General features: G+C 39.6%; 2 protein-coding genes, 1 long non-coding RNA gene and 1 pseudogene across 17 annotated transcripts in view; 2 read left to right on the forward strand and 2 right to left on the reverse strand.

Moving 5' to 3' along the window:
* cep164 (centrosomal protein 164) overlaps nucleotides 1-4,412 on the forward strand; it is a 29,892-nt gene extending 25,480 nt beyond the window's left edge. For 5 of the 12 annotated variants that reach the window (XM_077230381.1, XM_077230380.1, XM_077230382.1 and 2 more), the window contains 8 exons: nucleotides 597-746; nucleotides 1,309-1,483; nucleotides 1,565-1,672; nucleotides 2,420-2,516; nucleotides 3,314-3,550; nucleotides 3,631-3,676; nucleotides 3,757-3,861; nucleotides 4,110-4,412. In XM_077230381.1, the coding sequence (XP_077086496.1) occupies nucleotides 597-746; nucleotides 1,309-1,483; nucleotides 1,565-1,672; nucleotides 2,420-2,516; nucleotides 3,314-3,550; nucleotides 3,631-3,676; nucleotides 3,757-3,861; nucleotides 4,110-4,206 (1,015 nt within the window). In that variant the 3' untranslated portion in view covers nucleotides 4,207-4,412. The remainder of the gene's footprint in view (nucleotides 1-596; nucleotides 747-1,308; nucleotides 1,484-1,564; nucleotides 1,673-2,419; nucleotides 2,517-3,313; nucleotides 3,551-3,630; nucleotides 3,677-3,756; nucleotides 3,862-4,109) is intronic. The other 7 variants (XM_077230384.1, XM_077230390.1, XM_077230383.1 and 4 more) reach the window with 3 other exon arrangements.
* Nucleotides 4,413-21,941: 17,529 nt separating this feature from the next.
* Nucleotides 21,942-37,727, forward strand: LOC143738324 (protein NLRC3-like; annotated as a pseudogene). The gene is made up of 10 exons (XR_013203884.1): nucleotides 21,942-22,238; nucleotides 27,529-27,634; nucleotides 29,632-29,745; nucleotides 31,426-31,539; nucleotides 31,797-31,892; nucleotides 32,101-33,825; nucleotides 34,642-34,731; nucleotides 34,990-35,163; nucleotides 36,477-36,650; nucleotides 37,550-37,727. The product of XR_013203884.1 is annotated as a protein NLRC3-like (transcript).
* Nucleotides 37,728-41,280: 3,553 nt separating this feature from the next.
* On the reverse strand, nucleotides 41,281-57,910 carry LOC143738320 (uncharacterized). Of its 3 annotated transcripts, none has more exons than XM_077230433.1 (11): nucleotides 57,819-57,910; nucleotides 57,149-57,391; nucleotides 56,352-56,447; nucleotides 55,758-55,812; nucleotides 53,903-54,018; nucleotides 53,659-53,733; nucleotides 52,534-52,593; nucleotides 52,323-52,409; nucleotides 41,626-41,733; nucleotides 41,409-41,483; nucleotides 41,281-41,331 (listed from the first exon to the last, which is right to left on the reverse strand). In XM_077230433.1, the coding sequence occupies exons 2-10, from the start codon at nucleotides 57,152-57,154 to the stop codon at nucleotides 41,454-41,456; spliced, it is 633 nt and encodes a 210-aa protein (XP_077086548.1). In that variant the 5' UTR covers nucleotides 57,155-57,391; nucleotides 57,819-57,910; the 3' UTR covers nucleotides 41,281-41,331; nucleotides 41,409-41,453. The 3 variants fall into 3 exon arrangements, with proteins under 3 accessions (XP_077086548.1, XP_077086547.1, XP_077086549.1); XM_077230432.1 differs by having other exon boundaries at nucleotides 52,317-52,409; XM_077230434.1 differs by lacking the exon at nucleotides 53,659-53,733 and having other exon boundaries at nucleotides 52,317-52,409; nucleotides 57,819-57,909.
* A 500-nt stretch (nucleotides 57,911-58,410) lies between these two features.
* Nucleotides 58,411-60,020, reverse strand: LOC143738325 (uncharacterized). Its single transcript, XR_013203885.1, has 4 exons — nucleotides 59,921-60,020; nucleotides 59,714-59,811; nucleotides 59,320-59,382; nucleotides 58,411-58,457 (listed from the first exon to the last, which is right to left on the reverse strand). It is a non-coding gene; the product is annotated as an uncharacterized LOC143738325 (long non-coding RNA).
* Nucleotides 60,021-72,089: the final 12,069 nt, after the last annotated feature.

Raw genomic sequence — 72,089 nt, forward strand, 5'->3', positions numbered from 1 at the left:
ACATACACTCACTCACATACACTCACTCACATACACTCACTCACATACACTCAATCACGCTCACTCGCTCTCACTCGCGCTCACTCGCTCTCACTCGCTCTCACTCACGCTCACTCGCTCTCACTCACGCTCACTCACTCTCACTCACTCACTCGCTCTCACTCACGCTCACTCGCTCGCACTCACGCTCACTCGCTCGCACTCACACACACACTCACTCACACTTACTCGCTCTCACTCACTCGCACTCACTCAATCACTCACTCACTCACATACACTCAATCACTCACATACACTCACTCACTCACATACACTCAATCACTCGCATACACTCACTCACGTACACACTCACTCACATACACACTCACTCACTCACTCACTGACTGTTTCAGCGATAAGCTGCTCTACAGAAGACAATAGTGTAATTATTCAGCTCAAGTTTTGTTCTCGTCCAATAATATCATTGCAGTCAAATCAATAATATTGATATAATTAGTGTCCCAAACTAAACAAGCTAAAGGCGCCAGTGATGACGAACCCGATCACCGTCTGGAGACAGAATGGAGAACTAGTCTGGAGCTTGTGTTTGTGTGCAGTGAACTGGAGCAGAGCGGCAGAACGGAGAGAGAAGAAGACCAGCAGAAGAAGAGCAAGAGGAAGACCGAGAACGGCCTGCGTTTGGAGGATCTCGACGCATCAGTGCTACGCTCAGGAGAAGCCAGCGACGCCAGCGTAGACGAGTATGTGTGAGTCCTAGTGAGCTGCCTATCTAGTGCTACTGATTTCTAACCTAACGGACAGATTCGAAACTATGACACGCGTCATAATCTGAAAACCACTCACACACAACAATCCAACCCCCTCCATTGACTTTGTATTGTGTGAAGCTACCTCCTTGTCATTTCTGACTTATAACACCAAAAAAAAACACTATCTAAAAGCTGCTATGTGACAAAGGAGTACAGCAAACAAGCTTAAAAAAAACTGAAATTAGTTTTTGTAAGCTGTTGACCCCAAAAAATAATTGGAATAATGTAAGTAGACAAATTTTTTTATTTATTTTTTTATCCAAAAATCTTACATAATGTGCCTTTAAACTTTACAACGTCCAAACATTTTTAAAAACTAAAACATGCACAGATAAATTATCCGAATAAGATGCATTTAGAAAATAGGGTGAGTTTTCATTTCATGTTGACTTAAAATTGTTGTAAATGACAAAGAATGCTTAGGATGCTGCCTATGTAGACCACATGACATCTCAAAGGAGTTTGAGTGTGTGTCATTCTCTCTCTCTCTCTCTCTCAGTGTGAGGCAGTACATGTGGAATGAGAGCGTATCTCTCCTCAGGGCTCGGCAGTTTCTGGAGCGGCAGAGTGTTCAGGTGTCAGACAGACAGGCAGCGCTGCGGGCAGCTCACAGCAGTCTGAAGGACCCCTCGCCCGGGACCTCCACACACCAGCTCTACCACAACCTACAGCAGGTGAGTGTGTGTTCAGAGACAGACCCGTGTCTGCATTCGTTATCACCTGCATACAGGCCATTGATGTGTGTGTGTGTGTAGGAGGTGAGGGATCTAGCCGAGCTGAGGGAGACGCTTCACAAGGGTCAAACGCTACTGAAAGAAAAACAGGAAAAACTTAACCAGCTCGAAAATTCACTGACTGAAGAGGTACGACACACACACACACACACACACACACACACACACACACACACACACACACACACACACACACACACACACACACACACACACACACACACACACACACACACACAGTGTTTTATACTGAGATAATAATATTTGACTCATGGAAAGCAGTGAGCGGCTCTTCAAATGTCCTCAAACGTCACGTTCCACGTGTTCTGTTGCTTGTGAAGGCCAAAGTTTTGAAAAATCATCATGAATATAAAGACAAGCCTGTACACACACATTATAAAGCCCCATGAAATCAGACCCCCCCCCCCCCCCCCCCACTAGATAGCTCCTATATAGCTCTAAATAAAGTAGCTTGTAAATTCTATAGTTGTTTTTAGACATAATTACTTACTTTTATTAAGTTGTGTAGTTGGATATACATTTAGATATTATCAAAGACTAGTTTTTGTCAAAGTTGAGATTTTTTTTATGTTGATTTGAAATGTTAGTTTTTTCATTAATTTGACTACAGTCAAACCTGATCACAGAGAAAGACATTTTGTTGAAAGACATGCATCACGTGTGCTTGAATTTGTGTAGTAGAGAAAACTGAGACAAACTTTAATAGTCACACACACTCATCCATATCGCCATTTGATTCAGTGTGTAGCCCTATGTCTGATTTATTCAGCCAGCATTTGCCAAATTCTGTGACATTCAGCATTATACTGTACATTTCATGAGAGGTGTGTGTGTGTATGTGTGTGTGTGTGTCAGGTGTCATGTGAGGACGCTGAGAGGTCAGCTGATCGGAAAGTGACGTTTGATGTCACTGAGTCAGAGATGAGCAGCATCTACAGCCCAGAGGGAACAGGTGACACACACACACACACACACACACATGCACACCCATACACACAAAATGCCCCTATTATGTTTATATTATGCCCCTATTATTATTATATTACATAGTATGTAATGTGGTATGTAATAAAGCTGTTTTGAATGTAAAAGGTCTGCAAAGTTTCAAAGATCAAAGTGCAGATAAATGTAGTTTTTGTCTCCTAAAAGAAAGAAGTGATTCTGAACTGAAACGAGTCGTCAGTAATACAGTCTCACTTCCAGCTGAACCTGCGTACGTGTGTAATTAATTAGCATAATGCCAGCCTGTGGTCCTGATTGGCTGAACAGTGTCTCTTAGCCCCGCCCTCAAACACTGTAGTTTATCTGAGACTGGAAGAGTTTGGTTCGTGTTGTTCATGTGGAGAAGACGCTGTTTTCTGCTGACAAAGCAAATCCACTGATGAGATTGATACGGTAAAACCCACGCCATCGACACTGTTCGTATCACTGTGTGTCAAGAGCTGAGATTCAGATATGATCATGAGCGTATGGTTTCTGACCAATCACAGCAGACTGGGCCGTCTGACCAATCAGAGCAGAGCAGCTCTCAGAGAGGTGGGGCTTAGAGAGACAGAATCCTTTATCGAACCGTTTCAGACAAAGAGCTGAAGCTGCAGTGGATATTATGAGAAAATTAAAGTGTTTTTGATGCATGTAAACATGTTTTAATATCAAAATTAGGAACATTTAAAATAGCATGATAGGGCACTTTAAGACACTAGAGCTTGTGTTTATGCAGTGGTTCACGAGTGTCTGATCGTCTGTCAGTTCCAGTGAAGGTGCAGCAGTTGGCCGACTCTCTGCAGCTGATCTCAGGTCAGCTCAATTCTGTGTTAGGAGCTTTGGGTTCACTGACCCACAAACAGGCTCCGCCCACTCTGACCACTCCTCTACCACCCCGTCCCTCGTGGGCGTGGCCTGTAAACCCCTCCCCCTCGCTGTCCAAAGGACTCGCACACAGACCCACAGACTCGCTGCAGAACCGCTGGTCGGGCCTGAGCACAGGTGAGACACACACACACACACACACACACACACACGTCATTACCTACAGCATCATCTGAACATCATCTCTGTTACCACAGAAACCAGCAGAGCTCACATGACCTACTCGGGATACACACCACCAAGGTGAGCGCACACACACACACACGTCTTTCACAGTCATATAGATATTCAGTGTAAATAGCTGTTATCTTGTGTGTGTACAGTCTGTCGAGTCTGCGTCCATCAGCAGAGGTCGAAGGTCAGCGGCTGCAGGGTCTGATTGAAGGAAACAAACGCTGGCTGGAAGCTCAACGGAAAAACCGCAACATGTATCCTTACAGAGCCTGATGCTTTTCCTCGAGGAGAACATGTTCATTTCTACAGAACTCCTTCAGGTGGTTTGGGTGGTTGGGACCGAGAATCGTCACCTACTTTCTCCCCTGAACACACACACACACACACACGCTCACACACACTCACACACACACACACGTACATACCGGAGTAAATGTGTATTTCTCATGTAGTGAATGAGCTACTCTGTGTCTCGTGCTGTTTTCCTGAGTGTCACACACAGTCCTCTCTTCCCAAACCTCAGGACCGGGTCCAGCAGCGGTGGGTTAGTTCAGCTCAGCCTCGACGACAACAACCAGATTAAAGTCCATCATTACTGAAGCAGCTCGAACACACACACACACACACACACACACACACACACACAGAGACACAAGATTCTAGAGCAGCTCGTGTGTTTCTCAGGATAATCACTAGCGCTTATATGAGCTGTGAGGAAGTTTGTCTACATTTTCATTTGTATAGCTGTGTGCAGATCTCATTTGTACAATATTTTTGTAAACAATTAAATGAATTTAATACTTGATGCAGGTGTGAGTTTCTTCATTTTTATGTTTTAGATGGTAAATAATAGCAAATGAACCGTTAATTTTTCCTGGCGGACCATTTGGGTTTGTAATTGTTTCTCATTGTGTAAGAAAGTAAACATAAAATACCTTTCATATGCTTCAAATGTAAAAAAAAAAAAAAAAATCCTATCTTAAATCCACTTATATCTTAATGCAATTAAAATAATTTCTAATTAAGTTTGATTATGTTCAGAACCCAAGGTGACACTCCGGGAACGGTTTCCCAAGGGAAGGGGTAACGTTTGCCGGGATGAGGGCACTGTCGAGGCTTAAGTTTTATAGCATGTTAAAATTGTCCTTTTTTGAGGGTGAAGAAAAATGCGTCGTTTTGTGTGTGTCCCTTTAAATGCAAATGAGCTGCTGCTCCAAGCACAGAGGGCGGAGCTTCAAGAGCGTTCTTAGCAGAGCCATATTGTTGCGAACTTGCTATGCGGGTTTATGTACATTTTAGGGTTTGTGATGTCACTAACCCAGGAGGAAGCTTGTGTAGTCCCTATCAGTCCTTTGTTGTAGTCCTTAAAAAGGGATTTCTTTAAAAGAAAATATCTCCCTTTGCTTTGAACTTTGAGCGTCGTAACTTTGCAGATGTTAACACAAACGGTAACATTACACACAAAATAAAGTTAGAAAAGTGAAATCATAATCGACCACCCCTTTGAAATTTCAAACACATTATTTTCTGAGTGTACACTCACTGACAGCGCCCAGCTACGACTCGGGAGTCTGTTCAAAATCGCGCTGAAAGATACATTTAGTTTTACATTAATTTACAGAAATCCGCTGCTTGGATGAAAATTGCTGATGTTATCAGATTTTTCAGGTGAGATTCTCAATTAATTCAGTTAACGGACGCCCATAAGAGACTCTACAACGATTGTATTTAATTGTACAGTACAATCATAACAGTAGGACTCAACAACGATTGTATTTAATTGTACAGTACAATCATAACAGTAGGACTCAACAACGATTGTATTTAATTGTACAGTACAATCATAACAGTAGGACTCAACAACGATTGTATTTAATTGTACAGTACAATCAAAACAGTAGGCCTACAGACATTATCTTAATTTCATAATATCCTTAAACATAACAATATTGCTGAGAAAGTGCGTGTCCGGTGAGCAACACCTCGAGTATACCTCGCTCGATACCTGGGGTGCTTCTCATTATCCCTCCTCGTCTCCTCGCTCCTCTGTCCTCCATCCTATGACCTGCAAACCAATCAAGCACAGCCATGTTGAAGGACATCTCAATTCTCTAATTGCTCCGCGAGGAGTCGAGGATCGAGGAGGCTTCCAGAGGAGTCATGAGCGAGGATACACAGGTATGTCCTATGCGGAAGTGTTTTATTGACTAAACGTGACGCACGTATCAATTATCCTCCCCCTTCATATCGGTCACAATCATTTTAATTTATTCTTTACCTTTGCATAAACCACATATCTCACATATTTCAACAGGGTATCTTGCTTTATCATTATTTCTTATGAATTTCTTAAATAAACAAACTTCAACAACATCAGGGCAGATCATTTGAGCGCTGCTGATGACGCTATGAAGTGACGCTCGTGTGATCAAGTATTCCAATGTATAAAAAAAAGCTTAAATTCGATACCTCCGTCTTCGTTTTCTTTCCTCGCACCCTTCCCGAGGAAGGAAACGAGGATGCACAAATAAGAAATGAGAAGCACCCCTTGTTTATTCTCGACGCGTCCGCAAGAGCGCGAAGGTGCGCGCGGCAAAATGACGTCATTGCGGTGTGGGCGGTCATGCGCATTGGGTGCGCGAGACACCATTTCGCCTGGCGGTGTGCACGCCCGGCACTTTTTGTAACATCGCGCGCGGCGCCGCATCCGAAGATGGACGACTTCGAGCCGAATCTGGCCGAACTGGTACGTCTATACAGCATGTTTATGATCCTACTATACACATAGAGACATTTGCATTGATGGGCGACCATAAAAGCCTCTCATTTTGTGAATAGGATCACATTTGCATTAAGGACCCAGTTTGCACTTGTCTAAAGTACTGTGAAAGTACTTGTCTAAAACCGGGACATCCAAACAAACACGGAAATCAAAATGGATGAACGGCTAGTACTGTGTGTATCGGAATTTCCTGAGCTTTATTATACAAGTTTGAGGTCGTATAGGGACATCGGCAGAAAAGCTGTGTCATGGAGACATATCTCCATTCAAGTTGGCATGTTTTAATATATATATATATATATATATATATATATATATATATATATATATATATATATATAGTTCCTTTGTGTCAGCTTTAATGTTTGAATAAATGTTTTATTCCAAAAAAGAACTGAGCTCATGATTCGTGTGTTGATTTCGATGTTATATGTATGTGTGTGTATATATATATATATATATATATATATATATATATAGGCAATATGAGCAGCGGATCTTTAATTTTTGACGCGCTTAGAACGCAAGAGAGCCTAAGCACATATTAGTCCTCGCATTCTCTGTGTTTATTAGTTTACGATCTGTTTAATAGACCTGTCTAATACAACTGTTACCCCTAAAATCCACAGGATCCGTCTACGGCGCGGAACGTCAGCGTCGCGGATGCCGGAGCTAATCGCGGCCACTATAGTCAATGCTCTTAAGTCCACCAGCTGCGGACGCAGTGCGTCTCAGAAGCGTCCCTAACCCCTAAAATCCACTGGATCCGTCTACGGCGTGGAACGTCAGCGCCACGTTTTTGATGCGTCCCTAGGTCGGCGTCAAAGTCCACTGGAAGCGTCTCAGACGCGTTTCAGCAGTGGAGCGTTGGTGACGTCTTCATTTTTCTTCAGAATCGGAGCGTTGTTTATTTGTTGTTCATTTGTCTTCATTTGGCTCAGGAGCAGACAGTTAATTGTGCTACCTTATTGATTTTTTTACTTCAATTTTCCTTCCTTCAATTTTCCTCTTTGTGCTTCTACATAGGTAAGTGGGTTACTTAATTAAGTGAATTCTTTCTATTAGTTTTTTCTGTTGTTATTTCCTACTTGGTGTCCAATCAGAGGCATTTTTGTCCAAACTGTAGGGATGCGAAGTCTCCACAGGGTGTTTATTTTTAAATTGATAGTGTTTTTTGACTTTTATTTTGTATTCACGGTGCGGCTTGGACGCGGGTCCGTCAAAAATAGACTAGGCGCCTATCTTTAGCGAAGCGGCGCGGAGAGCCGCTTCTGGGACGCTTTTGAGACACGTTACGTCCACAGCTGGTGAACTTTAGAGCATTAACTATAATGGCCGTGATTAGCTGCGGCATCCGCGACGCTGACGTTCCGCGCCGTAGACGGATCCAGGGGATTTTAGGGGTAAGCGTCTCTCCGCTCCGCAGAGAATAGGTAGCAGTGCTGCGTTCCAGTCCACTTTTAGACATGCACTTGCGATCTTCCCTAAGCACTTCCCCTCGGAGGAATCCCTGCCGCCATTTTGAAGTGCGTTCCACTTAGTGAAGTGGACGAGGGAAGTTTATATGGGCAGACCCTCGTTCCCTCGATTTTGACCGAGGGAGCGAGTCTACTTCATATGTACACTTCAGGCAGCTCCATATACCACAATGAAACACGATTGTGATGTCACCGCCGATCTCGTCTAATCACCACCACCACAAACAACTCTATGATAGGCCTATATATTAATTCGATTTTTTTATATTAAACAACCCAAACACACCTATATATATTTGGATGCTGCATTAAACAAGTTCTTAAAGGGAAAAAAATTGTAAATAATAAATCAACTCCATAGCTGACTCCAAGTTTCCAGTTCAGCCCATTGCAGTTTCCGCCAATTGTGAACACTCGTGCAACATAAGCAATGACGTACATCCGAGTGAACGAGACGGAGGGAAGTAAACGAGTGAAGGGCATGTCAATTTTGGACTGGAACGCACCTTCGCGCTCTTGCGGACGCGTCGAGTATAAACAAGGCTTGAAAGAGCAGTCGAGGGCGCGGGAGAGTCAACACGACTTGAAGCAATTGTCATATGAGATTCTCAATTAATTCAGATAACGGACGCCCTGAGGTACAGTGCTCAGCCTGCAGACTCAACAACGATTGTTTTGTACAGTACAATCATAACATGGTACAAACATAATTTCATAATATCCTTAAACATAAAAGAGCGTAAAAGAGCTGTACTTTCGTTACTCCCCAAGAAAAGCGACCTTGGTCTTTTAAAAAAGACATGAGACCAGTGGTAGTATTATGTACATACTATACAATTCTTGTGAATTGTCTTTCAGATAGAACAAAAATAATAATAATAAAAATACCCTGGTTCTTTGATACGGAAGGGTTACAAATTTAAGAATATATTTAAGATCTGCTGATCCTATTTTTCTTTACATAACATCACATGAAAAATTAAGATAGAGAGACGGAATTTAGCATTCCTGTTTCTCTCTGTTGAGCCTGCCATTCCTGTTTCTCTCTATTGTAAGTTAAATGAATCAGATTACCGAAACTCTTGGTGGCTCTTGGGAGCTTTTGTCTCAGCGGGAGAGTCCTGCCATTCCTGTTCTCTAGTCTGATTGGCAGTGGTGGAGGAAGTAGTGAATCTCAGTACTTAAGTAAAAGTACAAATAACCAGTGACAAATTTACTTTAGTAAAAGTATCACAATGACAACCCTACTTAAGTAAAAAGTACCTGATTTTAAATGTACTTTAAGCATAGGCGCCAATACCGTGGGTGCTCCGAGGCTCGAGCACCCACGTAAAATACCGAGCACCCGAGCACAGACTGCCAGTAGGCTACATTCATTTAAAATTAAACATTGCAGTTGGTGCTATGTGAAGCGTCTGTCACACTGTGAGATTGGTTATGTCGCTGTCAGTCGCCTGCTCCATATCCTATCCACCAATCACAGCGTTTCTCGGATGAAAACGCCTCTGATCGTGGTTACGTGTCAGTTAAACTTTTGATCTCCAATCCTGTTTGTATTTGTGAGAAGTGGCGCTGTCCTGAGCTATGGTCCTGAGTTGAAAGATAGCCTACTTTACGGCTTTACAGGTATTATCAAGTAAATGGGTGTGTGCGTTCGTGTCGGCGGCTGCCCATTTCCTAAAAGGGGTTGCACACCGGACGAGAAGCGCAGCGCCGCGTAGTGCTATGTCTTTTAAAATTCGAACACATTATTCTCTATGAGTGTAACTTACACACACCGGCGGCGCCCAGCTACGGCTATAGGACCTTGTTCAAAATCCTGCCGTGCCACAGAGCGCGATTTACATAGTTTTATATAAAATTTACATTTATTTTTCTCAAATCGTGGTTAATGTACTGACTTCAACCTGTGCTGCAATATACATTTATTTTACATTCATTTACAGAAATCCGCTGCTTGAATGAAAATTGCTGATGTTATCGGATTTTCAGGTGATATTCTCAATTCATTCAGTTAACGGACCCCCCGGTTGTATTTAATTTTACAGTACAATCGTAACATAGTAGCCTACATACATTATCTTAATTCCATAATGTCCTTAAACATAACATTACAATATTGCTGGCCATAAACTGACAAAGTGCGTGTCCGGTGTGCGATAGGCTACCTCGAGTTGTCATAGACGCAGCGCTGCGCTTCTCGTTCGGTTCTGAAATGAAAACATTTTTTGACTAGGCCTAACGTTACTTTTTTTTTTTTAAAGGGCGTGCGCCCATGAGCACCCACGGAGGAAAACATAAATCGGCGCCTATGACTTTAAGTATTAAAAGTAAAAGTACTTGCATACTTTTATACCAGATGTATACAGCTCATCATCAGCTCATCTGGTTCTATGTTGAACACATCCGAAATAAACACTTTTCGGTTCTGTACTGGTGATCCGAGAACCGCTGTACCTGTGCGCGCATGCTCAGTATCAGCTGCTCGTGCTCATCACTTCTCTCAGCACAAGAAGTCTCAGTTCAGTGAACTTTTGATTTACTCGGGTAAAATATACTCCGGGATATTGGTTTATTTCAAGTCAGAGGGACCGTCAGGCATGTCTGAAAGTGAGTAACTTTAGTAACTTGTGGATCAGCACTGACGCAAGACGCGAACTGTTTCGAACGATTCAGTCCGATTTAGTGTGCTGGTTCGACCGGTTCACTAAAAAGAACCGGTTCAAAAGAACGATTCGTTCACGAACCGAACATCACAGATATCTATGGCCATAGATATTGATGTCTATGTCTATGGCAACCAAACTTGTTGAGACAAACGAAAATGTAACGGAACATTGTAGAAATGTAGTGGAGTAGAAAGTATAATAATTGATGTAAAATGTAACGAAATAAAAGTAAAAAGTATGCACTATTGATTCTACTTAAGTAAAGTACAGATACGTGAAAAATGTACTTAAGTAAAGTAACTAAGTAAATGTACTTTGTTACATTCAACCACTGCTGATTGGATTGGAATTGGTAACACTCTCAGTATAGGGCAGGTTCCTAAACCTGTATACATCATTTACATGCATTGTTCATCACAATGTTAAGCGCTGCCCCTAAATGTATATAAATTGCAAGGGAACGTTTCCCTTAGACTCGAGACGAGCTTGGAAGACTACAGCGATGCACAGCTCGTTTTCTCAATAAAGAAACCTTCTTAAAAGATACGCCCGAGTCTCCTGGTCTTCGCTTCTGAGTTGCCTACACCTTAGAAGAAAAAGTTCACAACAATACAAAGAAATCAGACTTATTGTATACCAAAGAGAACTATAATGGATAACCTCTTTCTTTTAAGAGATGTTATTGATCTGGCATACATTTATAATCAAGATTTAGGTCTATTTCAATTGATCAAGAAACATTTTTTGATAGAGTTGATCATTGTTATTTGTTTAATACTCTCAAAGCTTTTGGAATTGATGATTCTTTTTTATTAGGATTAAAACTTGTATACACTGGGGCATCAGTCACGCTCAAGGTGGGAGGTGGACTCAGCCAGCCAGTTTTAATAAATATGGGTATTAGACAGGGAAGTCCTTTATCAGGACAACTCTATTCTTTAGCAATTGTTAATTAAGGAAACATTTACAAGGTTTTGAAAACAGGCCTATTAAAGTATCCGCTTATGCAGATGATGTCACTGTTTTTATAAAAAACAAAAATTATGTTAAATAAGTGATTAAAAGAAAGCCTAGCATTAATGAAAAGGCCTCATCTGCAAGGGTCAACTGGAATAAAAGTGAAGGGTTCATTATGGGGAATTGGCAAGAGAAGCCTCCAGTACTCCCAGCTGGAATTCAATGCGGATATGAAGGGCTGGAGTTTTAGGGGTATAGGGAGGGAATGATATCAGGAAAAGAACTGGGAGGGTATGGTTGAAAAAGTGTGTGGAAAATTGTCGAGATGGAAGTGGTGTAACCTAAGGTGTAACCTAAGATATCATACAGTCCCGCCCTGGTTGCCAACAACTTAGTTGCCTATATGATCTGGCATAAAATCATTGTAATAAACCCACCAAATGATGTTGTTTGTTGTTTGCTGTGCTTTTGTTTTTTGCCAGTCAATGAAGTTGGACAAGGACTAATGGATATACAAAGCGGTGCAAAGACGGTTGTATTCTGGGGAATCCATGTGGACTGATACAGCTTGTACTTTACTGCAAAAAGTGGACATTTGTAAATACTACAAACAGTTGTTTTTAATAAGGCTGACTGATTTGAATTTAAGTGGTAGGCTACTTCGTCTCTTTATCAGTCAGTTTCAAAAGTATGGAAACCTATAAGAGAGAGAGTTTTCAGACCCCGGAAGCTGAATACAACATGAACCTCTTTTCAGCAATCCTCTGATAGAAGTCAAGGAACTAAGGCTCATTCAGACTGCAGGCTGAAACGACCCAATTCCGATTTTTTTGCCCCTGTGTCTTTTCATGACAGTCTGAATGACACAGATCCGATCTTTTCAAATGTGACCCAGGCCACTTGGGTATGTGGTCCAAATCCGATATGTATCCGATCATTTGAAATCCGACTTCAATCTGAACGGCCAGGTCACATGAATCCGACCTTCACGTCATTCATATGCGACAAACGTCATAATTCTTCGTTGAAGTAGGCGGGAATGAGAAGATAAACAACAACTATGGCGGACGATGCTGAGACCAGTCAATGGAAGGGAAGCGAGGTTTCTGATTTAATTAATATTTGGGGGGACAACTCTATTCAGGCCATGTTTAGCTACTTCCGCAAACAACAAGTGACGCCGTTGACCGTTGAGTACTCTTCTGCGCATGCGGGTCACTTCTGGGTCATTTCACGTTCAAGTTCACACAGGAGATCACAAAAGGTCGCATTTAACTGGAAATGTGAACGGCCTTGCAAAAAAATCGGATTTTTTCAAAAAATCGGAATTGAGCATTAAGCCCCTGCAGTGGGAACGAGGCCTAAGTCTGAAGAGCTTGATATCTTTAATGGCAAAAGCTTGTTGTACTAAAGTATCCGATTTGAGAACTGGCAACAACTTGAAAAGTCCCGAGGACAAAGTTCAGATTCTCTACAGAACAATGAAGAGTATTATGCATTTCCAGAGTTAATGATTTATGCAGCCATTGAAGAACAACCAGAGAAGGATTCAATTCTCAATTACAGAACTCCACAATTAATAACGAAAAAAAAAAATGTTATGCAAAAGTTGACAAACTATTTTAGTTCGTCTTGTATATTTTTTTTATTAGATCAGATAACATTTTAATCTGTCATATGGTCATACTACAATGTGCCCCACCTACGGGGCATGTTGTCACATTCCCCTTCCAATTTTTTCGGGGTAGCCTAAATAAAGCAAAAAGTATAAACTGTATTAATGAAACAAAACCACATAATTGTACTAGACGTGGGAAATTAATGTGGGAAAAAAGAAATACCCTGAACCCCAAGTGGATTTACACAAACTGAGGAAGTCAAAAAGTGTTAGGATGTGCCCCGCTCTCCACTATCTACTTTTAGTGGTGTGTGTGTGTGTCTTCACTGCTTGGTCGACTCTTCCCTCTTTTTGAGCTTGTGCATTCTACTTTTTGAAGTTGGCACAAATAATTTCAGATTTGGAAAATAACATATTTTTTAAACTGTGTACAATGACATTACATTATTCTACTCACCCTTCAAACATTGAACATTAAAAGGACATTTAAAAGTGTAAAAGCATCAACAAGGTACTTTCAAAAGACCATGAATAACCCCAAAAGTGTGAATCTTTCCACAGCAAAATCGGACGGTTAAATATAAGCTGTAGGTATTATACAAATAAAAAAAACATATTTTTTTTTAAATTTACTTCAGCATTGCGTGATACTATTTCAAAGTGATTTCAGATAATAAATTGTATTTACCTGTGAAAACAAACCTGGAAAGAGACGTTATGATTTGGGGAGAGAAAAAGGACAGATTCTCGTGCATTCCAGTTCATTATTAATGGCATATATCGTAAATTAAATCGGGAGAACAGACCACAAATGTGTAGGCCTACTATATGTTGACCTTTTTCATATTACATCGGAATGCAAAAGGAAAAAAATAAATAAACATGAGGAAAAGATGACTGAAAGGAGCTCTTAGAAACTCTTGTTATAACATGTCATGTTAAAATACCAAGTGTAACGTTATTCTCATGTTATTCTTAAATAAAACATGAAAGAAAACTGATAGATCATCCAGTCAAACTGACGGATAAGCTTTATTAGGGCAACCTTGATTTTAATTGATTCGTTTCAGTCTTTTTGAATGGAAGTTCCACCCATAATTCAAAACGCAGTAAGCTCGTCATGAATAAGGTGGATAACAAGGACACAGGTTTTTTGTTGTTGTTGTTGTTGAACAAGGACACAGGTGGTTAAGAAGTGCACTAGAGTTGTGACGTTCGCGAACGAACCGATTCTTTTGAACGGCTCATAAACATGAACGATGGGAGCCGAGTCGCGGCTGGAGGGGAGCCGTTCTTTCTGTCGTTCTTTTTTTTCTATGCGTGCTTCACACAGATGCACACAAATTAGCTCCTCAGTTATAGGGGAAGCGCAGCGCAGGGGCACTGTTGCCAACAAATTTTAAGGGGAAGTTGCCAAAGGCAGATCGATTTGTTGCTAAAAGTTGCTAAATGAAGTTATGCGTATGGGTAATGACGTCATTACGTAATCGCAACCCAAAATGACACCATTATGTAATACATAGATTATCTGAAATGCTAAATTAGATTTGTTATATATATATATATATATATATATATATATATATATATATATATATATATATATATATATATATATATATACACATAGGGGGAAGTCAGGTAAGGTGGGACACTTTTTGGTAAATTGCATTTTAAACAACCTAAATCAGTTAGAATGTATTAAAAATTGTATGAATGAATGCCACTATTGTGAAATTTTCCCAATTTATGTATTTATTAACAAACTGTTAATCTTAAAAGAAAAAACACCATCAACACCCTCTTCAGCAAACTGGAAGCAATCATGTTGAGTGGGACACTTTGTTAGGGAAAGTGGGACACTATTTTATGGTTAAAATAAACATGAGAAATAGAACCCCAATTCCAATGAAGTTGGGACGTTCTGTAAAACGTAAATACAACCAGAATACATGCATTGAAAATGTGTGGCGCATTATGAAGTGCAAAATACGACAACAGAGACCTTCAATTAATTAATACTTGGAAGGATTTTTTTTAAATGGATTTCTGGAACTAATGAAAAAATTGTAACATTGTGAACTTCACTCTACATTCAATGAATGGAACTTTCATTGTTCGTGTTTAGGGGGCAGACACCAGCAGGCTTTTCCGCAGAAAAACCAGGAATGCCATTCATTTTGGCGTACTGGAACACAATATGCCGTTTACCACTGCGTTCCCCCTTTCAGCTAACATTTTAACAAGGCTAGCCAATTCAGTCTCAGCCTGAGCTGGAGCAGGGGGCTCTTACCTGAGGCATGGCAGTAGCCACTCACCAGCCCTTTCACTCGCCTTTGCAGTGTTGATTTTGGGATGTTCCATGCCCTGGCTAAAAAGCTTAATTTTGGTTTGTGTCCTTCAGTCACCTCCTGCTCATATTTTTCAATAGCCCCTGCCATTCTCTCTTCACTCCACTGGTTTAGTTTTCTTCCTTTCCTACTTTGCTGTCTTTTCCTTTTCTGTATTGCCCTGTTCTGTCCTGTATTGCTTTCTTCTCTCTCTCTCTCTCTCTCTCTCTCTCTCTCTCTCTCTCTCTCTCTCTCTCTCTCTCTCTCTCTGTCCCTCTCCTCTCTGTATGAGTGCCATCTTGTGTATATTGATGTTACCAAGCTAAATTTTTATATTCAGGCATTCATTATTATTACTTATAACTTTTGTTCATGAAATGGCTGCACTGTGTTTGCTAGCATTAGCCCTCAACCTGAAATGCACTGTCCCACTCAACCTAACACTGTCAGGTTGAGTGGGACAGTGCTGTGAATCGAATTTTCACAAATATTTTATACAGTTAGATGCTCATTGTTATTAATCTCTAATACACAGACAGTATAAATGTATATAAAAGCAAAAGTTTTATTGTTACATCATAAGTGACAGAATTATCAACCTTATTAATCTAAAATAGATTGACACGTGCCGGGTGGCTTACCGTGAGGTCCCAGGAGTCAAGCAAATTTGAAAAATAACATCCAGACCACATCTGTGATGTCACACCAATCACAACCTTTATTTCATATTCAATAGACATTCAGCTACAACACAGTAACAATTGTTGTGATTGGCTTACAAAATTACCCCTTTACAGTACCCAAAAGCTTAAGTGTCCCACTCAACCTGATGTCCCACTCTACCTGAATTCACCCCACACCGCATTTGTAAATGTAATACAAACAACACTTTTTCATAATCATATTTTTGTAAATTTTTTAGTGCTGTGCGTTAAACGCGTTATTAACGGCGTTAACGCAAACACATTTTAACGGCGTCAATTTTTTTATCGCGAGATTAACGCTCTTTTTGGCCTAGCAAACTTTGTATTTTTTTCACATGCTGTTGCAACAACTAGTAACGTTAGAAAAACTACAACATCACACCGGATAGCTAGACCGCAAACAAAACAACAGGCACGCCGCACGTACTTGTTTGGGCTTGCGCGCCGGCTAAAGAGTAGTAGGCTAACGGTACGTTTTGAGTGGATGGCGAGAGCGCGAGACGCCGATCTAGAGACGTGCACGCTCAACGCAGTAGAGTGCGGCGCGGGACTAGATTTGATGGCCGAGTGCGAGGGCGGGCTCGAGCGGTAATGCACTCACTCTGTGTGCGGATACGGGAGAATAAAACGATTCGCGGGACTCCCGCAAACTAGAAATATCTATGAATAAAACATAAAAACTAATACATTTTTATTCATATGTTGCAGAAAAGCAACAAGAACAACTAAAACAAAATAGAAACGATTTACAGGAGAGAGTTTCTTTTTATAACATGTTTGCAGCGTTGAGGGATGTAGCCAATCACAGACATATGAAGAAGCATCAGAAGCATTTAAAATAGACTCCCCTCACCGCTCAAAACAGACTTTTTGTTCAGTGCTGAATTCTGTAAGCTGGCAAATCCTCAAATTATAACAAACAAAGTGTATATATTATGAAAGATGCATTGTGCAGTCAGCTTCACTGATAATAACAGATGTGTGAGATTGCGATGAACTGATGTCAGCTTTTTAGGAATTATTAAGGGAGCGCACTTTGCGCGCATTCAGTCATGCCAAACCATGCACTCAGTAGCCTGCTTGCTTTTATGTTATAACAGTGGTTTGTGTGTTAATGCTTTAATAACAAATAATTTATCAGGAGCATTTATGCTGATGTGTATGGTGGCGACACGTAGGCGAAAGTATTTGGAGGTAGCCTACAAAAAAAAGAGTGTATTTGCGGGCGGGAGCGGGACAACAATGTTGCGGGCGGGAGAAAGTAACATAGAAAATAGTTGAGAACGTCAGTTATAACGACCCACGTATGAAAAAAATGGACGGGTTTAAATCGGGCTTGGGCTCATAATTACAGTTTATGTGTCGGGCCGGGCTCGGACACAATGCGCACGGGCTCGGGTCGGGCTTGATTTTTTGGGCCCGATCTAAGCTCTACAATGGATGACTTCAAACAGAAGCACATGGATACAACAGCTAAGAACAAACTTACTGCTGATCCACTTTTCCATGTTGATAAGAGCATTAAAATTAGAAAAAATAATGAGACAAATAGAAATCAAGGGACATTTAGAATAGATAAAAATGTGCGATTAATCGCGAGTTAACTATGGCATTAATGCGATTAATCGCGATTAAATATTTTAATCGTTTGACAGCACTAAAATTTTTATACAGCATTGATATTGAACAGGTAAACACTTTTGAACAATTGCATTTTATGTAGGCTATTTTCTTAACCAGTGAAACTACACATGAAATGTGTTTACATTATTTGACCAAAAATGTGAAATGCGTGCTATACTGCTGCCGGCAGCCTCTGTGCCTGGCTATATAGACCTTATGTAGCCCCGCCCCTGCGCTCGTTGTATTTTGTCTAACGATAGTAAGTACGATAGTATTTTGTCTTCCGGTTTCCACAGCGATCTTAAGGAATTAGGAATGAACCACTCATCATTAGCTAGCTTGTACGCATATTGTATGGATTAGTAACTTTCCAAAAGTTGCTAAAAGTAGCCAAATAAAATTTAAAAATTGCTAAATTTGTTGCTAGGTGCTTTTTGAAAAAAGTTGCTAGGGTAGTCTAAAAAGTTGCTAAATCTAGCAACAAAATTGCTAAGTTGGCAACACTGCGCAGGGGTGCTACTGCCTAACAGCATGATGATAGTAGTTGTGCATGCGCGCGCATCCTTTACGTGAGTACTCCAGTGGAAAAAAAACCCTACGTGCCTCTGTCATTGGGTAGGAGCGGAGCCAATGACTTGTGCACGCTGCCTTCACATGGTTACTCCAGTTAAAATTATTTTTTTTTTTCACAAATTCACAAAATGCATTTTGTGTTCATGTTCATGTTATTGTATCTACAATATATATTTACAACTTTAAATATTTTTTGTTTTTTATCAAAATGTTCTTGTGTGATAACAATCTTCTTGTGTGGAAGTGTTTGTAGTAAAAGCTGTTTTGCACAGAAATTCATTGGGGCAGTCATGGCTTAATGGTAACAGAGTTGGACTGGTGACCCAAAGGTTGCTGGTTCGATTGCTGGTTCGATACCGGCAGGAATATGACTGAGGTGTCCTTGAGCAAGGCACCTAACCCCCAATCGCTCCCCGGGCGCCACTCAAGGCTGCTCACTGCTCTGGGTGTGTGTATCCATGTTTGCAGTGTGTGTGTGTTCACTACTCACTACTCTGCTCCTAATGTGTGTGCACTTACTTGGATGGGTTAAATGCAGAGGTCACTTTCACTTCACTTTCACTCATTGCAGCCGGCTTTGTATTTGATGTTTATTTGTGAGTAGGTATTGTATGAATAACATAAGCTTTACGCATACTAAATGTACTAAAGGTAAATCCAAAATAGTGATGTCACTTTCTAAACAGAGGGATGTTGTGCAACCCTATGGAATATAGTCCACACATGACAAATGAGGTAATAATCAGTATTTCAGAATAATTCAAACTCAGATATTGGTGTGTGATATCTGAGTTTTAATTATTTGACTACAAATCTCACCTCATCATTCCTCCCAGTGATTATTTCCAGGATAAACTGAGATGCCCCCAAGCTGGCTTCTTAAAACTGACTAAATATTTAAAAAGAGCCAAAAGAGCTGTTCTTTTGAACGGCTCTTTGAAAGGAACGGATCGCCAAAATCCGGATCCCCCAAAGACCCATAAATCCCATCACTAAAGTGCACTAATGCAGCTCTGTTTCTATTGACCTTTGGCTACAGTAGCCTACAGGCATAACCTGCTCTCTCTCGATCCGGTGCATTCTGGGAGTGTGCGAAGGAGCTAGTGTTTGTTGGGTGCGAGTGCGTTTTCTTTTTCGTGCGTTTTTCTTTGTTTTCCCCTGGCTAGCTTTTCTCAATTTTGGCAGAGGAGAGAGAAGGAAAAAGTCGCGGTTTACAAACGCCGGTATGGAGTCTCTGTCCCTCCGGAATGGTTGCAGGTGCGAGCCGGAGCCTGGAGTGACGGTGGAAGATCTGCTTCTGGTTATCGGGGAGAGGATCGGATTTGACAATATAGTGTCGGCAACACGTGTGGATAAAGCGATTGTGGTATATTTGAAGTCTGAATCGCTGATAAATCAGTTGACCGTGAGCGGGTTATGGGTTAAAGAAACGTCTGTTGCCGTTAACGTGTTATCCGATTCGGCAACAGAAATTACGATCACTAATGTTCCTCCATTTATATCGAATGATGCGATTACGAAAGAGTTACAGAAGTTTGGGACGATAGCGAGCCCTGTACAAATGATTCCCCTCGGGTGTAAAAACGCGGCACTTAAACATGTACTTTCCTTTAGCCGCCAAGTCTATATGTTTCTGACTTCACCCACGCGTTCTCTAGAAGTGTCCTTCTGTGTGAATCACGGAGAAAACTCGTACATGGTTTCTGCGAGCACTGAGAGTTTGCAGTGTTTTGAGTGCGGAGATTTGGGCCATACACTGTTTGCGTGTCCACATAGAGATGATCAACAGCCGTCCACATCTAGAGCTGATACTGGAGTTACTGTTGAACATCATAGAAAAGATGAAGCAGAGCAGAGGAGTATGGAACAAAATGGAGTCACAGAGGTGAGTGTCAGTGCTGGATGTGTGAATGATACTGATGGTGATGGACAAGAGTGGTTAGCAGACTCCTGCTGCTGCTGATGACGATATAATTGAGATGAAAAGGAAGTTTTAGAGGAGATGCATCAGGCAGCTCTGAGGAAAACATCGCTGGTGAGTTAGAAGATTTGTCACAGTCGATCCAGAAAAGGCTTTCGATGGGGTTGACCATGTTTTTCTGTTTGAAATCTTTTGGTTTTGGGATCATTTTATTAAAAAAATTAAACTATTATAGCCTACCGAGGCAACATGATTAAAATGCCATGTCCCTATAAGAGTAAAAAGAGGTCAGGAAGGGCTGTCCTCTCTTAGTAAACTGCACAGTAGTAGGCTATAGTAATTTAACTCTTGCTGTGTAGATTGATTAGAGAGATATGTCTACAGATTAACACCCTACTTTCTAATATTAAACTTTTTGCACGTTTTCACCCAAAAATGAAAATTAGCCCATGATTTACTCACTCTCAAGTCATCCTAGGTGTATATGACATTCTTCTTTCAGACGAATACAATCAGAGTTATATTAAAAATGTCTTCCAAGCTTTATAATGGCAGTGAATGGCTGTTTCTGTTTTGAAGTCCAAACAAGGGCATCTATCCATAAAAGTGCATGTATACATCATAAAAGTGCATCTATCCATAAAAGTGCATCTATCCATCATAAAAGTGCATCTATCCATCATAAAAGTGCATCTATCATCATAAAAGTGCTCCACACGCTCCGGGGGGTTAATAAAGGCCTTCTGAAGCGAAGTAATGCGTTTGTGTAAGAAAAATATCCATATTTAAAACTTTATGAATTAAAATAACTAGCTTTTTTTTTTATTTGAATTTAGGAGTTGATCATGCGATGCACTGAACGCTCTAATCACACTGATGTGATCCAAAGGTTTAATCTTAAGATATGTAGCAGCAGGGCATTCAGTTACTTTTAAAAGGACAAACAGACGGTTAGTGTATTTCATTGGACTTTAACTTTGCTGGCTATAGCCGCGCTTCCACCGCAATTACCAGGAACTATTTGGCCCAGGAACTTTTTTCATAGGAACTTTTTTTGCCCCAGACCGGTTGCTTACTGCGTTTACACCGCGGACTGAAGTACCGTGAAGATTAGTCTCGTGACGTTGAACTGCGTGCGACTGCTCCTCCCAGTCTGCGAGTTTGTTTTGAGTGCGTTTTGCTGTGGTTGTATTTTTTTTGTAAACTCCATATTAATTTCCAGACAACTCTTTACTGCACGAAGCCAGGAAGCACGATTTTTAAAAATGACGGCTAAAATAAAATGCTGCGTGGAGTCAACGAATCAAATGTGACGTGAGCTCAACCAATCAGCATGTTCAGCTCACAAGTCCCATCCCGAAAGTTCCTCAACGCTGAAAAAGTACTACCTCGCCAGCAGGGACTTTCTGGGGGGGGGGGAATTTTTACCCGGAACTTCATTTAGACCCTGGTTCCTGTGGTGTAAACACACCGAGTACCACCCCAAAGTTCCTAGTTCCTGGGAAAAGTTCCTGCGTTGGAAACGCTGCTTATGAAAATCTTTAATGTCCTCACGTTTTACCCCTGATTTTATGTGAGATCCGGCATAAGCCACTGACAGATGACAGTTGCTCGCCCCCCCACCCCTCTCTCACCTGCCACACCCACTCCCTCCCTTCTTCTCACAGACGTCCATGCCCATTTAAGTTGCATTTTTCTAAAAGATTGTGAGGTAAAGAGGGGGGTTTCATGACCCTTAAACACATGTACAGTATGACTGAGCTTGAGTTAACGCAGTCAGTTGATCCTTTTTCTCCAACACTCCAGATATGTTCAGCTAAATTATGAAGGTTGTGTAATTGAATCATTTAATTTAGTCTCTGAATGTTTCTTCATTCAGAGTCAGTGGAGGAGATCACACTCATCAGATTCTCCTGCATCTTCATCATGGCTGATTCACAAGGATCCAGAGATGGAGATTTTTCTCCAGGATGCAGGTACTTTCAACAAACACTGTTAAATATTGTGTTACATCACAGAACAAGATAACAGCTTTTGACCCCCCCACACACACACAAACACACTGATCATAATAATGTGTAGCCTATTTTTGTCTAATTTTTGTTGTTGTTTATTTGTTTGTTTTTAAAAAAACACAATATTGGCCGTTTCACAGACACGTCTTAAGTTAGTCCCGGACTTAAATGCATGTTTTAGCTGTTTTAACTGAAAGCAATTTGCACTGACATATCTGAAAATATATCAGTGCCATTGTTTTTCTCAAGATTCACACCAGTAATTTTTTTCTAAGGCACGCTTATAAATGCTAATATAATGTCCTAATTGAACTAAGGCCTAAGCCTGGCTTAATCTAAGCCTGGTCTGTGAAACCAGGCCAGTATGTAAGATTTTTTGGTTAAAATAACCAAAAACCACAAGAACAATTTTATATATTTTGTTAACTTGTGTACTTACAATATCCCAAATGTTTTCAACAATGTTTAAATCCTGAGAAATCAGCTATTTTAACCAGCGTAACGTCCCGTGTCATTGCTTCGCCTGTCAGTGACGTCATATCCGCGTTACCCTCGATTTATGGTTTTACTTCCATAATTCCTTCCCTGAAAACACCAAAGACGCTTTAATATATTATGTGTTTTATTAGACAGGTCAGCAACTTTGGATACCTTTATCAACAGAAAATAATCATTGTTATATAGCTCAACATGGTTCATGTTATTGTTTAAATCTCTTGTTTTCTTGATTTACTGCGAGTAGCATGTTTGTACCTCAGAGACAAAACTATTGTCAAGTGTCTAACATGGCATAATCAGAACAAGCTTTATTTGTAGTAACAGTAATACAGCATTTTTTCTCCCATACAATATGTTTTAAACTTAATTGGGTGCCATTTAGTCACATAGGTCATCCATCTTTTATTAATATGATATTCTAATTTCGATCTATCTTACTGCAGTGTGTAACAAGTGTCTCATAGCAGCCACCGAGCGAACGCACAGTGTAACGTTATAACTAGTTTTGGGTATCGTTTTTTTTTCTTTCGATACTGGTGCCAAATCGATACTTTTAAGACGGTACTAGTCCCTAAACGGAGCCTGAATTCCTAAAATTGAATTTATTAATATTTTAAAGTATGTATAAATTAGAGGTGGGCATAGATTAATTTGTTTAATCTAGATTAATCTCACTGGAATCTTGGAATTAATCTAGATTAATCTAGATTAAAATGGCTCATTTGAATTCGGCCGAAGGCATTCAGAATATGTGTGTTACCCAAATATTGACTAAAAGTAAGTCTTTGAGAATAGTTCGCCTCGCGTAGGGATGTGAATTTCTGCCAAAAATGCCATTCGACAATAGAGGAGCAAAAGTCGAATATCGGTCAAAAAAAATTATAAAATAAAATGAATAAATAAAACGCACAATTACAATGACAGAAAGGGAGGCCAATTTCATCTTTAGCGATCTTTCATCAAAACAAACTGTTTATTAATTGAACAAGTAACATGTTTTCGTCGATTTTTTTAACATAGTAGGCTAATTGAAAGAAGAAAAAACAATAAGCACGACGTAGCTCTACAGTCCGTTTTTGCATCGCCAAACCAGATGCTCGTTAGATCAAAAAATAATGTCATATGTAATAATGATTTTATGGGAACCTCCCTTTACCGGCAATAGCCGCCTCCTTTTTAAACAAATTAGTTTTCAATCAATGTAAACTATTCGTGTGACTATGCCCCTGCGCAATACACACACATTACCACGGGATGGCGGCTGTTCATTTCATAAACTGTACACAATGGTAGCTTATTTATTTTGTAGCCTATAAATTAATGTATATGTCCAACGGATAATGTCATACTTTTTAGTAGTGCTATCGTGGCGTAATAATCTGTTTGGTTGTAAAACGTATTGCCTGAATGAAATGAAATCGAATATATCGTCCTGTGGAATCATTCATTCACAGACAGCTTACGAAGATGTTCAACTAATAAAGATCTTCATCGCTGGCAAAAATATGATGCATTTGCAGATTTGCTTTCACTAGACTAAACTGTAGCTCTTGATGTTCTTAAATCTTCCTGTTACGACTCCGTGTCGAGTGTGATTGAACGCGCTTCAGAGTTCAGACGATTCAGTGCGTGAGGAACTGAACAGAACTGATTCGCGAACCGATTTAGACAGATCTGCCAACTTGTTTGATGAAGTCTTTGAACAGAATCGACCCAAAAGAGTGATTCATTTGTACATTGAGCATCGCTCATGCCCATAAAAAAGATACAGCGCGCTTGGAATAAACTCATTTAACAACATGTAAAGTAACGAGAGGAACGATCAACGTAACATGTAAAAGTATACACTTGTGTCCCTGACAGGAAAATACCCTGCTGCGCGATTTGCGCGAAAATATAATGATATTCGAAAAAACTATTTCATGATACCAACCCAACTTTGAGAATAGATTAACGGCGAAATTTTTTTTTATCGCCCGATAAGAGTCTCACGTTAACGCAGCACGTTAACGCCGATAATGGCCCACCACTAGTATAAATATAAGTAGTCTAAATGCAAAACAACAAATTTACATCATAAATTCACAATAAATTTATTTAGGCCACCTAACCCAACTACAATAATTTAACCCTAAAAAACACTACAGTACTAATAACAGCAAAGTCTGTATTCTTGGTATGCTACAAACCAGCTTTAAATTTCAGCGATCCTTTTCACATTTTTTTTGCCTTTTCTGGCAAAATACGATACCTCTCCTGACTTAATGGATGTCCTGCAAAAGGTGAACGTTATTTTAGAACGAATCACCTTAAATGCCGTGACGCAAAACCCCTTGTGGAAGAAGAACGGCGTCATGTTTACAACTGTGACCTTGAGCTCTTATCAGGATCAACTAAATGCTGGATTTCAAAAGTATGTGAAGTTCGTGGCTCTGTTGTTGCAGTAAACCTGCACAACGTTCTTGAATGATTAATTTATTAGATGTATGCCGGTCTGTTATTGTATGGCTTTGATTGTCTGTTATTATGACTTTACATTTTACCATTTTTACATTTACATGTACATTTTTACATTATGACTTTATATTTTCACACTGAAAATGACGCGGCACAAAACAAACTATGATTGGTTGCGTTACCTCAGTCTCAGTCAGTCTTTGGCTGATATTTTCATTCTTTAAATACATAAGTGAATGTGGTTTGTCATTTAAGAAACCTTTATAATGATCATGATTCATGTTAGTTGATCTATAACGCACAATGGGCGCACACCGTTACTAGGCTAAGCACCGCAGTTCAGAGAATTGTATCTGTAAACACGTCAATTCATCCACTTCTCCCGAAATACTTTAAAGTGGCTGGTGAAGTGTGAGAAGAATAGAGTAAATTGTATAGTTACCTACACAATGTGTATCTAAACACGTCATCAATTTATAATTGAAAGCCATCAGTGTGTATTTTACAAACTATAAATGTTGTTTTGCTAATAATTATGTGTATTTGAATGTCTGAAACCTAAAATAAACCTTATGTGGTTGAAAACCCAGAATTGTTGTGATAGGCTATATAACAGCGCTGAGCGCGTCTGTCTCTGCAGCGCCAGCCAACGCGCAAACGCATATTTGAATTTAGTTGATGATCACGTGCAGGGTTTCCCCGCAGAAAATGTGTTAGTTAAGGTGGTGGTGAGGGGGGATTTGGAATTGCATAACTCCTGACACAAATTAAACACAAATACTGAAACTTGAGTCTTATATCTTTTAATGATGTTTGCCTGATTATTTTTGTCATTTAACAAAAATAATCATTTAACATTTAACATTTATGACCTAAAAAGACCGTCAAATAGAAAATGTTTAGTTTAGCAACTTACATCTTATCTCGCACTTAACCGACTGTAAACTGAAGCACGTCGAGTCACTCCTTTACTGTCTATGAGTCGCTCTGCTAAAATTCGCGCTGCGAACATAAAGCCCGCCTACTTTGATTTGATTGGTCTTCTCAAATATTCTGACATTGACGAGCAGTGACAGACCAATGATGCTCAGATGAACACACACACACACACCCACACTGTCTTCTGTTTGTTCTGACGTGCTTGGCGCCGCTGCGGAAGAACGTGCTGATAACAAGACTGAAGCGAACACGAAGGCTTATCACATATTTAAAGATTGAAAGGGAGAAAACAGGACAGAGTAACATGGCGGATATCGCTCATATAATTTTTTTTGACGACGTAGTTAAGGCAGCAGGTTTGTGTTGCTTAGACGGCCGCCTTAGTTTCAAAGTGCTGCGGGAAACCCTGACGTGATCTGAACGATTCTAATCACACTGGTGTGAGTGATCGTACGTGTCAAAGGGTTAACTAGCGATCACATGCGGTTATGATGCCTGCATCCGTTTCGGAGAACCAGAGGGCAAATATTTCAACCGTCAGCTGAGGCATTTAAGTGGCACCGAAATGAGGCACCGAAATCTGCGTTTTGAATAGGTCCGGTTACATACCGATTACTTGGGTACCTGTTCCATATTGGTATCGGGTTTCGGTACCCATCCCTAGTTATAACATAACTTTCAACACCGTTAAGTAAAACAGTACTGTGCTACACCACAATTTTAATCCAACATACTGTATAAAGTGACCTATATGTGTAGTAATTCAGCACCTGCGTCTGTTCCATTTGAATGAAATAAAATAATGTGTGTTTAAGTGGTCAAATGTAACTATAACAAAGTTCAAATTCAGTTAAGAAGTGGGTGGATGTTAAATGTAACTGTAATCGTAAAATAAACATAAACAACAAAACGAAAGGTGAAGCAGTGGCTGTCTGCGGCATATAAGCATAATAAAAACAGCAATGTAAAATGTCCTGGATGTAAAATCTCCAATGTAACATGCTCTTGGCCTGTCTGCTTCATACCTCAGTAACGTTAATAACTTTAATACATTATCTCATCCATGAACATGATTTCTCGTCGGATTCCTTTCCATCAGCTGTGGAATTGAAAACAACAACTCCCATGATTCCACGCTCATTCATCCCATTATCAAGCTTCACCTTTTTTTGAATAAGTGACCTCTAGAGGTGAAACTTACATCATGTGCCTTTAATACTAACATGAAATATTAAATAAAAAGATAAAGTTTCCTCAAAGTGCTCTTTGATGAATGTTTTTATATTAGTATGGTTCCTATTATAAAGAATGAACACAGTAATCTAAAGGATTAAACTGAATCTGTTCTCTGTTCCAGTTCAGTCCAGCAAAAGAGCTCAAACCCAGAGTGTGTCTATGAAGAGTAACTGCTCTATGAATGACCCGCCAGAGTTTAAGAGTGGAGACACATGGCCTGATCTCAGGTAATAAGAATAACATTTCTATAAAAGATGTGCTTATAGTATTAGATTTTTGTATTAGAATATAGGAAAAGTTAAGCTCAAAGGGTTAAAATTAATTTGGGAATATTTATCAAATCAAGGAACCTTGAAGAAACCAATTTCAGGTAATTAATCAATGTATTCATCCACCGATTCTCTCATACAAATATCTGTCAGTTCTATTAAATAATCACTGTTTTGTCCATAAACAGTAACAATTTAATAATGATCAGGTTGATATTTTGGACACATTTGTTGGAATCTGACCGATCCAGTGACCTCTATTTATGAACATAAAACCAACAAACGTTATCATGTGAATACAAACAAAATTTTACTAACTACTCTACAACACACTAACACTAAAAGGAAATACGACACATTAGTCTTTGGGTTAATTTTTTTTTAATTATTTTTTTAATGAAAGGTGAGCAGCGGTGGGGTCACGTATTGGGTCACTAAGATTGCCACTCATTGAGAGTCTCACAGCCAATCCTGACACTACAATTTTAGGTGACAAAGTGGTTCTTTGTCTTCAGGACTGGCCTCATTTGCATATCATGAATTGTGGGTCAATTTTAGAACTCATCCTTTATAGCGCTAATACAGTTCTGCTTACTATATTACACTACATTTCAACATTAAAGAAATTAAAACACAATTACTTTGGTACCAAACATGGCCTACTTGATATACAGATTGTCCAATTAATTTTACAGAAAAGAACAAAAAAGAAACATGAATCAAACCCAATCACATTATCAAAGTTATACCCACACATTTCATAGATTACATAGAAGGGAACATTACATGCACAGATGTCAGGGTTCTATCACGGTCTGGTTTGTTCTTAAATGGTTAGCTCACCCAAAAATGTCTATCACTAATTATTCGCCCTCATGTCTTTCCAAACCCGTAAGTCCATAACACAAATTAAGATATTTTTTATGAAATCCGAAAGTTTTCTGATCATCCATTGGCGGTCTGCGCAACTGAAACTTTCAAGGTTGTGAAGACATCGTTAAAATACTCCATGTGACTTCATTGGTTTAACCTTAATGTTATGAAGCGACAAGAATACTTTTTGTGAGCAAAAAACAAATAAAAATAACTATTTTTTCAACAATTTCTTCTCTTCTGTGTTAGTCTCCTACGCTGTTCACTTTGTAAATACAGTGCAGCGCTTCCAGGTTCTACGTCAGAACGCCGGCTCATTATTGGCCGGCTCCTGCATCAGCATCACACGCATGTGTCGTGGTGCTCATGTGAACTGAGTCGGCCAATACAGAGCCGGCGTTATGACATAGAACCCGAAAGAGCTGCACTGTTTCTGACCATTTCTCTTGTTTACGTACAGAACTCAAAACGAGGAAGTAAACAGCACAGGACAGGAGTTATGATCATCACGTCAAATTCGATCTAGAGCGAATGAGCGCTCTCTGCCTCATAAAACACGTGCCCCTGGAAGAACACAAGCTCATCTGATCGCATAATTCAGTGGAAAATTAATAGAAGTTATATTCTGTATAAAGAAATATGTAGTAAACATGTGAGAATAAATCAATATTTCTCCAAATATGCACACTTTTCAACTACAATCGCTAATGAATGCTTATCTCGTGTGTTTTCGTTAAACTTCTGTTATATGTGTTCATTTGACAGGCGTTGTTGTGTTCTGTGTCTGGAGGGGAGAGAGAACCTCATGTCTGGCAAAGTCTCACAGAATCACCATTTATCAAACAGTCAGTCAGTGATTTCAGGAAATATGGAGATTGACTGTAATTGAGATTTTTGTCCACCTTTTAGTAATGGTGTTAGACAGAAATTAAAAAACTGTAAACCAGTAAAACTGTACAGCATACTGTTGCTATATAAGTTTGTAGGTCTGTATGCTTGTTCATTTTACTTTATTGTATTATAAATTACATAGTGTAAACTCCATTGGATAAGGGTTAAACGGAATCTGTTCTCTGTTACAGTTCAGTCCATCAGAAAAGCTCAAACCCAGAGTCCAGCTGTGTGTCCGTGAAGAGTAACATGTCTATGGATGAGCCACTAACGTTTAAGAGTGGAGACAAACGGCCTGATCTCAGGTATATAATTTCTATAAAAGTTATGCTTATAGTATGACATTTTTGAAGTAGAAGCAAAATTTATCAAACAGTCAGTTTAATGCTAGCAATGACATCAAGTAAATGTAAGCTGAGTTTTTTACCCTCTTTATATAATAGAATAGGTGTAAAATGAAGCGGTATGGTATTTTTTAATTGGAAGCAAAATTTATCAAACAGTCAGTTTAATGCTAGCAATGACATCAAGTAAATGTAAGCTGAGATTTTTCCCCTCTTTATATAATAGAATAGGTGTAAAATTAAGTGGATTTTTCGAACCGCTGGTTCAGATTTGTTGAATGCTACACAGTGTCTGGTCAGAACAGTGAAGTTTCACATCAAAGCCCCTTTAACACAGATCGTTGATCCCAGGAAATTGCCAGACTGCCTTCTGTGTGAACGCAAACACGTACCGGGATCGATACCGGGATGGGGACCTAGTAACATTGCCGGGATCAGTCCCGGAACGCGCCCTGTGTGAACAAAAGCCAGGACAAATGCCGTAAGGTGTGTCGTAGTGATGATGCTAAAGCTGAGATAGATTGTCCGCTTAGTGGATCGGTATGCAGTGTGCTAGTTTATGATCGAATCAGAAAAAAATGCACGAGCGAGAGAAATCGCAGATCATAAGCAAACTTAGATGCTGTGGAGTGGAGATATTACACGTCACATCCTGATGTCATGTGTCTTTACGGGATGTGTGTGAACGCACTCACAGATTCCGGAAAATCGCTAGCATTGTGAATGAACCAAAATCAAACGATCCCGGGACACATTATCCGTGTGTTTTCTGGAATCTCTGTGTGAAAGGGGCTCAGGAGTACCGTTGCAAAAAGGTGGTTTATGGTGCAAATTACAACTCTACTGATGTACATCTCATGGATGCACAAAGATTTAAAGACGATATTAATTAAAACAAAGAAGTGCAATTCTTGAGTCACCAGAGAGAACAAATTAAACCACCAATTCCAGAACACCTTTAAACACTCAATGACACAACAAGCCCCTCACTCTGGCTTTTACAGCTACAACTTGTCAACAAGAGAAACTTCTGATTTTGATCAAGTCAACGATTGTTGAATAACAGGACTGGTATCACCAGAATCAGCATGTTATCTTGTTTAATTTTATATATAAGATCCGCATTAGCCTTACACCTACAAATAAAAAATTGAAATATCAAATATGATTGGGAGTATTGTAACACTACTTTCAATATGGGAAAATATAAATTTGTTATAGCTGTGAAAGTGACACACACACACACACCACACACACACACACACACACACATACAGAATTGTTAGCCTATGTTTAATGTATTTGTTCTATAGATGTTTCCTTTTTGATTATTTTGATTTAAAACTTTCCTAATATTAATAATTTTGAATTTAAGTGGGAGTGAGGTAGGGGAGGGGAATAATATTAAATTATTTTGAAAAAGTTTGAAAACTACATTTAATTAATGTACACAACTTAGACGTTCTTCTATACTCTTACAACCTACCCTTACTGCTGTTAGATTTCAATGCAAGTATAATTTGTAGCAGATAAGTGTGGGAATAAAGCACTCCCTGGTCTTTCCTAAGACAGAAGTTTCCTGTAGGAGTGCACAACATGTATAAGTCTGTATTCTTCTTATTTTATTTGTTTTAAAACCAGCTCAGTCCAGCAGAAGAGATCAAAACCAGAGTCCAGCTGTGTGTCTGTGAAGAGTAACTGCTCTATGGATCCGCCACCAAAGTTTAAGAGTGGAAACACATGGCCTTATCTCAGGTACATAATTTCTATAAAAGTTATGCTTATAGTATTTGATTTTTATGAAATTGTTAATATACAGCAGTGTAATGAGTTCAAATCATGCAAGTTGCAGTTTATTAATGATCAACGTTGAGCCCTTGTGCAAAGATCTATGTATTGTATTGTTAATACATTTACACACTATAAAAGCTGTTGGTATGTTACTTAGTTACTGACACAATTACATCAATATCCGTGTGTCTGATTCTTTACCCTCTTCATTCTGATATAAGGTCAAATCTTCCATCCAGACCAGTTAAAAACAAAACTGTGTACAAGCCTCTGATTCAACCACAACACTTTAATGAAAGCATGTACCCTGGTTTCAGGTAAAATGTAGGACTTTTTGTTGTTGTTGTGTAATTCTAGGTGCTGCTATTCACATCACACATCACTCAAACACATGTTCAATAGTTGAAAAAAATCAGAGACATAATGTTCTGTGACCCATAATAAAGCAAACAAAAAATAAATTTTGTAATTTATGGCTATTTACTACTCTAATTTAATAATCTGTAATAATCTGGTATTTTACAGCTTCGACTCTAAACTTGAAGTCCTCAACACGTTGAGATCAAATCTGAGAAAGAAGTTTGAGTGTTTGTTTGAGGGAATATCAAAGCAGGGAAACCCAACCCTCCTGAATGAGATCTACACAGAGCTCTACATCACAGAGAGTGGAAGTGGAGAGATAAATAATGAGCATGAGGTGAGACAGATTGAGACACAATCCAGGAGAGCAGCAACAGAGGACACACCGATCAAATGCAGTGACATCTTTAGACCTTTACCTGGACAAGACAAACCCATCACAACTGTGCTGACAAAGGGAGTCGCTGGCATTGGAAAAACAGTCTCTGTGCAGAAGTTCATCCTGGACTGGGCTGAAGGGAAAGAGAATCAGGACGTCCAGCTCATTTTTCCACTTCCTTTCAGAGAGCTCAACTTGATGAAGGACAAAACACTCAGTCTTTCAGATCTTCTTCATGTATTTTTCCCTGAAACCAAAGAAATTGAAATATCCAGTGATAAGTTTAAAGTTGCATTCATCTTTGATGGTCTGGACGAGTGCCGGCTGTCCCTAGATTTTCAGGGCAATGTGAGGTTGTGTGATGTGACTGAATCAGCCTCAGTGGACGAGCTGCTGACGAACCTCATTGTGGGGAATCTGCTTCCCTCTGCTCTCATCTGGATCACCTCCAGACCAGCAGCAGCGGATCTCGTCCCCTCTGAGTGTGTCCATCGAGTGACAGAGGTACGAGGCTTCAGTGACACACAGAAGAAGGAATACTTCAGGAAGAGAATCAGTGATCAGAGTCTGGCTGACAGGATTATCTCACACCTGAAGTCATCAAGGAGCCTCTTTATTATGTGCCACATCCCAGTGTTCTGCTGGATCTCAGCCACGGTTCTAGAGAAGATGTTGAGTGAAGCAGAGAGTGGAGAGATTCCCAAGACTCTCACTCAAATGTACACAAACTTCCTGCTCATTCAGACCAACATCAAACATGAGAAGGACTATGAGAAGAAAGTGAAAGATGAAGACATGATTGTCAAACTGGGGAGACTGGCTTATCAGCAGCTTGTGAAAGGCAACCTGATCTTCTATGAGGAAGACCTGAGAGAGTGTGGCATTGATGTGACAGAAGCATCAGTTTACTCAGGATTGTGCACTCAGATCTTTAGAGTGGAGTTGGGCTTGTGTCAGGGGAAAGTCTTCTGCTTTGTTCATCTTAGCATTCAGGAACATCTAGCAGCACTATATGTGCATCTCTCCTTTATCAGCAATAACATCAATGTGTTTGACCAGATTACCAAACCAAATAATGGAGACAACGTTTCACTGTCTGATCTCCATCAGAGAGCTGTGGATGAGGCTTTAGACAGCAAAAATGGGCATTTAGACCTTTTCCTTCGTTTCCTTCTGGGTTTGTCAGTGGAATCTAATCGGAGTCTCTTACAAGAACTAAAGACACAGACAGGAAACGACTCTCACAACAATGAGAAAACAGTAGACCATATTAAAGAAAAGATCAGTGAGAATCCCTCTCCAGATAAATACATCAATCTGTTTTACTGTCTGAATGAACTGGGTGATCTTTCACTGGTGAACGAAGCTCAACCTCGCATGAGCCGTGGAGGATTACGTGATGTGAAACTCTCCTCGTCTCAGTGGTCAGCTTTAGGTTTTGTGTTGTTGACCTCAGAGCAGGCAATGCATCATTTTAACCTAAACAGCTTATTTGGAGCCACTAATGATAAGTAAGTAACACTCTGAGTACAATCATTACAGTCTAAAACATTATGAAACAAAGAGATCAGAGGTGTTTAAATCATGGGGCACAGATTGATTTCTTGGATATTGTATGTAATTTGCAGGTGTTTCTCAAATGTATGCTGTATCCTAGTAAGGCTGCTTATCTCGGCTGCCACGTATACATCAAGAGCCGCCAAAGGCAGTCTCAATTTGAAAGATCCTTTGAAAGCAGCTTTCGTTTCGCTTCTTTAATTCAGTTCGTTTTAAAGGATGCGTCAATTGTATCCTTTGTGTTAATGCTGAGGAGGACTTGAGTCTTCAAGCCTCAGAAGGACTGGACTAGGAAAGACGCATCCTCACTAGGATGCAGCCTTCCATTTATGAAGCACCGAATATCGATATACGGGAGACTCCCGGAACATCCGGAGAGCTGTGATGACTGATTATGGGAGTGAATTCACTAAATTGTTGTTCAGTGAGTCTCTCCTGAAATTGTGATAATTGACATGGTGATAACCATAGCAACGTACAAAAATTCGGATGCGTCAAAATAGATCTCTGCACTACGTGTTGTAGTGTAAATGCAGACTAATAGACCTGCCACAGCAACATTGACAAAAAGAAAAAACAAATGTGTGTTTGCCGAATAAGTTTAGTGGCATCTACAGTTAAATACAAAAAACTGTACAGGTCCTTTTTAATGCAGTGTTTATTTAAATCCATTCCTTAAAATCTCCTGAAATAGAATTAAATTAATGTATTATTTACTTACAACATTATTATTATTAGCATTATTTTATTTATTTGTTATTTTCAAATAGTGACTCATCTGTCACCCTGAAAGATCAAAACACAGCAGATGAAGTTCTTCAGAAGCTGCTGCCTGTAGTTACAGCAACTAGATCAGCTGTGTAAGTAACACTGAGAACAACCATCACTGTTAAAACATTGATATTTTTTTACTTAAAATTATTAATCAATATTGTACCAAAATGTCACATTTCAGCTCTTAAACCCTCCACCTATCTAACAAGATTTGTTTTTTATTACATTTGTATGAGAAATTTCTAAGATCCATTTAACATGGTTATTTGATGTTATTGGTTTCTTTTTGATAATAAAGTCTCTGGTGATCTGAGAGAGTAAGGGTGTGTCATTGTTCTCTACAGGTTGAGTAAGTGTGGTATCACAGATAAAGGTTGTGCTGCTCTGGCTTCAGCTCTGAGATCAGACCCCTCACACTTGAGAACACTGAATCTTAATCTGAATAATCTAGGAGACTCAGGAGTGAAGCTGCTATTTGCTGTACTCGAGGACCCTCATTGTAAACTGGAGAAACTGTGGTAAGATCATCTCTCTGATAGCCACATGATCTGGTGCTCAGATAGAAATATTTTAAATAGTTTATAGTGAGACCAAATCAGAGTGTTTGGGATTGTAATTTACATATAATGATTTTGCATAAATCACATTCAACATAATCACAGTTAATGTATTTGATATCTGAAGCTAAATCTTTTTTAATTCATCTTCACTCTCATCACATCACATCGGTGGCGGTGGCAAGGCTACATAAAGGCCAAGGTGGCTCTGGACGACTCAGATTAACGGCTGCTCCACCTTATAAAATGAGACACCAAATTATTTACTTGTGGGAAGAGAAAAATCGCACATTAAGGACAATAATCATTGCTCAAATACATGAATTTAGCAGATGCCACTCCCTAAACTTTGCAGTGTGTACATGGCAACTTGTCAAGCAATAAAAAACTAAATATATATTCAAAATCTGAATGGATTATATGTTGCCTAGAAAGAGCATTCCATTTATAATCACTATAAAACTGTCACTCATCTTAGTTCATCGTGATGACAATCTCATAAAGTTCCATTTTAATCAAGGAAGCTTGTCCACACTGAACAATGAATCTCTTATTTACTTGGGGGAAAAAATAATTCAGTTGGTGAATCTCACCTGCACATACACAACGTCTTTCCACTTGACTGCTTAGACTCTCAAATTGCTCCACCCACACACGTACATCACAGATGGTATGGTAATACTTTGGGTATAAAAAAACGTGGATATACGTGGTTGTCCTTGAGGATAGATATCCAATTTGCAAAAAATGTGGACGCAAAGTGGCTGCAAAAGGAGGAAACGCATCATACATGTTCGCCTACATTTGAAAAGACCATCTCTCAGTGCTGATAAAGCTTTGTCCAGTTTATAACTTAAGTCCGTATGATTTCTGTGATGCAGAGGAAATCCTGGAATCCAGTCTTGAAAGGGGTGGTGGCACCGGGACTGGGTCTTGGTCCCATAATCGCAGCTTGCAGCTATATTTTTCATTATTTTTATCCCATGTATTGTGAAGTTATGTAATCTGAGAGTAGATATTAAGGTCTGCCCTATTTCACCAAGGTCCACTTTAAAATTTCTGGCCTCGCCACTGCATCACATGACACCTTTGTTCGAGACTGATTTACACACAACAAAACTAAACTAATGAAATCTCCATCTATAACACTTTTAGTGTGAACATGATTAGATGAATATCAGCTACATTATGTTCTACAGAGATGCCTTATTTGTAATTATTAAAACATATATGGGCTACAAAGAAAATGAAGAGTGTGTTATTGTTCTCTACAGGATGAGTGATTGTGGTCTCACAGATGAAAGTTGTGTTGCTCTGGCTTCAGCTCTGAGATCAAACCCCTCACACCTGAGAGAACTGAATCTGTCATATAATAAACTAGGAGACTCAGGAGTGAAGCTGCTCTCTGCTGCACTGGAGGACCCTTACTGTAAACTGGAGAAACTGTGGTAAGATCATACGTGACTCACATGACACTGTGGCACTGAATTTATTCAGGGGAAACTAACTGTTACATTTATTACAAGCAAAACTATTGAAACAACATTATCAAATTACCATTCATCAATTTAATGTCTTTTCATATGATGTAAGAATTTAAATTTTTCTGTTTGAAGCATTTGCTCTATTTCTCCTGCTGTGAGTTAATGAGATTGATCTGTAAATTATTGAACACATGAGCTGCTTCTTAAGGTGATACTGCATTACCGATAGTCACTCTGATAAACACACTTACGATCAACATTTAACACACTTTAATTTAAAAACACTCAATCTCAACACAGGCAGGGTTAATAGTTATTTAATTTTAACCAGGTACCAGGTAAAAAACCAGGTAAAGTACTAATTCTACCGTGTTTGCAAGTACTTGTTAGAAGAAGCAGTCGAGCAACATGAGGACATCAGCTTGTGAGTGTTTACTTTTCTCATTAGATTTTAGTGTTTTTTCGTTGCTTGGAAACTGTTTTGTTTACTGTTTACCGTGGTAAAACGCATGCTGAAGTAACATTTGTTTGTTTGTTGTGCATCCCGTGTGGCTTTTCAGTTTTGCTTTGGCCAGGCCCAATTACTTTAAGTACTTATTCTACTATTTGCAAGTACTTGTTAGAAGAAGCAGTCAGGCAACAGGAGAGGAAAAGAGACATTGCACAAATTATAAACCTACAATTAAAAATAATATTTTTTTCCTGCTTGAGTTTGACTGCAGGTGTGTTATGATAATGTTTTGTGCTCAGACCAAGATCCATCTAATATGGTGATTTGTGCTTGTGTCAATGTTATTGGTTTATCTTTGATAATAAAGTCTGTTGATATGAGAGAGTGAAGAGTGTGTCACTGTTATCTACAGCTTGAGTAAGTGTGGTGTCACAGATGAAGGTTGTGCTGCTCTGGCTTCAGCTCTGAGATCAAATCCCTCACACCTGAGACAATTGAATCTGAATTGGAATAGTCTAGGAGACTCGGGAGTGAAGCTGCTCTCTGATCTGAAGGATAATCCTCATTATGAACTGCAGATACTATGGTAACAGTAATTTTTAACAATTTTTATTTAAAGTTCAAATGGCTTTTTTACTTTTACTAGAAATAAAAGCAAATTGTACCAGGTTCAGTAACACCACATGTGTGTGTGAATATTTTGTCGAAAATCATCTGATAATGACTCTTATATTCAGCTTCAGTTCCTAATGTCTCTGCTCTTTAAACAGTTTAATATGAGTTTAATTCTGCTCATAGTGTTGTGACTGTTTGTGAAAACAATATTAATGTTATTTTCAGCTTTTGCCTTTATTATGTGTGTGATAATCTGAGATTTGGGTTGTTTGTAATTAACCTATATTAAATTAGTAGTGGTGTGTAATGATCATTTCTGCTGAATTAATATAGCTTATCTAAGTTTTTTTATGAAAAGACGGACATAATGTCTCATTCTGCTTATATGATTGTTTGTTTGTTTGTTTGTTTTATTTTAGGACTAGTATTTGATGACAGTCTGATCTTCTCAGGATCATCTCTACAGAGACTCACAGTTAACAGAATCAACAGAGAGTGAAGATACAGTGACTTCACTGTTATAAATTAAAACTTCATTTAGATTTCAGCAATCCACTGACAAACCTGATGAGGTGGCAGTAAAATGCTTTTTATTTCAGAGCAGTAAAATACAGTTTCTCATTTATAGGTTAATCATTTAATTTGTATAAACACACAGTATAAATTCAAAAAGGTTGGAGTTTTGTATAGAGCCTGAATGGGTGTTTGTGATGTACCAGCAGAGGGAGACAAAGACTAATAAAATAAATATTTTGTTATTATGAAAAAAAAAACAGTTTCAATATTTGAAACACAATATTGATTTAGAATCAAAATAGTCTTAGACGGTTTTGATTGTATAATCCTGTTTAGGTCAATGAACTAGAGGAGTGTGTTGGGTGCGTCTCAAATGTGTGAAAAAGGGGTTTACTACAAATGTTAAAATGCCTCATGATGAGCCATTTTTGCCCAAAAGCAGTTGTGCAGGTGCATCTCTGATAATTCTTGTAGGTTCAGTGATCTAGTGCACAGATGCAGCTTTAACACTATAAATGATCCTCAGCTGTTTCAGTGTCAGAAATTAGATGAATTCCCTGTGTCTAAAGCTAATGCACATCATGGATAAAAGTTCTTGCCAAATGCTTACATGTTAATAACTGCAACCTGATAAAAAAATAGTGCACTATATATATATATATATATATATATATATATATATATATATATATATATATGAATATCGCATTCTTAGCTGATCCATTTTCATGCACTTCTTCTACTCCACAAACACTCTCAGGTACTCATCACACAATGATACAAAACACAATTTTCAGATTAAGATTTTAATAGTATTATTCATAATCAAAATGGTCCCTGACTCTTAATACAGAATTAATGTTGGCATAATATTAATGTTTGTAATATTATAAGAAAACATGGAATTAATTTCCACTGTTATGCTGATGACACTCAATTATATATTTCATCACGACCAGATGAAAACACTAACTCATCTAAATTGACAGAGTGTCTCAAAGATATAAAATGCTGTATGACGTAAATTCAGATAAAACGGAGGTATTATTGGTCCAAAAAACTACCCACAAAACCTCGTACAATACAACTTTTATTTAGAATGATGTCCTGTTACTTTATCCACTACAGTAAAAGACCTGGGTGTTATACTAGACCGCAACTTTTCTTTCGAAAATCATATTTCATGTTACAAGAACAGCCTTTTTTCACCTTAGAAACATTGCTAAGCTACGTAACATGCTATCTGTTTCTGATGCAGAAAAGTTAGTTCATGCATTCATGACCTCAAGACTAGATTACTGTAATGCTTTATTAGCTGGTTGTCCTGCATCCCCAATAAACAAGCTACACTTAGTGCAAAATGCAGCCGCTAGAATTCTTACTAGGTCAAGAAAATATGATCATATAAGACCAATTTTATCATCTCTACACTGGTTACCTATTAAGTTCTGTATCAATTACAAAGTATTACTACTGACCTATAAAGCCCTAAATGGTTTACCTCCTGTGTATTTAATGGACCTTCTATCGCACTACAATCCATCGCGTTCTTAAGAATCACTAAATTTAAGGCTTCTGGTCATTCCTAGGATATCTAAGTCCACTAAAGGAGGGAGGGCGTTCTCACATTTAGCTCCTAAACTCTGGAATAGCCTTCCTGATATTGTTCGAGGCTCAGACTCGCTGTCCCAGTTTAAAACTAGATTAAAGGCGCATCCTTTTAGCCAAGCATTCACATAATGCTTACCTTTTATACCACTGTTGAATCAGATCGAATGCATTAATATAATGAACAGCAGCTATGCTAATTACTTCCCATTTGCTTTTCTGCTGTTATCATTAAATGGCGTTCGTCAGCTTCAGTTTGTATCCAGCCTCTTACGTAGACTTCAGATCCCCAACACCTGCGATGAGATGACTAAACGCCTGTGAAGAGACGACTCGACGCCTGTGAAGAGACGACTCACCGCTGGCGATATGTTATGCCCTAAATTAATACATGATTAACTAACTGTATTTTTCTATGTACATTTCTGAAATGCACTTTCAGTAAAGCTGCTTTGAAACAATATGTATTGTGAAAAGCGTTATACAAATAAATTTGAATTGAATTGAATGTTTTCTCTAGCTTTAAATTACATTTTCAGCAAGCAAGATAAAGCTGTTAATTTATATATGTGTTTATTTCAAGTGTGCTGCATCTGAAAATCTCATAAAAACTGCAACATTAATGACTGATAATTGCAACCTCTATCAAACACATGGATTTTCAAAACTTTTAATTGATCATATTATGATTTCTAAACGTCTTCCAAACACCATGACAAAAAGTGATTTAACACATTGCTACTATGTTTAAGCATGTTTCTATGATCAATTATCATGTCGGTAACATGTTTTAACATTGCTAGCATGATATTACATGTTGCTAGCATGTTTCTAATGTGATCTAACGTTGTATGTAGAATGAATTTGCACAATGCACAATGTTTTAAATTTTTACTAGCATGCTTCTAACATCAATTTGGGTTTGGCCAACAAAACTAAATTGCCAGAATAAGTCAGATAAAAACTGGTAATTTTAAGTAAGTGTTTGTAGGGGCCTCATGGTTTGTTGTAAGCGCTGTTCTCCTGTGTGTTCCTCTGAGGACGTCCCGTCAGGGTGGTCGGAGGCCTGCAGGTGGCGCTGCTGTTCTTCTGTGAGGCTTCGCTCAAGCTGGAGGCGTCCAGAGACAGAGAAATCTGAGATCCACGACTGTTATCTGTCAAGTTGAGAGACTCCAACCCCCAGTATTCTCCTTCTGTCTTCTGCAATGTGTTCTCTCCATCCTTATCATCCACTTTGGCTTTCTTCTACAGAGGAATAATAAGAGAGGTTCAGTTGAAATATACAACCATCTCACATTAATGAACTAACTCAGAAGCCATGGCAGATGTCAATATTTCGAGAAAATAAACCTGTCTTAAGACCAACATTATTAGTTACAACAAGGTCCTTTTAGTTGATGTTTGCTTATCACTGTCGGAAGATGACGAGGAGCTACTTGATGATGAAGATGATTTCTTTATGAAGCAAGAAAAGAGCCATTCAGTGTGTTTTTCACATGCATCTGCAGTAAATCTACATATATGAATCTGACCTTCATTTGTTTCCTCTTCTTCTTCTTCTTCTTCTTCTTGTCATCCTAACTGTCAGATGATGATGAAGATGAATCCTTAAACAATAAAAGAAAAGGCTTGTATTTTATGTAAAGTCCTACTGTGAAATTTTCGAAAACATTTGAGGAAAACCAAAAAGCTAAATAAATAAACTGAACTTTACTAAATTGTACTTTTACTTTCTTTTCACATGCTGACCTTCACATTTTTCTTCTTCTTTCTCTTCTTCATTTTCTTCTTCTTCTTCTTCTTCTTGTCATCCTCACTGTCAGATGATGAAGAGCTACTCGATGATGAAGATGAATCCTTAAACGATAAAATAAAAGGCTTATATTTTACTTCAGTAGAAAGCATTTGAGGAAAACCCCAAAAATTAAATAAACTGACATTGACTTAATAATACTTTTACTATCTATGAAGCACGACATGTGGTAAAAATATGAACAGTATATCCCTCGTTTTACTAAATCATGGCCACGATATAATTAATTAATTTCCATTTTTATTTAAATCAAAAAGAGGGAAGGAATTATTGTATTGTGTGCATGATTTACTTAAAATGGGTAACAATTATTAAATCATGGCCAAGATTTACTAAAACATGTGAAATAATTTTTAATTTGTGGCCACGATATATATATATATATATATATATATATATATATATATATATATATATATATATATATATATATATATATATATTAGAGGTGGGCATAGATTAATTTTTTTAATCTGGATTAATCTCACTGCAATCTTGGAATTAATCTAGATTAAAATGGCTCATTTGAATTCTGCCGAAGGCATTCAGAATATGTGTGCTACCCAAATAATGATTAAAAAAAGGAAGTCTTTGAGAATAGTTCCCCTCGCGTATAGGGATGTGAATTTCTGCCAAAAATGCCATTCGACAATAGTGGAGCAAAAGTCGAATATCGTTCGGAAAAACAAAACAAAACGCACACTCACAATGACAGAAAGGGAGGCCAATTTTATATTTAGCGATTTGTCATCAAACAAACTGTTTATTAATTGAACAAGTAACATGTTTTCGTCGTTTTTTTTAACATAGTAGGCTAATTGGAAGAAGAAAAAAACAATAAGCACGACGTAGCTCTACAGTCCGTTTTTGCATCGCCAAACCAGATGCTCGTTAGATCAAAAAATAATGTCATATGTCATTATGATTTTATGTGAACCTGCCTTTACCGGCAATAGCCTCCTCCTTTTTAAACAAATTAGTTTTAAATCAATGTAAACTATTCGTGTGACTATGCCCCTGCGCAATACACACATTCACGGGATGGCGGGTGTTCATTTCATAAACTGTACACAATGGTAGCTTATGTTAATCTTTGCCAGTGTCCTATAAATGAATGTATATGTCCAAAAAACGGATAATGTCATACTTTTTAGTAGTGCTATCGTGGCGTAATTGTATAAAAGGCTCAGACGTTTTTTTTATGCCTGCCGCTTTAAGACTCTTCTTCTGTGGTTACGGTGAAGGAAGTGCGTAGTGTGTGTTAGCTATAGTGGGAACGAAAACAAGTTCAAGTTTAACAGTTATAGTTTAGCCCACGTACATGGGTTGATTAGCCTCTTTAGTTCATCCTGAGAAATCCAGTTTTCAATATTCCATGTGTTGAGTGAATGAAGAAAAGTAAGTGATTGTTATTTTTGTTGTGTTTATGTTTCTATATCGTAGATTCACCGTGTATTAACGTGCCCAGCGTGATGAGTGATATTTCTAGTGTAAGAACAATGTTCATGCTGTAAACACTGCAGGAAATAATAAGTTAAATTTTGTGAGTTTTCTGATGTCTAAGTTACGTAGTGACATTTATAACATTGAGTTAAGATTTAATATCGTGCTCAGGAGACCATGTGCGGACGCTATTGTGTAGTAGCCCTGTCTGGCCTGAGGGTGTCGCCATTGCTCCGTCTGTTAACCCTTTTAATACAGTTTGAAATGTAAACTGGTCAGTGAGATAGGTGAAGCTCCTTATATCTTTCCAAAGAGGGATATCCTCATTTATGTAATTGTAGATTATGTTTAAAGGGGCATAGCAATGTTTATTGAGATATTTATGTTTGATGATCCTGATTTGTATTATGTGTGTGGATTTATTATTCATGTTGCATAATAATTTAAGTACTGGAACTGTTTAAAATGACAGTACCTAATTGTGATTTATTTTGTTTTTATTAGACCATAATGACCATGGATATTGGAATGTTCTGATGAGTACTGCTGGAGCTCAATACAGTTAAAGGAAGAAATTACATCTCCTCGTCTTTATTCCTGTGTCCTGACCGATACACCATCCTGTTTACTGGCTGAAACCCTTAATGAACTAGCCCTACTTGATTACCTCACTAACAAATGGTCCTTCGAGCCGGATAGCAGTATTCAGGATGGAGTCAGATGAAGAGATGTATCCTGATATGAGACCTAAACGTCAAATACGTCGACCTGCCAGACTTCAGGACTTCGAAGTGGACTATATGGGATATAGTAAACGAGATCAGTCACAATGGGGCTTGACATCCCCTGCCTTGGATAGGAGGGTGTTCTTCACTCGGGAGGGTCCCGACCAGATGATTCCCTTCCAAACAGCCCACCCTCACTCTAGTGGCTTCCCTGGGAATGCTGCTCACCCTGAGATTCCTCAGCTAGCCCTAGACCACAGCCAGAGGAGAGATTTGGATGGGTTTATCCAGCCTGCGCGAACACCCTCATCCCATCAGAGCCCATATCTGGATTCTCGTTTCCCGGAGGAAATCAGAGCTATTCGAGAGGAGAATACTAAGCTGCTCCAAACACAACAGGCCTTCCAGACTGGCATACAGGAACTCAATGAAGCACGGCGCGAGATGAAAGAGCTACTGGAAGTAGCCCGCTCACTGAGAGCAGACCTGGCCCAAGTTAATAGCACCACCTCAAACTACAGTAACCCCAGATCTCCACAAGCTGGTGCTGTAGCCTCAAGGAGTTTCACTGTTGCAGCACACTCAAAGGAAATGGAGCAGGAGGACTGGCCTGATCCTCCACCCTGGCCTGAACCTGACGAGAACCTGTCGAGAGGCATGTGCAATCTCAGGGTCGAGGAACAAGGGCTAGACAGTAGCCAACTCAACTTTCCCCCTGAAGCTAGAGTATATATGCCTTGTAAGCCTCCACTGCCTCCTCAGCATCCTGCTCCTGCTTCTGATAAAGGGATGTCACCATACCTTTCTACACGACCCTCTCAGCTGCTCACACACCCTGCCCCAGCCCATGCACCTTTAATGCAATCAGCCCCTGCCCGAGCCTACCATCCCTTAGCAGCTACTGGAGCGGTACATGGCATGCCGCCACCTAAACAGTTTATGCAGCCACCAGGGAATGAACAAGTGTATCGAGGGCCCCAACCCACAATCCCAAAGTTTATTCACCCGGATCCCAGTGAGTTTGCACGGCTTCGCATAGCTCTAGAAAACCTACTCCCATCTAATGCTACAGAACTCTTCAAGTATCAAATACTTATGGATCATTTAAAGTTGGAGGAAGCTAAGCTTATAGCTGATGCCTATCTAAACTCACCAACCCCCTATAGTGACACTATGTCAGCCCTCCATGATAAATTTGGTCAGCCTCATCAACTTGCCTTAAAGAAGATAGCAAGTGTTCTAGAAACCCCCGAAGTAAAGCGTGGTGATACTATGGCATTCCAGAAGTTCTCTCCCCAGATACAATCTTTAGTTGGCTTGTTGCAGACTCTGGGTCCTGAAGGGGAAATCGAACTCAACTGTGGCTCACATGTTGCTCGTCTGCTGAGTAAGCTCCCTCCAGAACAGCGAGCTGATTTCCGTCGACATCAGTTCAAGCAGTTAGGAGCGACCCATACTCTACGTGATTTGGCAGAATGGCTCCGGTATGAATCATGGTGTCAGGGCTTCGACAGTCAGGCTACTGGACGCAGCATAAAGGAAAGGCAGAACGTGAAGACTGATGGTCGTCCTGGAAGACAAACGGTGACCGTCCTACATGGAGCTGCTGAGTCGGCAGAGACAGCCTCTTCATACCAAAAAGAGAGTTCAACCAACAGAGGGGCCAAGAGTAAAGCCTACTGTGCCTATTGTGAGAGTACTGAGCATTATCTCAGTCAATGCAGTGTTGTCACCAAACTCTCCAAAGACCAGCTTAGAGAGTGGATACGGGTTAACAAGCGGTGCTGGCGCTGCGCACGAACTCATCAAGCAGCTCAGTGCACATTGAAGAAACCCTGCAACATCTGTCAGGGAAAACACCTACTGGCTCTTCACGAGATAAATACAAGAGCAGAGAGGGGCAATAAAGAAGTAGCTGTTAAAGAAGAGAGCTGCTTAATCAGCTCTGGGGCTGACTCGCTCTACCTGGACAGACCTGGAGCCGGGAATCGAGTCATGTTAAAGGTCGTCCCTGTGCTTGTACATTATGAGGACCGGACACTTGACACCTTTGCGATCCTCGATGATGGGTCAGAGAGGACCATGTTGTTGCCAGCAGCAGCTAAGTTTCTTGGCATAAAGGGCAGTCCTGAAGCTCTTCCTCTGCGTACAGTTCGTCAGGACATCCAGATCCTCCATGGCCACACAGTGTCTTTCCATGTCTCACCAGCTGCAAACCCTCACACTAGCTATAAGATCAATGGTGCCTTCACAGCTGGCCGCCTCAGCCTAGCACAGCATACTTACCCTATTGACCGCCTGCAGAGGAAATACAAACACCTAAATGGCATTCCCCTGCCTGCCTTAAGAGATGCTCAGCCAACACTCCTTGTAGGCTCCGACAACCCTCAACTGATAATACCTGTCGAGCCAGTCAGACTTGGTCCACCAGGTGGCCCAGCCGCAGTCCGCACCAGGCTTGGGTGGACTCTTCAAGGCCCTACCCCATTCATGGGGCGGCAAATCCAACCTGCACAGTGTCTGTTTACTTCATCTACGCCACCAATGGATGAGCTTTACAAGCATGTTGAGAGGCTCTGGCAAGTAGACACTGTGCCTTACCGACACGAAAGAGAGGTGACTCGGTCAAAGCAGGATCAGCAGGCCGTAGCATTGCTTGAAGCCAAGACTGTCCGTACTAATGTAGATGGAATTCTCAGGTATGCCACACCATTGCTGCGCCATGCAAGCATGCCACCTCTGCACTCTTCGAAGGAGTCAGTTATGCCCATGTTACGTAGTACTGAGAGGCGACTCTTAAAGGACCCCAAGCTAGCGGAAGCATACAAGATGGAAATGCAGAAGCTCATTGAAGCAGGTGCTGTGAGGGAAGTTACTGAGGAGACCTCTACCAAAGAAGGATGGTATATCTCACATCATCTCGTCAGCCACAACGGGAAGAACCGCCTTGTTTTCAACTGCTCTCACCAGTACCTTGGGCAGACCCTGAACCAGTACCTGCTACCTGGCCCTACCCTTGGTGCCCCCTTGCTGGGAGTCTTAGTGAGATTTCGTGAACATCCCATAGCGGTTAGTGGAGACATTAAGGGGATGTTTCATCAAGTCCGCCTTATCCCTGAAGATCGCCCTCTTCTAAGGTTCCTGTGGCGGGACCTGAGGGTGGAAGAGCCACCAAGAACATTTGAGTGGCAAGTTTTGCCTTTCGGCGCAACCTGCAGCCCGTGCTGTGCGACATACGCCCTGCAGCGCCATGTTGTTGACCACTGCCAGCCAGACGATGACCTGAGATTCTCGGTTGAGAACTGCTTTTACGTTGATAACTGCCTGCAGAGCATGAGTACGCCAGGTGAAGCCAAACTGCTGGTGGATCGGCTCAGGGGTCTTCTGGCTTCTGCAGGCTTTGGGTTGCGTCAATGGGCTTGCAATGACCCAAGCGTCCTGAGCCACTTGCCTCAAGAGGCCAGATCTGAAAGCCTGGACCTGTGGCTGGCACAGGATAAGTCCAACCCTCTGAAGTCAACACTCGGTCTCAGCTGGAATTGGGCAACCGACTCCTTGAGCTACAAACATAGGCCTGTGACCTACGAGGTACCAACCCTGAGAAACATCTACAGAGTTCTAGCTACTCAATATGATCCCTTGGGTTACATGTTACCTTACTCCACCCGAGCAAAGCTCATCATTAGGCAGCTGTGGGATAAGAAGCGAGGTTGGGATGATTCTAACTTACCCTCCGAACTCCTGCAAGCCTGGTCAAGCTGGGAGGCTGAACTTGAGTCCTTACCTTGCCTTACCTTTCCACGTGCATATGTTCCTGCGGATGCAAACCTTGAGGGTGCCAACCGTGAGGTGCACATCTTCGCCGATGCCTCTGAGCAAGCTTATGGAGCTGTAGCTTACATGAGAACTGAGGACAAGGAAGGCCAGATCCACCTGTCTTTCATCCTTGCTCGTTCACGAGTAGCTCCAAGACGTCTGCATTCCATACCACGCCTGGAGCTTTGTGGAGCTCTGGTTGCAGCGCAGCTGCATCGTGTCCTTGAGAGGGAACTTACCTTGACAGTGGCTCGAACTCTGTTGTGGTCAGACTCCACTACAGTACTAACCTGGCTACACTCCCAGTCTTGCCGCTACAAGGTCTTCGTGGGCGCCAGAATAGCGGAGATACAGGAGTTAACAGAGAAGTGCACTTGGCGCTACGTGGACTCGGCGAACAATCCTGCTGATGATCTTACGAGAGGGAAGACCATGGAGGCCCTAATAGATCCCAACCGATGGTCTCAAGGACCTCCCTTCCTTCTCCAGAACCCAGCCACCTGGCCAGAACGACCCAGCACCGAGCCGTTTGAGGACAAAGGTGAACTCCGGAAGGCCACCTTCTGTGGAGTAACGGTTACCTCACCAATGTCGATCAGCAGGGATGACAAGGTGTACCACACTTGGCAGGAGCTCATAGATGCCACTGCTCAAGAAATCCTAGGACAAACCCCTTCCAGATCACTGCCTAATGCTGAAGAGCACCAACAGGCAGAGATGATCGTTCTCCAGCGAGCCCAGCAACAGTCATTTCCAGAGGACTATAAACTCCTTGCAGCAGGGAAACCCGTCTCACCTGGGAGTCGATTACTTACCTTGGCTCCGGAGTTAGATAAATCCACAGACCTCATAAGAGTAGGAGGTCGGCTCCGACGTTTGGAAGGTCAAGACGACTTAACATTGCACCCTGTTGTCCTGGATGCCTCACACCCAGTTACACGCTTGCTTATCCAAAGGTACGATAGCAACCTGCATCATCCTGGTCCAGAGAGAGTCTTTGCAGAGATGCGGCGGTCATTCTGGATAATCCATGGAAGGGAGGCGATTCGCAGACACCAGCGTTCTTGCGCCGAATGTCAGCGCTGGAGAGCTCAGCCTTCCATTCCCCGAATGGCGGACCTTCCCGCAGCTCGTCTCCGGTTACACAAACCAGCCTTCCACTCCACTGGTGTGGATTGTTTTGGGCCCATGTTTGTGAAGATGGGCAGACGCCAGGAGAAACGCTGGGGGATAATATTTAAGTGTTTAACAACCAGGGCGGTACACTTGGATCTCCTCAGAAATATGGATGCGGATGCTTACTTGATGGCCCTAAGACGGTTCATCGCCAGAAGAGGGACACCTGCAGAGTTGTTGTCAGATCAGGGGACCAACTTTAGAGGAGGAGAACGGGAACTTAGAGAGGCTTTTGCCAGTATGGAGTTAACCTTGCGGAAACGACTCGCGCGTCAGAGGATTAAGTTCCAGTTTAACCCGCCAGCAGCACCACACTTTGGTGGAGTGCGGGAGAGAGAGGTCCGCTCCGTCAAGTCTGCACTTTATACCTGTGTGGGAGCCCAACCTGTTCATGAAGACGTCCTTCTTACAGTTCTCCTGGAAGTTGAGGCAATACTCAACTCTAAACCATTGGGTTATGTATCTGCCGACATTGCGGATATCGACCCTGTGACACCAAATAGTCTGCTTATGGGGCGGCCTGATGGATCCCTTCCCCAAGTGGTCTATCCGGAGACGGAGCTTCTGAGCCGCAGACGTTGGCGGCATTCACAAGTTCTCGCTGACCAATTCTGGTGCAGATTCATCAGAGAATATCTCCCTGGGCTGCAGACAAGACAGAAATGGCAATCCTCTTCTCCTGAACTACTGGCTAAGGCTGTTGTCATGCTGGTGGACCCGCAGCTACCTCGAGCCCAGTGGCCCATTGGACTTGTAACCAAGATTCACCGCAGCGACGATGGGTGCATTAGATCCGCTGATGTGGACATCAGAGGACATGTGTACACCCGACCGGTAGCTCGGTTGGTGATGTTGCCAGCTCTCCCGTCTGAGGAGGACGATGCCTCTGTGAGCCCTTCTCAGCCTGACTGATAAGCCTTTTAATGGAAACAAATGTGCTCGCACATTTGGGGGCGGCTGTATAAAAGGCTCAGACGTTTTTTTGATGCCTGCCGCTTTAAGACTCTTCTTCTGTGGTTACGGTGAAGGAAGTGCGTAGTGTGTGTTAGCTATAGTGGGAACGAAAACAAGTTCAAGTTTAACAGTTATAGTTTAGCCCACGTACATGGGTTGATTAGCCTCTTTAGTTCATCCTGAGAAATCCAGTTTTCAATATTCCATGTGTTGAGTGAATGAAGAAAAGTAAGTGATTGTTATTTTTGTTGTGTTTATGTTTCTATATCGTAGATTCACCGTGTATTAACGTGCCCAGCGTGATGAGTGATATTTCTAGTGTAAGAACAATGTTCATGCTGTAAACACTGCAGGAAATAATAAGTTAAATTTTGTGAGTTTTCTGATGTCTAAGTTACGTAGTGACATTTATAACATTGAGTTAAGATTTAATATCGTGCTCAGGAGACCATGTGCGGACGCTATTGTGTAGTAGCCCTGTCTGGCCTGAGGGTGTCGCCATTGCTCCGTCTGTTAACCCTTTTAATACAGTTTGAAATGTAAACTGGTCAGTGAGATAGGTGAAGCTCCTTATATCTTTCCAAAGAGGGATATCCTCATTTATGTAATTGTAGATTATGTTTAAAGGGGCATAGCAATGTTTATTGAGATATTTATGTTTGATGATCCTGATTTGTATTATGTGTGTGGATTTATTATTCATGTTGCATAATAATTTAAGTACTGGAACTGTTTAAAATGACAGTACCTAATTGTGATTTATTTTGTTTTTATTAGACCATAATGACCATGGATATTGGAATGTTCTGATGAGTACTGCTGGAGCTCAATACAGTTAAAGGAAGAAATTACATCTCCTCGTCTTTATTCCTGTGTCCTGACCGATACACCATCCTGTTTACTGGCTGAAACCCTTAATGAACTAGCCCTACTTGATTACCTCACTAACAGTAATAATCTGTTTGGTTGTAAAATGTATTGCCTGAATGAAATGAAATCGAATATATCGTCCTGTGGAATCATTCATTCACAGACAGCTTACGAAGATGTTCAACTAAAAAAGATCTTCATCGCTGGCAAAAATATTGGCGCTTTTCCACTGCATGGTACGGCTCAGTACGGTTCGGCTCGGCGCGGCACAGTTCGGCTCGCTTCGCTTTTCCACTGCGTGGATCGACTCGGCGCGGCGCGGCACGGCTCGGTTCGCTTTAGCTCGGTTGCTTTTCCACTGCAGTTAGTACCGCTTCAAAGTGGGTGGGATTATGACTGATCGTTATAGTTTATCCGCTCCTCGGCAACTAACAAGAGGAACGTCTGCACTTCTCGTCCACTGACCACGATTCAGCCATTTCTTTTTTGGAAGTTTTTTTTTTTCTTCAAGCAAGTCAAGCAAGTAGTTTTAAAACATTGGAGGCTGTTACTGGCTATTTAAATCTAGCGGGTTTGATGTCTCGCAAATACAATGACGCTGGTAGTGACGATTCTGTCTGTCTGACCAATCAGTGATCTACAGTGCCTTCACGTCACATTTTAGTATCGGTACGGTGCGCTTGGAACCTCAACAGAGGTGGTACCATTTAAAGCGAGCCGAAGCGTGCCCTACCGTACCGTACCATGCAGTGGAAAAGCACCAAAGCGTGCCGTACCGAGCCGAGCCGTACCGTACCATGCAGTGGAAAAGCGCCAAAGCGTGCCGTACCGTACTGAACCGTACTGTACCATGCAGTGGAAAAGCGCCCTATGATGCATTTGTAGATTTGCTTTCACTAGACTAAACTGTAGATCAACGGCCACTTCTTCCAACGCTCTTTATGTTCTTAAATCTTCCAGTTACGAATCCGAGTCGAGTGCGATTGGACGCGCTTCAGACGATTCAGTGCGTCAGGAACTGAACAGATCATTCAGACTGATTCGCAAACCGATTTAGACAGATCTGCCAATTTGTTTAAGTCTTTGAACAGAATCGACTCAAAAGAGTGATTCATTTGTAAATTGAGAATCGCTCATGCAAAAAGATACAGCGCGCTTGGAATAAACTCATTTAACAACATGTAATTGCATTAAAATAAAGTAACGAGAGGAACGTCGCCCAACGTAACGTGTAAAAGTATACACCTTGTGTCCCTGACAGGAAAATACCCTGCTGTGCGATCTGTGACAGTAGGCGCCGGGTTCAATTATGTGAAATATACTAGGCTACACATGGAATTGCACGAAAATATAACGATATTCGAAAAAGCTATTTTATGATCCCAACCCAACTTTGAGAATAACGCCGATATTTATTTTATCGCCCGATAAGAGTCTCACGTTCACGCAGCACGTTAACGCAGATAACGGCCCACCACTAATATATATATATATATATATATATATATATATATATATATATATATATATATTTGTCTGCATGTCATGTGGTCATTGTTAGCTGATGCATTTACTAATGTTAACTTTCTTTTCACATGCATGTGTGAAATTACAGTAAACTACATATTTTAAATGAATCTGACCTTCACTTTATTCTTCTTCTTCTTCTTCTTCTTCTTGTCATCCTCACTATCAGAGGATGATGAGGAGCTGTCTGATGATGATGACGATGAAACCTGAGGATTGAGAGGTTAATCTGCATTTACATTAATCTTCTATGACATCTTAATTGTGGCAGATCAATTTAGACCTCAGAAACAAGAATAAATTCAATAAACACTGGTAAGTTTCTGTCCCTACTTTCTTCTTCTTCTTCTTCATGTCTTCGTCACTATCGGATGATGAAGAGGAGCTGGAATCCTGTTGGGAAAAACAGCATGCCAACATGGTTTATTAAACCAATAATACCCTCAGTCATGAATCATCATGATCTTTCACCAAAATGTAATTACTACAACTCTATTCTTGTCTTTCTGGTTTTTCACAATCAAATCAATTCACACTGGATAAAGTCCCATTCTTTTATACATTGAATTTTCTGTTTTACTCAAATACATCAGATAAAAACATGGGTTACAAACAGCATAATGTCAACTTCACAAAAATAATAAACCAATAATCAACCACAAAATCAATGATAATACCTATTCAGTAATATTTTATTAGTTTAACTGCAGAATTTAATTGATTATCCACTATTTTACATCAGTCAGCTTTTACTGTCTGAATTATTAATTTTACATATGTAACTTATGAACCAGCCCATCAATAAAATGTGATTTAGTAGCTTAGATGTAGTTAGCAGTTAGGATGTTAAGGCTCAATCCCAATTCAACTCTTGCCCCTACCCCTTGTTTTCGGGTGTACCCCTTGGCCCTTAAAACAGAGTTACAAGGGTTTGAAATATTCCCCTACAAATGGAACAACCCTTCATGAACCCGATACGTCATCGATCGCTCTGACGTTACGGAAGCGACGAGTTTTTATAGGATTTCTCCATGACAATGTCTGACAATGAGCGCCGCTGCTCTTACCTCTGAGGGAACATGAGGATTATAACGTTCCTTCCTCGAAATGTATGTCTTTTCTGTTTCGGAAAGGTAATTTGTTATACAATTTCTTAATTTAAATGACTTTTAGTATTATTATTATAAGAGTAAATAAAGTAAATGGTGGTGTCATCTGGGGCTAAATTTAAATAACCGTTGGCGAAGCCATCTCGCCGGTGATTCGCGATGCATTCTGGGAACCTTCTCATAGCCCTCCGTTCGGAGTGTGCCTCTGAAAAATCTCCGTTTCGAGGGCTATGTAGCTCTACCCCTCTATCACAACAAGAATTGGGACACCCTACCCCTAGACGTGAACGCGGAAAATGGAGGGGTAGGGGAAAGCAAGGGGTGAATTGCGATTGAACCTAAATCTTACTTTATTGTTCTTTTTCTTGCGTCTTTTTCTTTTCTTTTTCTTCTTCTCACCGTCACTGTACAAACTACATTCCTTCTGAGAGACAGAGATGTCAGATGTAATGATTTTAGAGCATAACAATTATGATTAGCAATTTTTACACTGGTTGATACTGGGAAAACGCTAATGAAATAAACCATTCCTTCATTAATATTTCATATCAAAGGGTCAGACGTGTTTCTGAGTTCATGACAGCAACACAAACCTTCTTTTTCTTTACTTTCTTCATTTTGTCTTTCTGTTTGTCATCCGCTCCCTCATCATCAGACATACGGACCTCGTCCCTGGCAGAGGTCAAGCCAGCAGACTCAGCAGGAAGTGCTGCAGAGGACAGGAAGTTGCTTTCGCGTGAGTCCAGTGACCACCATGGACGCTTTGAAACAATCCTCACTGTCATGGCTATATTTAGGGTTGAGTCAATACACCTATCTCCTAATATGATATGTATTGTCATTTTTAAGTATTGCGATTCGATATTGCTATGGGGCAGTCATGGCCTAATGGTAACAGAGTTGAACTGGTGATCTAAAGGTTGCTGGTTCGATTCCAGTACCGGCAGGAATATGACTGAGGTGTCCTTGAGCAAGGCACCTAACCCCCAATCGCTCCCCGGGCGCCACTCAAGGCTGCCTGCTGCTCCGGGTGTGTGTATCTACATTTGCAGTGTGTGTGTTCACTGCTCGCTATTCTGCTCCTAATGTGTGTGCACTTACTTGGATGGGTTAAATGCAGTGGTCAAATTCCAAGTATGGGTTACTATACTTGGCCGTCACTTTCACTATGCATTGTGATTTTGTTTTCTTTTTTAGCTCTAGGCTATGGGGAAAAGTTGAATGATACACTTATGATACATGAAGGTGCAGGTCGTATATCCGTAGATATCTCTCCCTACACTATTTTTCACTTTCTCGTGTCCACTAGTAAAATAAAATAAACACTGTTTTAAAAATGTAAATCTAACTAATTTTCAGGTAGAGAAAATTAATAATCAAATGTAAAGCACTGCATAGTCTTCATTGTATAAATTAAATATAGATTAATCCTTAAAGTTACAAAAAGTTTTTCAGTCAAGGGCATTCCTTTTTGAATCCCTTTCCACGACGCATGCGCGAGAACTGAACAAGAAGTATTAGAAGAAGAACGTCCTCTTCTCAGTTCTCGCGCATGCGTCGTGGAAATCTCTTGAACTCTCGTCTCAGGCCCACAAGGAAGAAAAGGAATAGTCGAATAAAGTCGTTATTTATGGGGTTTTTTTCGGAAAAAAAGTAGTCTCGTCACTTGATAAACTTATAGTTGAGCCACTGTAGGCACATGGAATATTTAAACATGTTCTTTAATGACTTTCTGGGCCGTCAAGTTTCATTCCCTCTGGCAGCCTATGTAGCAGTGATCCACCTCTCAGATTTAATCAAAAATATCTTCATTTGTGTTCCGAAGATGAACGAAGGTCTTACGGGGTTGGTACAGCATGGGGGTGAGTAATTAATGACTTAATTTTCATTTTTGGGTGAACTAACCTTTGAACACGTTAAGATCAACACATTTCCATTTTATTATTAGTTTCATGTCTTTTTTTGCTATTTGTATTAGTTATTTATATATATATATATATAATTTTTTTATTCTATGTTTTTTATGACAACCAGGTGAAATAAAAAGGATTTTTTTATGGATTTAGTTTTATTTATCTAAATAACCTTGACTCACATGTTTAGATCAACATAGATATATATTATATTATAGTATTAAAATTTTATTAAATTAATAAACTTGTAATAATGTAATATTAAATAATATAATTAAGTAATATATACTAATATAATATAAAATTGTCATAATATTATTATTATATCATTAAAAAGTAATACAAATATTATTAATTATTTTTCCGCTCATAAAATTTTTTTTTTTATAAATGCATGACTGTGGGAAAACGTTTTTGAATCCCTCTTTCTCCTCCAACTTTCTTTGGGACACATTGGACAGATGGATACCAACGGAGTTCAAATGTCTGAACAGGCTTGAACTAAAATCTGAATAAATCAATAAAACCAGTTCACCAGATGAAGATGAAGCGACAGTCACACAGACGTCCTCCGGGTTCAGCTCAAGCACCTGCGACAGACAGACATTAAACCCACACGACTGAGATTAAACGGAGACTGAATTCTCCTGTTTCTCAGCTGTTTGTGTGACTAATGTTCTCACCTTCTCTCCCTCAGAGTCCTGTGCAAACGGCATCATGTTATAATGAGCTCGATTTGATTTTAACACTTTGAACTTAAACTATTTTTTTAATTCGTAGTCATAGAGAGAAGTGAGTCAGACATATTGTGTCTATCATTTACCGATCCACCGTACGGCAATTAAAGCAGCAGTCCTTAGTGTCGGACAATATCACACTTTAATTCATGTATAATGACTATACTGTGACTCATGAATACATTTTTTGAGCCTTAATCTTTTCTTAGTCATTCTCATGTATTTTTGACACACAGATGAACACATCTTAAACATGAAATTCAAATTGGTCCCATTTGATTTCCTAAATGAATGTTTTGGATCATTTCATGTTGACCTTTCCGTCTGCATTTAAATATTAAGTTCTGGAAATCATCACATTTTGATCATCACTTCTTCCTTCATTGTATCACCTTCTTTTGCTTTTTCTTCTTTTTGTCTTTCTTCTTCTTTTTCATCATCTTCTCTTCATCTTCACTGGAGCTGTCAGAGGAAGAACCGCTTGATTCCTGACAGACGGAGACACAGAAAGAAGAGAATGATTAACTTGCATTAAACAACTAAGGTGGGTCACACACACCGACCGGACGATGGCAACCGTCGGGTCCCGAGAGTAAAAACTACATTAATTTCCTCTACAGGGAAAATGATTTTGAACATTAACTTATAAACTTTTACAGACAGACCAACTGTGAGCAACGTGGTTGTTAATCAATGGTATAGCCTATACTTCTATTGAAGCCGTCAGCCCGGATTATTTCAACTTATTTTTAAAATTGTATTTAACAGTGGAATTCCGAGTGAAAAACTACATTTCCCATGATGCTGTACAGAAAATCCCACCAATCAGAGACTCGAAACAAGCAACAGATGCCAAAAGAGCTCGTAAGCTCAGCCCACTTCCACTTCTTTCTGGCCTTTATTTCATTTATATATTTAACCTATGTAACCTATGAAGGCAATCTAGAATCAATGAATGTAATCCCGACAGGAAAAAGTTACATAATGCTTTTGGCACGGGCTAGTGCATGAAAAAATGGCACAAAATTATTATATACCTTTTCCTTTATTCAAGCTGTAAAACTATGAATGTAAAGCTAAATGCATCTTGCAGCACAGGGTGAAGTTCGTATACTGTATGTACATTAACTATGATTTGGGACAAATATGGGACAACACCTTAAAAACACAAAAATGCTTCTTGCTGTACCTTCATCTTCTTTTTTCTCTTCTTCTTCTTCTTGTGATCATCCTCACTGTCTGATGAGGAAGTTGAGCTGGAATCCTGAGAAACAGAGATTTCAGATTCAGATTTCAGACGCTGTTAAAATAAAAATACCCCCAAACTTTATACCTTTCTCTTAATCTTCTTGTTCTTCCTCTTCTTCTTCTTGCCATGCTTCTTCTTTTTCTCCTTCTTTTTCTTTTTTTCATTCGCACTGTCTGTTGAATCCTGGGAAAATTAAGTAAAAGTAAAATTAAAAAATGAGGCAAACAACAAATTGTGAGATAATATCCGTAAAATGAAAAAGTAAAGCCATTCAAAATCAAAAGAAAGTTGCCAAACAATAGAGCAGGGTTATGATCGCCAACTAAAACTAAAACTTTTTAAAAAATCCTGTTAACATTTCACATCTTAGCTGAAATAATATCAAATTAAAATATTAATTGAACAACTTAACCTAATGAAAAGTAGAAATGTTGCCTTGACAATAAACTAAAGTTGAAGCAATTAATTATTTTACTGGAAATAAATAAATACCAAGCACACAAAAGCACACAATGAAAAGACTAAATTTAACATGAAACCTAAAAATATAAAAACTAATTAAAAATATTAATAAAACTAAAACACCACCGCAGTAGAGAGATTTATTTACTGTGTGAGTCTTCTTCTTCGTCTCATGGTCTCCTGTGAGAGTGAACTGAGTGTGTCTCTCAAGTCCTGATAGAGAAACAAACGTGTTGTTGTTTTACACACTTCGGCTGTGTTCAGAATAACACACTCCTGCTCTACTCACACTTCTGACTCAAGAAGCACTCTGTCAATCTTTCACAAACTGAGCCCTGTGGTTTGTGAGCTGATGGAAAGCTAATAATGAATATTATACAAATGTATAAAATAAAACAAAAATATTTTGAAATATTCTCTTTACCTGCATGTCATGTGACCAGAGAACCGTGTACATGCAAATGTGGTGTTAATGTTGAAGTAAAAGTGAAAGGGTTAAAGTAAATATTTTAGGCCGAAAGGCTTCGTCTGACAAAGTTTTGCAGTCCCTGCTGTACGAAACATGATTATTTTCTATATGTATTGAATTTTCAGATGACCTACTACCTGTGTTAGTCTGTCCAATGAATCATGTAATGCAATGAATGTCTATACCAGGTTTTAAACTCGCAGTTGTTTTATAGAGTAACAGTGTTCACACACACACACACACACACACACACACACACACACACACACACACTCTTCTGTCTCACCGATTCATTCTCTTCCTTTTCTTCTTTTCATTCTGTTGAGGAGAGCATGTGGGAGAGTAAATCTGTGAGCATGACCCAGATAATTCATGAAAAAGATGTAAATGTTGTTGTTTTGTGGTAAACACACATATATTTCATAATTAGGACAGCAGCCATGAGACACCCTCAACAAACCCTGTGACTGTGGTTTACACACACCGTGACTCACTCAACTTCCCTTCCTTTACAGGAAACACTGGGAAATAAACACGGCCGGTGGGGAAAGTTCACACAAAGTCAAATCATTTGCTCATGTTGTTCCAAACCTGTGTGTCTTTCTTTCTTCAGCTGAACACACAGGTCAGATGTTCAGCCCAAGCGCATCCACTTTCAAAGAGAAGCGCAAATATTCTGCTAAAAATTTATGAAAGTCATATGGGTTTGGAACAACATAAAGAGAGAAAGAGACTATATTTTTCATTTTCTTATTGAACCATTTTTTTATTTAAATAATCATCAAAGGAATGCAAATCAGCGTAGAAACTGGTTAAACACTGGTTCCTGTTTTTGGTTTAAAGCTTCTTGTTAGAAACAGCTGGATTTCCCCATAATAACCGCAGGTGATGTGTTTATGAATGCTAAAAACTCTGTCGTCTGATTGGCAGCATTATAGAGCACAGGTGCATTCTGGGTTGTGTTTAACATCAGAGAGGAGAAATCTCTAAACTAAAACACACTTTCATCTCCTCAGTGCGTGTGAGAAATACAGATTACCAAAGCACTTCAAGCCCTAATTTGCTTTTACTATAGTAAATCACAGGACAGCAAAGCTATAGTGCATGTTTGTTGTAAGTGCACTAGATTTGGGTGCGGATCATTAAATATGCAACCAATCAAGCGTATGAACCTGCTCACCTCACTATTGTCACTATCCGAGGATGAGGATGATGATGAAGAGGAGGAAGACGAGCTGCACTTCTGTGTGAGGGAGTGATAGTTATTGCACAACACGGATAAAAACATGCAAGAACGTTTCATTAATACTTGTCATGTTTGTATGTGGGTTTTTGTGTTGCAATTTTTTTCCTAATAGCATATAATGTCAAAAAACACGTCAAATGTCATGTACATTTAACAGACGCTTTTATCCAAAGTGAGAAACAAAAGCAATTCGTCAACATCTCTGCATCTCGTCGTCTGATATTAAAATAAAGCAGTCGAATGATAATTAATGTGCTCATTAAGCTCTCATTAGCAGGTGAGCAGGGTCATATGGGTTCACTGGGCTTTTCTGGTTTTGCAATCAAACCTTGCTTCTTTTCTTCTTCAGCTTCTTCTTCTTTTTGTGTTTATCATAATCCTCACTGTTGGAGGAAGACGTAGAGCTTCACGTGAACAGGGCTGGCGCTGGAGAGGATAATACACAAGGAAGAATTGTGCATCAATAATAACCTTTCACAGGAAGTGGAAAGGGATATTTATAAATTAATTTTAAATTTAAATAAGCTTTTCCTACCTTTCCATCCTTCACACCTGTAACTTCCCAATCCTCGGCCCCTTCCTCCAGTTCATTCCTGCACTCAGAGTCCGCAGCTGCACAGTTCAAAGGAGATTAATATTAATGTGATTAATTATTATCATTCATGATATAGACGCCTTTAATGTTGTGCAATGGTCAAATCAACTTTTAACCAATAATTAAATTAAATTTCACAAGCAAAAAGCTAAAAGAATATGTGTATGAATAATATTCAGTCAGCACATTATAAATGCTTGTAAATATGGATTGAACATCAGGGTCCTCATTTATAACCGTTGCGTACGCACAAAACAGGCCCTGAAAGAGGCGTGCGCCACTTCCGACACACAAGTTGTGATTTATATTAACAAACTTGACGGGAAAATGTGCGCACCTGCACGCAAACTCTGACCCATGCGTACGAACATTTTGGAGATGGAGCAGTTTGGCGACACCGATGGTGAGCTGGAGTTACATGTCTTTTTGGTCACTTTAAGACAGAAAATCTAAAGAAAATTATACATTTACAGAACAATAATACAAACATAATTTCACTCACCAAGCCTATCACATGAAGCAAACATCATGTTCACAATAGCAGTTTAAATAAATAAAAGAATGATTTAAACTATACTTTACTTATGATGTAAACATTTAGATTAAATATGCCATTCTGATTAATGGAGTTAAACACTTAAATTACATGAAATCATTACTGAGAAGTTACAACATTTTTTATATTCAATAAATAGAAATATTTGTTGTGGATGCAATTCTTTCGAACACTTTCAAGAAACCCTTGTTGTTAGCGCCACCGGTGGCCGTTAAGTGAACTGCAGGAGCACACACAAGATCTTTTTCGTTCTTTTCATAGAAATAAAAAGATTTACATTAACGAACACCTCTGAGACGAACATCGCTGAGAGCGACGATTAGATGAATATGTAAATATGTACTGCACTTTTTCTCTCAGTAACAAAACACATAAAAAATTACAGAAAACAGCAGTTCATAAAGCATCTGAGCATGGTGATGTGGATATTCTTACTGATGATGTTGTTTTATTATAAATACATTTGATTCCATAGACTATATAGCCTACTCCTGGGACCCAGCCCAGGTATAGACTTCTGTCCACTGTAGTGAATTTCTCTGACACCATACATGTCACACCTGGGTGTCCTGTAAAGAGTACATTCAGGGCTTTTCAGAGATACCAGATGATTGGAGGTTTCACCATGCAAACAACTTCTCCTTGGTCTTTAAAAATGTCTGACATTAATTTAGTGATCAAATCTAGCACTCTTATGGAAATATGATAATATACTGTAATTATAATTTAAATCAGACTATTTTTTAAATTGTATTTCATAAACCAACATCTCAGGAAAATGTTATGGGGTAAAAAAAAAAGACTGTTACAGATCAGGGCATTGATGTATAGCCTACACTGTAGAGGACAACACGACTTAAATCATGTTTATCAGGCATTTTGGGAGACACAAGTGAATATGGAAAAAAATACAACAATATTCCTATGAAATATAAGATATTATCCTTAAAATGTTGCCAATTATTACTCCAATTATTACACTTCTTTTTTCATTAAATGTTGCTCCAAGAACACATTAATATGCAAATTAGCATTGAATAGGAATATACATTTATGGCCATTTTACCCACATATTGCATAAAGTAAAATGGTGTATCAATTCATTCCGTTATATCTTTTAGTTGAGAATAATCTTATATAAATTGTGGTTAAAAAAATCCTGAAACGCCGAAATGTATTGTTTTTTTATTTATTGTTTTTGCCTATACATATGATTTCATTTTACTACTATAGCATAACATATGAATAAAATTTCATTTTTTAAATTTCATTTTTTAAATAAATGTTTATTTATTTATTTATTTTTACCATTTGTTTCTTATGCTCTAAACAATGTGATGACATGTGATGACATCTCTTTTCTTTTCTAGATCTCAGGAGATTATAAATCTAGATATGTGAGACTATATTTTGAATTAGCGAATCAACTTTCTTTCTTCTTGCATTATCCTAAAGCTTGTAAGAATTCCTTTTAAGTGTCATTAAATGGAATGCTATGGAGTAAGTGTAACCGTCACATCCGTTTGAATTTCCCGGGAAAAAGGTCGCGCTCCTTCACGTAGAAATCAGGCTTTCATAGATAACATAGGAAGTCAGGAAAGGTCTCCTTTTTTAAAGGTGGGGTATGTGATTTTCTTTTTTGACCATTTTTTCAAAATTACTTGAAATCCTATTCCTGACCCACTTGCTGGCTGTAAATTAGAAGCACCGAAATAAAAATTAAGCAATTTAATCATCTGTGGAATGGGCAGGACTCGAAAAACTCCAGCCAATCATTTTCAAGACCGTCTAGAATCATTGGACAGAGAATGCGTCACTCAAACGGTCTTACCATCACCCCTCCCCCACCCCCCTCGCGCGCGTGTCCCGTTCGTGCAAACTCAAAGCTTGTGACCCAGTCACAGGAAGTGCAAGTCGCCTCGGTACAGAGAGAGAAGGAGAAGGTATAGTTGCTTCCGTTTGGAGAATGTCAGACAAGACACCATCACAGAAAAGGAAATCTATTTTCGAGAGAGCAATTGCGAACAAAACGGCCGAAAGAGAAAGGTCTAAAACAAGGGTCATTCTAGGCGATGCTTTTCAACGTTGGCGGCAACTGAAGGACCAGGAAGGACTAACAACAGATGCGGCTGTGGCATTTTTTCTGCTTGACAGGTGAGAAGCCGATTATCTTGTAGTATTTACTACTAATCAGGGAACTGTCTTTACTGACGATATGCGCACGAGAATTGTAGCTGTTCTAACATTATAGCCCAGCCATATGTAGAACTAGCTAGCTAAACAACCTGTTTGGGGAGGAAGCTAATGTGAGCGATTGTATCTATGTATAGGCATCTGAGTTTTCGCTCGTGCTTGATTGCGCGTCCATGTTTTTCGAATGGGTGGAGTCAGAGCCAGCGTTGGAGGAGAAGTAGGTAGGACCTTATGAGTTGTGTATTTTCAAAATCTGCCGGCCGTTTTGCAAATCACATACCCCACCTTTAATTTTCGTTACAAGCTCACATTCGCAATGAAAAGCGATTAATACATTACAATTCTATAGTCCCTTTCACAACACGTGGAATACAATTACATTTTTAACTGTATGAAAAAGCACATGTTGTGTTCAGTTCTGCCATGTTCTTATATGAAAACTCTTCCAATATAGGCTACATTACTGATATATAAAACTAGTATTTTGCACTCAATGTTAATATCAAGACTTTATCTTAAGCCTATTGATTTTACAGGTGTTTATTTTGAATGACGTATTGCTTTGTTGGTTTTAGGGTTAAAGGTTTGCAAACTTAACAATCTTGGCAGAAAATGCTTACTTTTCTATTTTTCTACTAATTTTTTTCTTAAGTTAATTTTAAACTAATAATGTTAAGAATAATGTACATCAATTGTTAAATTGAATAAATTCAAACACAATCATTTTACTATCAATCTGTTAAAAAAAAACACACACACAAAAAAAGAGATGCATTACTCTATTCCCTACTACAGGATCTCTTTCATAACCTTCCTACTCGTGAATATTAATTAAAACGTGACGTTCGCACGGCAGCTCGAGAGCTCTGATTGGCTGAGATCGGCGCAACTCAACAGTTGAATAAACAAACACATTTTATGAATATCAATAAAGCTACGAGCCTCGGCTGTGTTTCTCAAAAGCATCGTGGCTATGTATCGTAGATACATTTGTTTTTAAAATACCTTTTAAAACAGTAGGCTATCTCATCATGCAACAAAATACATTTCCAACAGAAGTCATTGGATGTTGGTGCTAAAACATTACAGATCATATTATGCAGCATCATGCTAGTTTCTGCTTTCATATGAATAATAATAAATGTTTTTTTCTGATGTAAAACGCCTGACTCACTCAGTGACAGAGCAGAAATCAACAGGCTGATGTCATGTTAGCAACACAATGATGTTGCAAAGCAGTTGAACTCGTTATGCTCGGTTACCACAGTTTAAATTCCTTTTCATTTACATTCATTATGCAGAAATGTGTGGGTCGAAAAGAAAAACTAATTATATTTACATTATTCTGTGCATGATATTGTTCAGTGGTTTAGGATGCTGCTGGAAACACACAAATGAGCACTAATTAGTGAATACTGTGTTGTTTACACTCAAGTACATACTATTTTTCTTAGTGTGTATTATGCAACAATAAGCTATCTGGAATTGCATACTACTCTTACTGTTTATGTATATTGCATGGAATCAGAACACATCATAGCAAAATACTGTATCCCACAATGCAATGCACTCTCCATTCCCAGTGTGATGAATGAACTAGAAGGAATATCAACCTCAATGCATGGTGAATTTAGTGCAAAATAATAGCAGTTTGATCAAATGATGAAGTTTTGCATGTTGCATTGTGGGTTACAGTATTTTTATATATAAGGGCACCTGGTATTGCATGTGTGCAGAAATATTGCTCAGTATGGATACTACACACCGCAGAAATAATACGAGCAGTGTGTTATTGTGCTGGAGGTGTGGACCCTCCTCTCAGATCAGTGTCTCGTCGTGAGGATCCTCCTGCGGCATTCTGGGAATGAATAATCATGCTGAGATATCATGTATCAGGTATTGTTGTTAAACACAGCCTCTGTTCCAGGAGCTTGTGAATGCATTACGTGTTCCTTTCTCTCTCTGTGGAAACCTGAATTACCCCAGTTTCCAGGAACGCTGTTAGTGCAGCTTAACCAGGACGGACTCAACAAACTAAAGTGTGTGTGGGAGAGAGATTTGTGCTTGATTATACGGTGGATTATTGCGATACTGGATGCTGAACACAAATACACAAAAAAGTAGAGCTGGGTAATTTATAGCTCAATTTAATATAAATATTATTGTAAAAATTATTATTATTATATTTTAAGTTACAAAAAACACAAACCATTAGGCCTATGCAATAACAACAACAATAATTATTATTATTCTAAATTGTAATAATATAAAAAACATACTTTTTGTTTGCACAAATACAATTGTAATGTAACGACTCAGACAGATGGGGACAATTCAACAGTATGAGTTTATTAAAGCACATCGAGATCAATGGAAGCCAGTGAGTGGATTGTCAATCGTAAAGTTCAATGAAATGATGACAGAAACAACGATTACTGTTTTTTTTTTGCAGATGATGGAGAGATCGTGGACTTGGGAGTGGGAAATGAGAGCACACACTTCGAGCTGACTTATGAGAGTTTGAAGTGAAGAATCACACAAGGAACACATGCACCAGGAGAAGACCAGGGAGACGTGGAGAACAGGAACCGGGAGATGTGGAGAACAGGAACTGGGGAGATGTGGAGAACAGGAACCGGGGAGACGTGGAGAACAGGAACTGGGGAGATGTGGAGAACAGGAACCGGGGAGACGTGGAGAACAGGAACTGGGGAGATGTGGAGAACAGGAACTGGGGAGATGTGGAGAACAGGAACCGGGGAGACGTGGAGAACAGGAACTGGGGAGATGTGGAGAACAGGAACTGGGGAGATGTGGAGAACAGGAACTGGGGAGACGTGGAGAACAGGAACCGGGGAGATGTGGAGAACAGGAACTGGGGAGATGTGGAGAACAGGAACCGGGGAGACGTGGAGAACAGGAACCGGGGAGACGTGGAGAACAGGAACTGGGGAGATGTGGAGAACAGGAACTGGGGAGATGTGGAGAACAGGAACTGGGGAGATGTGGAGAACAGGAACTGGGGAGATGTGGAGAACAGGAACTGGGGAGATGTGGAGAACAGGAACTGGGGAGATGTGGAGAACAGGAACTGAGGAGATGTGGAGAACAGGAACTGGGGAGACGTGGAGAACAGGAACTGAGGAGATGTGGAGAACAGGAACTGGGGAGACGTGGAGAACAGGAACCGGGGAGACGTGGAGAACAGGAACCGGGGAGACGTGGAGAACAGGAAATGGGGAGACGTGGAGAACAGGAACTGGGGAGACGTGGAGAACAGGAACTGGGGAGACGTGGAGAACAGGAACTGGGGAGACGTGGAGAACAGGAACTGAGGAGATGTGGAGAACAGGAAATGGGGAGATGTGGAGAACAGGAACTGGGGAGATGTGGAGAACAGGAACTGGGGAGACGTGGAGAACAGGAACCGGGGAGACGTGGAGAACAGGAACTGAAGAGATGTGGAGAACAGGAAATGGGGAGATGTGGAGAACAGGAACTGGGGAGATGTGGAGAACAGGAACCGGGGAGACGTGGAGAACAGGAACCGGGGAGACGTGGAGAACAGGAACTGAGGAGATGTGGAGAACAGGAACTGGGGAGATGTGGAGAACAGGAACTGGGGAGATGTGGAGAACAGGAACTGGGGAGATGTGGAGAACAGGAACTGGGGAGATGTGGAGAAAAGGAACTGGAGAGATGTGGAGAACAGGAACTGGGGAGATGTGGAGAACAGGAACTGGGGAGACGTGGAGAACAGGAACTGGGGAGATGTGGAGAACAGGAACTGGGGAGATGTGGAGAAAAGGAACTGGAGAGATGTGGAGAACAGGAACTGGAGAGATGTGGAGAACAGGAACCGGGGAGACGTGGAGAACAGGAACTGAGGAGATGTGGAGAAAAGGAACTGGAGAGATGTGGAGAAAAGGAACTGGGGAGATGTGGAGAACAGGAACTGAGGAGACGTGGAGAACAGGAACTGGGGAGATGTGGAGAACAGGAACTGAGGAAACGTGGAGAACAGAAACCGGGGAGACGTGGAGAACAGGAACTGGGGAGATGTGGAGAACAGGAACTGGGGAGATGTGGAGAACAGGAACTGAGGAAACGTGGAGAACAGGAACCGGGGAGACGTGGAGAACAGGAACTGGGGAGATGTGGAGAACAGGAACTGGGGAGATGTGGAGAACAGGAACCGGGGAGATGTGGAGAACAGGAACTGAGGAGATGTGGAGAACAGGAATTGGGGAGATGTGGAGAACAGGAACTGAGGAGATGTGGAGAACAGGAACTGGGGAGATGTGGAGAACAGGAACTTTGGAGTTGTGGAGAACAGGAACTGGGGAGATGTGGAGAACAGGAACCGGGGAGATGTGGAGAACAGGAACTGAGGAGATGTGGAGAACAGGAACTGGGGAGATGTGGAGAACAGGAACTGGGGAGATGTGGAGAAAAGGAACTGGGGAGATGTGGAGAACAGGAACTGAGGAGACGTGGAGAACAGGAACTGGGGAGACGTGGAGAACAGGAACTGAGGAAACGTGGAGAACAGGAACCGGGGAGACGTGGAGAACAGGAACTGGGGAGATGTGGAGAACAGGAACTGGGGAGATGTGGAGAACAGGAACTGGGGAGATGTGGAGAACAGGAACTGAGGAGATGTGGAGAACAGGAACTGGGGAGATGTGGAGAACAGGAACTTTGGAGTTGTGGAGAACAGGAACTGGGGAGATGTGGAGAACAGGAACTGGGGAGATGTGGAGAACAGGAACTGGGGAAACGTGGAGAACAGGAACTGAGGAGACGTGGAGAACAGAAACCGGGGAGACGTGGAGAACAGGAACTGGGGAGACGTGGAGAACAGGAACTGGGGAAACACATAGGACTATCGTCTTAGAAGCAGTCTATACTCGAAACCAGACCACAGGCTCGAGGTTTGTGCTGAAATACTGTGACTGGTGATTAGCTTGACTGGTTTCAGGTGTGCGTGATTAGAACTCTTTGTGATTGGTTGCTGACAGAGCCTGGAATGTCTGTTGCAACAATACAGTAGAGCTGGGCAATTTATAGCTAAAAAATATATGATTATTATTATATTTAAGTTTCAAAAAATAAAATGTAGGCTATAAACCATTATGCAACAATAATTATAATTATTATAAAATATTATAAAGAGTAATACAACTAAAATAAATATTTTAGTTACAAAAAAATTTAAGTTACATAAAATAAATTATATAAACCATTACGCAATAATAATAATTATATTTATTGTTATTGTTATTATTTATTATTATAAATAATAAATACATATAAAAATATATTGGAAAATATGCTATAATAACAATAACAATAACAATAACAATAATGATAATAATTAATATTATTAACTTTATTTTTCCAAGCAATAAAAAATGCTATAATAAAATAACACCAACTATTTTGTATTAACAACTGTTGTTTATTTTTATATAGCTAACATTTTAGCTTAAAATAATAATAATTGTTGTTGTTATTTTAGTGTATTTTAATTGTTTATAGCTTAATAATAATAATAATAATAATAATTATAAAATATTATAAAGAGTAAATATTTTAGTTACAAAAACGACATTTAAGTTACATAAGATAAATTATATAATCCATTACGCAATAATAATAATAATAATAATAATAATAGTTATTGTTATTATTATAAACAATAATAAATATAAAAAATATATTGGAAAATATGCTATAATAACAACAATAACAATAATGGTAATAATTAATATTATGAACTTAATTTTTCTAAGCAATATAAAATGATATAATAAAATAACAACAACTATGTTGGATTAACAACTTTTTTTATTTTTACAGGCTATAGCTAACATTTTAGTTTAAAATAATAATAATTGTTATTGTTATTTTAGTGTGTTTTAATTGTTTATAGCTTAATAATAATAATAATTCATTGTATTATTTCTTAGAATCTTTATCTGAAATCTGCATTCCGGGATTGCTAACTGGGAGTGTGATTCCTTCAACTCTGTCCAGGTAAGCGAGCTCTTCCCGTCTGAGATGTCCTGTATTCCCACACACACTGTCTCCGACAGCATGAATAGCCTGACCTCACAGCTGAAGGATCCGGGGCGGTTGCCAAGGGAACAGATGTTGAGAACAACTGCACACACAGCTGGACGAAACACAGCGCGTGCTGCGAGGAAAAGAGGGGAGGGGTTTAGGGCCGTGTGTGTGTGTGTGTGTGTGTGTGTGTGTGAGAGAAAGAGAGAGTGAGAGTGAGAATCTGTGTGAGATGAATCTTTCAAGAGAACAAAACGACTGTGGAATTTTAAATGAGGCTCAATGAAATTATGCTGTCGAATCACGCCAACACATGATCAGGACTGGAGAGTGTGTGTGTGTGTGTGTGTGTGTGTGTGTGTGTGTGTGTGTGTGTGTGTGTCTGTGTGTGTGTGTGTGTGTGTGTGTGTGTGTGTGTGTGTGTGTGTGTGAGAGAGAGGGAGGACAATAGCTGAGTTTCCATACAAGTTGGAATTTAAATTTATGTAAATTACTTGCAAAATATCACTAAACAGTTTGTCAATAAAGCAGCATTTCCGTCCCATGTGTTCTAGAGAACAAAATCATAATTTCTCAGAAGCTTTCACAGCTTTTTAATGCACATCTATAAATGTATTTGCTAAATGTACTTTATGTGCTTATTTTTTTTACAAAATAAATGTATCCACCTCAAGTGAACATGTGCATTTCTTACGTATATTTTACTCTCATCTTTTTAACAATATATCCCATAATATATGGGATTATAATTATAATTTATTTTAATTTTTAAAATAAATAAAATAATAAACAAAGAGTTAGAAATGTTGGCTTGGTGACTAACTGAAATAAAATTTTACTTTTTAATGTTATATTTTATTTATATTAACATAATTTTAGTTTTGTTTATTTAGTTAAGAATAACACCTGGAGTTGTACAAGTCTGGATAAATTGAGAACCACAATCTTTTTGCAGACAGACAATCAAACAAAACAACGTTAACTAGAGGTTCTGACAAAATCTTAATTTCTGCAGTATATTTAGAAATATTGAATTAATCTGAATGAATTTTTAAAAACTGGGTTGAATAAATGATTCAATGACTCACTCATAAAGACTTCACTTGTTTCATTACTGGATGAATCTGTGTTTTTGAACGAATCTCTTAAATAAATGATTTAATGACTCTCTTTTATTACTTCACTTGTTTCATGACTGGATGAATCAATGTTTTTTTTTTTTAACAAATCTCTTAAATTAACGATTCAATGACTCTCTTAAAGACTTCACTTGTTTCATTACTCGATGAATCAGCATATTTGAACGAATCTCTTGAATGAATGATTCAATAACTCACTCATAAAAACTTCACTTGTTTCATGACTGGATGAATCAGCGTTTCTGAACGAATCTCTTGATCAAATGATTCAATAACACATTTTTAACAGTCACTTGCCGCCACCTACTGGTGTTGCAATGTAATTGATGCAATCTATATTTGAAGCATCACATTACTCAAGTTGTTATTTAGGAATAAGATCACATGGGAATTGAATAATTTAATTGAGATTGCGATCTTTTAACGATTAATCGTGCAGTTCTAATAACAACACTGTTGGATGGAAACCTGGCTGATGTCAAAAGGTCAATCTGTACAGTGTTTTCTGGTGTTTGTAAGTCAAGATTCACTATTATTGCTCATTCTTAACTATGGTTAGGGATTTGAAAGCAAAACAAAATAATAAAATCTATCATTGCACAGGAAAGCAGCACTCACACTCTCTACATCAGACAGTGAAGAGATGGTTAGTCTTTGCTGTGTGTCAGTTTCTGTAGCTCAGATACGGTCAGCATTCACTGTCCCCCTAATGGCCGCCTGACATCCCTGTCTTCCTCTCCGGCGCTGATAGACAGATGGAGAAGGGAAAGTAGTCCTGTAGCTCTGGGTCTCTGTGAGTGTCGTGTAACCACACATTTACCCTAAAAGAGAGAGCATCGTTCTTCAGGAACAGCTGTTTGGGCGACATGGCGGTACTAAACCGCTGATTAAATGAATTTCTGCAGCTCTTTCCATCTGCTCAGAATTTCATCTTGATGAAACAATCTTGTTTTCTCAACATGATTTATGACATATCTATCTTTTTTTATCATTTTATTTTTTCCCTGAGACCCAATAATGTCTTTATATCAAAACACATACTTTAGTTTTTCATTTTTCTTTGCAAACACCTGTGATTCTTTGTCTAACGCATCGCAAGTACGTTGTCCTGTTGTACATCAGTTTTATTGTAGTGTCATACTATTATAGTTTTTTTTAAAGTGCCCCTATTATTCTACTTCAAAGGTTCCTAATTTTTATTATTTTATCTCCTATAATAGGTTTACATGCATCCAAGGTCAACATTTACTTTAATTTTCTCATAATATATATTGCACATCACCTCATTTTTCAAAGAGTCTTAAACAACTTGTTCAAAGATCTCTCTAAACCCCTGCTTTCTGAGAGCTACTCTGCTCTGATTGGTCAGATGACTCAGTCTGTTGTGATTGGTCTACTCTGCTCTGATAGGTCAGATGACTCAGTCTGTTGTGATTGGTCTACTCTGCTAGGATTGGTCAGATGACTCAGTCTGTTGTGATTGGTCTACTCTGCTCTGATTGGTCAGATGGTCCAGCCTGTTGTGATTGGTCTACTCTTCTCTGATTGGTCAGATGATCCAGTCTGTTGTTATTGGTCTACTCTGCTCTGATTGGTCAGATGGCCCAGTCTGTTGTAATTGGTTTACTCTGCTCTGATTGGTCAGATGGCCCAGTCTGTTGTGATTGGTCTACTCTGCTCTTATTGGTCAGATGACCCAGTCTGTTGTGATTGGTCTGCTGTGCTCTGATTGGTCAGATGGCCCAGTCTATTGTGATTGGTTCACTCTGCTCTGATTGGTCAGAGGATCCAGTCTGTTGTGATTGGTCTACTCTGCTCTGATTGGTCAGATGACTCAGTCTGTTGTGATTGATCTACTCTTCTCTGATTGGTCAGATGATCCAGTCTGTTGTAATTGATCTACTTTTCTCTGATTGGTCAGATGGCCTAGTCTGTTGTGATTGGTCTACTCTGCTCTGATTGGTCAGATGATCCAGTCTATTGTGATTGGTCTACTCTGCTCTGATTGGTCAGATGATCCAGTCTATTGTGATTGGTCTACTCTGCTCTGATTGCTCAGATGGCCCAGCCTGTTGTGATTGGTCTACTCTTCTCTGATTGGTCAGATGGCCCAGCCTGTTGTGATTGGTGTACTCTGCTCTGATTGGTCAGATGA

Source organism: Siphateles boraxobius, unplaced genomic scaffold, assembly GCF_051911475.1.
Source record: "Siphateles boraxobius isolate OS27281-9 unplaced genomic scaffold, OSU_SipBor_1 143, whole genome shotgun sequence".
NCBI classification, from domain to species: Eukaryota; Metazoa; Chordata; class Actinopteri; order Cypriniformes; family Leuciscidae; genus Siphateles; species Siphateles boraxobius.

What these genes read in the sequence shown, in the direction of transcription:
- LOC143738320 (XM_077230432.1), bottom strand. An exon ending in AGAAGAAAAAGCAAAAGAAG is followed by an intron (nt 55,813 to 56,351) that starts GTGATACAATGA and finishes TGTCTGTCGCAG; the next exon opens with GTGCTTGAGCTGAACCCGGA. An exon ending in TGTCGCTTCATCTTCATCTG is followed by an intron (nt 54,019 to 55,757) that starts GTGAACTGGTTT and finishes TGTCCTCTGCAG; the next exon opens with CACTTCCTGCTGAGTCTGCT.